This window comes from Hibiscus syriacus, unplaced genomic scaffold, assembly GCF_006381635.1.
Source record: "Hibiscus syriacus cultivar Baekdansim isolate YM2019G1 unplaced genomic scaffold, ASM638163v2 tig00010968_pilon, whole genome shotgun sequence".
NCBI lineage: Eukaryota > Viridiplantae > Streptophyta > Magnoliopsida > Malvales > Malvaceae > Hibiscus > Hibiscus syriacus.
The window spans coordinates 1,570,227-1,642,315 of NW_024062239.1; the positions used below are offsets into that span (position 1 = coordinate 1,570,227).

At 33.3% G+C, this 72,089-nt stretch overlaps 1 protein-coding gene and 3 pseudogenes across 1 annotated transcript; 1 reads left to right on the forward strand and 3 right to left on the reverse strand.

Moving 5' to 3' along the window:
* Nucleotides 1-10,253: 10,253 nt before the first annotated feature.
* LOC120204504 lies at nt 10,254-10,916 on the reverse strand (annotated as a pseudogene).
* Nucleotides 10,917-15,214: 4,298 nt separating this feature from the next.
* Nucleotides 15,215-15,942, reverse strand: LOC120204505 (auxin-responsive protein SAUR32-like). Its single transcript, XM_039204569.1, has one exon. The coding sequence runs from the start codon at nt 15,810-15,812 to the stop codon at nt 15,495-15,497; it is 318 nt and encodes a 105-aa protein (XP_039060500.1). The 5' UTR covers nt 15,813-15,942; the 3' UTR covers nt 15,215-15,494.
* Nucleotides 15,943-24,817: 8,875 nt separating this feature from the next.
* Nucleotides 24,818-25,405, reverse strand: LOC120204486 (annotated as a pseudogene).
* Nucleotides 25,406-50,643: 25,238 nt separating this feature from the next.
* On the forward strand, nt 50,644-50,710 carry LOC120204517 (annotated as a pseudogene).
* Nucleotides 50,711-72,089: the final 21,379 nt, after the last annotated feature.

Here is a 72,089-nt window from a genome sequence, read left to right on the forward strand (position 1 = left end):
TATGCAAATAATCTGCCACCTCGAGCAAATGAAGGATCAGAACCTCATCCAAATAAAGGGTCTGAGGCTTTATTTGTTCTTCTCCGTCACGAACTGTTTCGGTTCAAAATGTAAATCTTATGGTTACCAGGGCCAAAGACGGTATTCGGAAACCTCATGTCTTACACGTTGAATATCTTGATGAATAACCTCCGTCTATTAAGGAAGCTATAAAAAAAGCTGCTCAAGAAGAATATGATGCTTTGGTTGCCAATAAGACTTGGTCTCTTGTCTCTCTTCCTGATAATCGTGTACCTGTCAATTGCAAGTGGATTTTTAAGGTAAAACGCAATGTTGATAGGTCGGTGTCTCGGTACAAGGCGCATCTTGTTGAAAAGGGCTTTCTCTAACAGTCGGGGATTGATTTTCATGAAGTTTTTAGTCCAGTTATAAAGCCTGTAACTGTGCGAGTGATACTCACTCTTGCCTTGACAAAAGGATGGTTACTGCGACAAGTAGATATTAACAATGCCTTTTTAAATGGGATGTTGTTAGAAGAGGTTTACATGGCTCAGCCCCCTGGGTTTGTTCAAGGTGGCAGTCAGCTAGTTTGCAAAATGCATAAAGCAATTTATGGTTTAAAACAGGCTCCTCGGGTATAGTTTGAGAGCCTTCGAGAATATCTTGTTTCTGAGCAGTTTGTGTTGTCTAAATCTGACTCATCTCTGTTATTCGAAAATCTGCTAGAAGTGTTCTTTACATGCTAGTATATATTGATGACATCATTGTGACAGGAAGTGAGGCTGGTGAGGGGTAATGTGTTATTGAAAAGTTGCATGCTCGGTTTTCTTTAAAAGATCTTGGCTCTCTTACCTTTTTCTTGGCATTGAGGTGTGTTATGATGATAATGGTCTTGTTTTGACTCAACAAAAATATATTCGTGAGCTATTGCATAAGCATGATTTTGGTGATGTCAAGAGCCTTCCTATTCCCATGGTCTCCAATTGTAAGTTATCAGTTGATGCTGGTGATCTCATTGAAGATGCATCCCAATATAGAAGCATTGTAGGAGCTCTCCAGTACATAGTAGCCACTCGGCCAGATATTGCCTTTGCAGTAAACAAAGTTTTCCAATTCATGCAGTCACCTCGCAATAGCCATTTTCAAGCTGTTAAGAGGATTTTACGTTATCTTCAAGGAACGGCTGATTATGGTCTTCATTTTACAACATCTTCTCACATGTCTCTGACTGGTTTTGTTGATACAGACTGGGGATCTGATCCTGATGATAGGCGTTCCACGACTGGCTACTGCATTTTCTTTGGTGGAAATCTCATCTCATGGAGCTCACGCAAGCAGCAAGTTATTTCTCATTCCATGGCTGAAGTTGAATATAGGAGTGTTTCTTCTACAGATGCTGACATTGTTTGGATTGAGTCATTGCTTCAGGAATTGTGTGTGGTTCCACATGGTAAAGCTACATTTTGGTGTGATAATTCCAGAACTGTTGAGGTCTTTGCCAATCCTGTTCACCATTCTAAGTTCAAGAATGTTGAGCTTGACTTATTTTTTGTATGAGAAATGGTTGTTGATAGTCGTTTACAGGTTAATAAGGTTCCTGCTTATGAGCATGTGACATATGTTTTGACAAAGCCACTCTCTTCCTCTTCGTTTCTCAAGCACAAACAAAAACTCTTGGTAACACAACTAAGAGGTCTTCCTGCAGGTTTGTAAAGTGGAAATGGCAGGGGGAATATTGAAGTCAATAAGTTCGCTGCACAAGTTGAATCAAGTGCAGAAAAAGCTAATAAAGCAGGGTGAATGTTAGTGTTATGAACACGTGCTTATGCATGAATTCTAGAATAGTTTGTTAAGCTTGTTGTTACGAACAATTAAGTTGTTGAGAGTTGTTAATAGTTTGTTATACAGCAGATACTTCTCTCATTGCTTGTATAAATAGTTGCTCTCTAACTCAAGAGATATCAGTTTCTTGTTAATAAAGATTATAAAGTTTTCAGTTTCTTTCTTGCTTTCTTAGATAGCTCAAGTTCTATCTTATCAGGCACACCAGGGGCTGACTAGCCCCCACTAGGGCACCTAGGTTGCGTCCACAATGCTGCAGAAGATAGATAACGATGTTGGAGGTCCAAATCAGCCAATTGGCTAATCTTAAACAATTCCTCAATGAAGACAATGACTTAAACGACAAGCGGTAGTACTGCAAGAATAACGATAGTCCACACGTGTGAAACCAGTGCTGTCGAACAATGGTAGCAGCACACCAACAAGAGAGAACACACCTGTGTAACTCTTTCTCATGAAGCCACTGTCAAACTGCCACGAGCTTGGAGTGTGGTGGCAGCATAACTCACGATTTTATTACGGAGAAAAAGTGAATGATGATCGAACGACCAAGCAAGGGGAAGTTCACGCAGGGCGATGGATGGCTTCACCGGTGATGAACCACGGCATGAACGACAATGACCCTCTACAAAATATGGGAATGGTGCACAATGGGAGAAGGTAAACAAAGAAAAAAAAAAGAGAGCAGCGCCGATCGTGAATGTTGATAAGGGGATTGAGTTTGATTTATTAAGAAAAATGGAAAAATTACGGGAATAGTGCTCATAATTATCAAGGCTTTCCAAAATAACCTCAAAAATAGCCATCGAATCAGAATTAGTGATTTAAGGAAATTTTTCCAAATTCTAGGGTTTCGAATTTAGGGAAAATTCAGTGTGTTACAAATGAGCAATGCCTAACTTAGGTATTACTATTGCTACTATTCAAGCTTTATTCTCGTTGGTTCATGCATAACAAATTCGAACTCCAAAGGTTAAAACTTAATACATACAATTAGGGTTGTTCTTTCGGTTAAAACCGAACCGAATTAACCATAACCGAATTAACTGAACTTTGTTTTTCTTTAACCATTAACCGAACCGAACTTTTTTTCGAACATATTAACCGAACCGAATAAATTTCGGTTAATTTGGTTAATTTTTGAATTAACCGATTTTTTTTAAAATTTTCTAATTTATATAAAAATTAAATGTTTTTTAATTCAAAAAAAGTTTATAATTAATTTAAATAATATATAATTATAAAATAAAAATTTCAGATAAATTTTTTAATTAATTAATATTGATTTAAGTTTAAAAGTTATTGGATCTTAAATTATTAATTGGGTTTTAAATGGTTTGGGCTTAGCCCATATGTTATATATAATATATTTAATATTTTTTAATTAAAAAAATAGTTTACAATTAATTTAAATAATATATAATTATAAAATATAAAAATTTTATATAATTTTTTAAATTAATTAATATTGATTTACGTTTAAAATTTATTGGATCTTAAATTATTAATTGAGTTTTAAATGGTTTGAGTTGAGTCCATATGTTATATATAATATATTTAATATTTAAAATTTAATTTCGGTTAATTCAATCAATTAACCGAATTCGAACCGAATTAACCGTTAACCGAATTCTAAAAATTTTCTTAACCGTTAACCGACCGAACTAATTCGGTAACCGAACCGAATTAACCGAACTAATTCGATTCGGTCGGTTAACCGAATTAGTTCGGTTATTTGAACACCACTACATAAAATACTGATTCTAGCCGCATAGGAAGAAGAAAATGTATAGAAATGTACGTATTTCAGTTAAAATCTATCCATCAAGACTATTATTGTGTAATAAAAGAATGATACTTATTTTAACAAGGTTTTCATTGGAATCACTAGGGAAGTTTTATCTCATACCTATCACATGCTTCATGAAATTAAATTAAAGTTTTAAATATTATATTTATGTTAACATAGGGTAAATATAATAAATCAATTTTTAAATAAAACAATTTAAATTGATTTAAACTAGAATAATTTGTCATAAAAGAGTTGCTATAAATTGAATAAAAGAGTTACTAGAATAATCAGTATGCTTAAATTGAAGTATATCGTATATAGAAGGGTTAAAATTTTAAAACCTGGAGCCTTAGACTTCTTATGTCTAATAGCCATTGGATTCTCAAATAGTCAATGTGCTTGCTTGTATGCAATGAGCTCTTCCATAATCTTATCTTGCTTGTCAAGTGCAGGGTCCAACCTTAGGATTATCATAAAAGTATTCAAGATTAAGAAAGTGGCTAGCAGCATGTAAAGGACAATGTAGCTGACATTCCCATCTCTTATCTATCATTTTAAAGACTTCAGAGTTTTGGATTCATTTTTATTAAATGAAGTTATAATAGCTTCTTTAGCACAATCCATAACCTTATATATATATCCCATGACATTTTTTTCTTCGTAAACTTTTCTTAGTGCACGAACTAAAGCACCACTTAACTTCAATGCATATAAAATACCATTCCAAAAGGAAGGCATCACAAATAATATTAGTAGTTTTTTCCCTGAGTTCCTTGGACCATTTGCTATTACTAATTCCCTGAATCCTAGGTTAGGAGTTTTGGGCTAACCCGAGATGGACCTTAGATGAATTCCTTAACTTATAGGAAACCTTGACCAAAATTGAGATGGAATTGGACTTGGATTGAGCCTAATAGTTGATAAAAAGGGAATTTTTTAGAGTTGACTAAAATTTGAAGGACTAAGAGAGTAATTTATCCTTTTTCTTTTTGAAAGTTTGAATCTCCAATTAAGGAGGATGATATCACATGCGATATCTTTTTTTTTCTCACAAAAAGACTTTGTCTTCTTCTCATCTTCTTTATATCCTTCCTTCTCCCTCTAGTAAGAACAAATGTTATAGCTTGGTAATCTTGCAACTCTAGTTTGACATTCTAAAGATAAGAATCCTAACCCTCTCATCCTAAGCTTTGTTCTAGCCCTCATTCACAAGCTTTGGCTATGGTTTTCAAAAATGGGTTTTGTAGGGGTTTAAAGGAATTGGTAGATTTAATATGTTTTCAGAGATTTCTAGCTTAAGTAAATGTTCTTTGTAACACCCCAACCCGTATCCGACCCAAATACGAGTCTGAGATGTCACATCTACCCGTTAAATCATTTACTTATTTAAAATAGAGGAAAATTCAGATTTAATTTAAGCATATGGAATAATTTACAACTATCAACTCAAAAAGTTTACAAAAAACCGTTCAGAGCATATATCATTTCATCTTTTGAGTACATGCCAACATTATACATACGTTTTACAACAAAGAGACATGCTGATAAAAATTCTTCTGATCTGATCTTCAGTGATGCTATGATGTCTCTGCTACCTATCTTCTCTTGATACTTCTCAGATCCTACGTGTGAAACACTCACACTCTAAGTCATAGACTTAGTAAGACATATAAATAAATAATGAAAACTATAACTACGTAACAAATAATGCATGTAATGTACACTTCATACACATAAAGCTTATATGCACGTATTTCACTACTATTACTATTGACATGATTTTAATTTATTCATATAATTATATACTTTCATATCTAACAATATCTGCCACATCAAATAATTAATGTAATACAATTCACATCACAAGCATATACCTCATATACATTGTACTTGTTTAGATCACTCTTAATAGCCCATGTATACTTCTGAGAACTAAAGATATGTGAGTACATTGAGGTTGTGCACATATGCTGTCATCACAGCTCGTATAAGGATCCACTGAGTGGCATGTGAAATTTGTCCTGAATGACCTCATGTATATCCCGAAGGATCTATGTATATGTCCCGAAGGACCTATGTATATGTCCCGAATGACCTATGTAACCCTCGAATCTTGGCATGCCAACTATACCCTTAGCTCTCATATCACATAACATGGGCATTAACATTTGTGTTTATCACCTATATACATTCACGTCACAGTCATACAAGCTCATAACTTTATATCACATATCTTGTAAAGTCTCATACCCCACTATCACATATATCTCATGTTACATTTTCTTGTATTCATATAAACATGTAATCACATATATATCACTTTCACATATCTTTTGTCATATATCTTATCTCTTATGATCACATAACTTTTTAACCCACCTAGCTCATGGTCACATGATTTATCACACATACACGTATTTACATAGATCACATATAGAAATGCAATTAACCTCTAGACATATGCATGTACTCAAATACATTTAAGCATCATATCACTACATGCTTATATTCATGTACTCATGTAACCTAATATTGGAATTAGTCTTATCGCAAGTCTTAATTCCCTAACATAACTTACACTTAATATAATGTACTCACCTTAGTCTCACTGGACAATACCAATCTCTTGATTCTTATTCGAATCTTACTCTAACGGCTATTCGAACTTTGCTTTCGATCGATATCTACACCAATACACAATCCAATGAATATCGAAATTTGAACTATTTAAAAAATATTCTTACTAATATAAATTAAGCAAATCACTAATTTCTTATTTCCAATTAAAGTAGTATCGGTACTACAGTTACGGTACCGATACCTTAATGCTTGTAGTATCGATACCATCTCATGGTATCGATACCTAATCGACATTCTGTAATTTCATTCCAAGAATGGTATCGATACCTCCCTATTGGTATCGATACTCATGGTACCGATACTATCACTTCAGTATCAATACACCATGAAGCTTTAACACTCTTCTTCCTTATGGTATCGATATTGTTCATTCAGTATCGATACCCTACGCATAATTACCCCAAACTTTGCCTTCTAGTATCGTATCTACTCAACCAATACCGATACTACTAACCCATAATGGACTTCTTTAACTCGAAAATTCCCAAAACTTTACCCAAACTATACTTATTTAACTCTCTTCATGCCTTTACACCCAACTATACATATTTAAACAATCTTTTAACACTATAACACTTCATCATCTTCAATAACTCATTATAACTCTTTAATTTAAGAATTCTACAAAACTTTCCATGTGTTCTAAATTCGTTTCTAATACTTTATAATTCTTAATCCCTCTTATGACAAGTCAAATTTATTAATAAAACTTCAAAAACTTTTTCATACCAAAAATTCATTTCTTCACCCTTTTTACATTTTCCTTTCTAATTCTCTTCTCTTGATGTTTTAAGCTTATATAAGCTTTACTTAAGCTTATATAAGACCCAAAGAATAAAAACCCACTTAAAAATCCAAGAAATAAACAACTAATACTTAACTCACCTTTGAGCTGGGGCTGACGGGAATAAGGAGAAGAAAGCAACAAGAAATGTTTCTGTATATTTCTTAACTTTTCACGTGTTTATCTCCTAATAAAGGAGATAAAATATCCTTAAAACTAAAAAGACCAAAATAACCTTCATTATTTCCATCCTTTCTATTTAATCCACTACAAGAAATATTCCTATTTAAGTCCCTGAACTTTTAAATTTACTAAATTGATAACCAAATTTCAAAAATTTCCACTTTAGTCACTAGCCCGATTTTGGGATGTTACATTCTTAAACCCTTATTAACCTCTAAACTCAGTTAGTAACTCAAATGTTTGATGTCTTGCTTAATGAGAGAAGTTGGAGAGTGCTCCAAAGCAAGAGGGAAAGAAAAGTTGTCATGGGTTGAGCCGTGGACACTTCCAGCAGCTTAGAATCAAAGGTTATACACTTCTAACTCAACTCTACCACATGCAGGTTATTAGGTGTGTTTTGGTAGGTTGCATGAGTTATGAAGCACGTTCATGGTAGCTTGCATCTTTTGATGTTTCAGTATGTTAAAAAACCTCTTTATGATCCCTTTGATCACACATAAGACTCTAATAATAAATGGGAACCTCAGTAGGACGTCTGGAGATGAAAGTTAGTATTTTTCATGCACAAAATAGGGTATTTATGAGCACAATTATCAGTACTATAAGAATAATATTGATACTATTCTTCAACCATAGTAAAAATAGGAAGATTTTGGGAAAGGTTATCGATACTCATTCAAAGAGTATCGATATTGTAGGTCCGACTTTGATACCCACAGGGTTATATTGATAGCGGGTACAAATCAGATTCCAGTAGCCATTTTTTGTATTGGTACTCAAGGGAGTATCAATACTCTAGATACTGAGGTATTTTTCAAAACATCAAACCTATTTTGGTATCGATACTCACTCCAGTATTGATACTCAGCCAGTAGTATCATATTAGCTTATGATACAAAACTTCCTTTCATATTTTGATTTTCCTAAATTATTTTTTCTTTTAAAAATATAAAAAGAAGTGTGTTGTTTTGCTTTCCTCTATCGTCACTCTAAAAGCACGAATAGCAACAGTTTATGGCATTACTCTGAAAGCATGAATTTCATTTGAGTTGAATTCCACATGGAAGTATGCTATTCATTATTTTTAATGTTTCGCCTTCCTCTAATTATTTTTCACCTTTCTTCGTGGTTGGGGAATATGCATTTAAAGTTCAATCCCACGAATATCATTTCCTTTTTTTTTTTCTATTTTCATAACTTATTTCTTTATTTAATATATGCTTTGAAAACACGATTTTCAGATCAACAGTACACTTTCTATGGTTTGATGTAATAAAATGATAATAAAATAAGGTATATAAGAGTACCTGGAGATAAACCTGGCAAATTTGTCACGTAACTAATTACCCGAATCGATTTATTTAATTCGAGACTCGATATAGACTTGAACAGAATGACCCAAAATCATTATGAAACCTGAAATAAACCGAATCAGACCGAAACATACTTGAATTTTAGTTGGACTGAAAGCAAACTGAACTAAAATCAACCGAAACTGAAAGCAACTCGAATCAAAATTAACCCGAACTGAAAGCAACACAAACCGAAAGTAACCCGAACAAAAAATAATCCGAATTCGATTTACCCATATCTGAATCGAATCAAACTTCGACCCGATTTTAACCTGATAATTGGTTCTAAGTAAATGAATAATTTGTTGTTGTTGTTATTATTATTATTATTATTATTATTGTTATCTATTTTTAGCATTGATACATAGTAAAATGATATATATTTTATTCTCTTTTTATATTATACTACTAATAATCACTTCTAATAATAATTTAATGGTTTAATATAATATTCCTTTAGTAAAAAAATCATCTCTATATCAAATGCAATAACTTTTAAATTATTTCAAAACATTATTTGGTATGAAGGATTATAAAATAAAATTATTCAAACTAAAAATTCTAATTTAAGTGATAATTTTAATTTACATCATTTAGATGGTTGACTATAGTTAACTTTAAAAGAAAATAAATTTTGAATACAAATTTCAACTAAAGAGTTCTAATTCAAAACTGATATGAAAATACAAATCAAGTCAAATACTAATACTCAACTATTCATGTATGTCAAACTCAGTTATATTAAAAAAAAAAAGAATTTCTGAATGAAACTTAAACAAGTTTTCTCAAAAAGTTAAACTCAAGTATTCAACCATATTAAATCTTATAATATTAGTAAACACAAATAACATATGCATCAACTATTGACTTTGTTACAGTCCAATTCACATTGAAGCCAATAAACTCGTCATTTTCTGTAGTTGTACGAAAAATAAAAAAAATATTATTAACTTATTTAAATTATTAGTGAAAGAAAAAAAATTATGCAATGTAAATTTTAATTTAAAACATAGGTAAAAAACTAATAATTCAAGAAGATAATATAATAAACTAGTTTTAATATATGAAATAAAAAGGAAAAGACAATAAAAATTCATAACCGAACAAACAACTCTACAGCAAAAGTGGCTTGTTGTGGCGTTTTTTTACTTATAGCGGCGTTTTTAAGCGCCGCTAAAAACACCTGCGGCGTAAAGACAAACGCCGCTAAAAGCGCCGCTAAAAATAGCGCCGCTAAAGTTTGCGGCGTTTTTCAACAAAAAAACGCCGCAATAGGTGACAACATATAGCGGCGTTTGTTGAGGAAACGCCGCAAAAGGTATTGATATTTAGCGGCGTTTTTCAGAAAAAGACGCAATAGGTGTTGATATTTAACGGCATTTGGCAGACAAACGCCGCAATAGGCGTTGATGTTTAGCGGCGTTTTCTTCACAAACGCCGCAATAGATGTTTATTTTTAACGGCGTTTTTCCTACAAACGCCGTAGAAGATGTTGATATTTAGCGGCGTTTTCCTACAAACAAAATTTTAGCTTAATTTTAGTTTAATTTTTAAAATCCGTGGTTTCATTTCCGCCGAGATAAAATATATTAATCTTTTCCCCCACCTCAACAACTACAAGCAAAATCCTACGGTCAAAGAAATCATATAAATCTTGCAAATGAGATGAACCCTAATATTAGAAGTTAATTGATAAATTCAAGCTTTCTTGGGAGATTTAGTTGCCTTTGATGGAGATTTCGATTCTTTAGAAGAGGCATTTTCAGTCTTCTTTGGGAGAAGAACAGGGTTAATGTTCGGTAAAACGCCACCGTGAGTAATAGTAACGCCGGCGAGAAGCTTTCCCAGTTCTTCGTCGTTCCTCACGGTGAGTAGAAGGTGTCTTGGGATGATCCTGTTCTTCTTGTTGTCACGTGCTGCGTTTCCGGCCAATTCTAGAACCTGGATTCCCAATTCAAAACCGAATTACGAACTACAAATAACAACAATTAACTTATGCGATGACTTGCTCTAGCTTTCAGTTACCTCGGCTGCTAAGTACTCGAGAACAGCGGCGAGATAAACCGGAGCTCCGGTTCCGACACTCTGCGAATACCTTCATTTCTTTAAGTAGCGGCCGATCCTTCCGACGGGGAATTGGAGGCCAGCTTTGATGGACCTTGAAACTAGCTTCTTCTTTGGGCCGCCGCCTTTTCTTCCACCAGCACCTTTCTGTACTTTAACTCCGGCATCCATTGCTAGAGACAGACGTGAAAAAAATGATTTTAACGCTTCAAGAAGTATAAAATTCTCAGCTTTGACAAATCGCGGTGCAGAAAATAAAGCGAGATTGGCACGTTTTGTAGCGGTAGTTTAGGCGGGGTGCAATGAGAGGGGACTGGGACCCGTTAGATTGTGCACTTATCGACGGTTGAAGATCCTTTAGAGACGATCCGTGTTGTTTTCAATAACACCAATGAGAAGTGTGAACACTCCAACCAAACATATCAAAAATATTTAGATGCTTACATTAATTTGTATTTCAATGCTAATTCGACATGGAATATTAATATGTCAGAAACAAATTATATTATTCAAATTTTCATGTTATAAGTAAATTAAAGACTTAAATATATTATTGTCTCCTAAAGTATACTATTTGTATTAAATTGTCCTCTAAAATATTTTTTCAAATATTTTATTTTTTAAACTTTAAATCGTTATCTCATTTACTCTAAATCGTTAACTCCGTTAAAGTAAAAAATCAACACGCCGCTGAGAGGGCAAACGACTGGAGAGAAAGAAAGCCTAACCTGGGTATGGCGAAATGCGACGACGCCGGAGACGAAGAAGGCACGGCGCAGTGAAGGAGATGGCTACTGGTGTTTTCTGGGTAAATTGTAATCGGAAAATCGTAGACAAATCAATAAGGAAGAATGGCTAGGGCTTCAGGAGTTTTAAAACTGGCTTTGCGACGTTTAACATTACAAACGCCGCTGATGTGTAAATAATTGCGGCGTTTTTAATTAAAAACGCCACGTTTGTTAAAATCAATTGCGGCGTTTACAGAAAAACGCCACTAATGTATGACCCATTTGCGGCGTTTCTTGTAAAACGACACTATAAGCAACTCTATTGCGGCGTTTATATAAAAACGCCACTAATGTACGACCCATTTGCGGCGTTTCTTGTAAAACGCCACTATAAACAACTCTATTGCGGCGTTTATATAAAAACACCACTAAATTACTACTCTATTGCGGTGTTTTTTTAGAAAACGTCACTATAAACAACTCTATTGCGGCGTTTATATAAAAACGCCGCTAAATTACTACTCTATTGCGGTGTTTTTTTAGAAAACGTCACTATAAACAACTCTATTGCGATGTTTATATAAAAACGAAGCTAAATTACCACCCTATTGCGGAGTTTGTTGAAAAAACGCCGCTACATCCTTAAATTTTGTGGCGTTTTCCCTAAAAGCGCCGCTAAAAACGCCGCTGCATAACACTTTTGCTGTAGTGCAACTACGAGATGTTATCAAAGATTTTACATTTTCAGGGATATAAGAACTTCTCCACTTATTCAAAATTCGAACTTCTGTGCTTAAAGTTGAATCTGAAGCAACCAGTTGCAGGGGCGGATGCATATGGCCACATAGGGGTCAAATGCACACCCATTATTTTAGATTAGATATTCAATATAGTTCAATATATTAAAATAAGAAAAAAAAGAAATTTTGCATACCCATTATATTGAAAAGAAGACTATTAAAATTTTTAGACCCCATATCTAAATTTCTGGATCCGCCACGGAACAGTTGTGAGGGGCACAATCAATATATCTCGAGCAAGATGAAAAAGCTTTCCATATCGATGCTCATTTTCTTTCCAAAAATTAAGGATGCTTAGAAACACTTTCCTATCCATTTTAGGATCCTCTAAATAAACATCAAATTGTATGTTTGTGCAATAAGAAAACATAGCCTCTTTCTTGTCATAGTCTTAGAAAAATATAAAACAGAGAATAAAAAATAAAAGGAAAAATAAACAAATATATAAAAGAAAAATAAAATAAAATAAAATAAAATAAAAATTAGAAAAAAAAATTAAAGATTTGTAAATAAAATAAAAACAAATGCATAGTAAACCTAGAAAATAGTAAAATAAAAACAAACTATAGTGAACAAAGAAAAAGTGAACATAGTAAAATACCCCGACAGAAAATGAAAAAAATAAATAAAAGTAAGAATACAAAAAAATCAATATAGATATAATATATGAAAAATAGAATACAACAAATGCATAAAAAAACTAGAAAGTAAAAAAGAGAATACATGTTATAGAAAATAGATAATAAAAATAACATACATAAAATTAAAAACAAAAATAAGGAAATAGAATAAAGAAAATAAATACGAAAACAATAAAAAGTTAACAAAACAAGAAACTTACTGCAAAAAAATCAAATTTACGCTTGTGATTTTCAGATTATGTCATTGTTTTCAAAACTGGGTCATTGCTTCTTGTCAACGCTCTCAAAAGTATAATTTTTTCAAACATTACCAAAGTACAAATTTGCATTAGTATAATCACTTCCTGAAAATAACTCAGCAATATCAAAAAAATGTTTCTAAAATATCTCAAATTTTCTCAACCATTTCCCACTCTTTGGTGTCTGGACAATGGTGGAAAGAAGAATCAATAACAACCATATGCTTTCACGGTATAAAATAGCCAGAACACTTTAGTTTCTTCTATCATTGCTAATTTTACGCTGTGTTGAAAAGTATTTTTTTCTTGATTATGACCATTTAGTATACTTCACACAATCTCGTATCTTGATAACAATATGTTCAATGACCTTAAATTTATCCTTAAAAATGAGATTAAATACATGTGCAACACATAGAACATGAAAATAAGCCCCTCTATATAACATGGTCCCTCGAGCATTAAAAGTATCATTCAAATCATCTTGAATTTATAATTAATTGAAGCATGTGACAGAAAAAAATCTTATATTCTATACTCCAATCCTAAAGTAAGTCTAGCAAAATACTATAAATATTATTCCTAGTGTGCAGTGAATCAATGTGACAGAGATCATAAATCAACATTGCTTAAGGTGAGAACTAACTTGTAAATAGAATAATATTTCGTATTTTAGTGCCTAATAATTCAATAATCATGAAGACATGACAATTAAAGGGTGAAGATTGATAATGGCGAAGGTTGAAACTGAGAAAATACCTGACGTAATGACGTTGGCTGGTTTTAGGTCTCTGACTGCTTGTGACGAGTGATGGTGAGGGACGATGGAAGCACCGCAACAATGAGTGAGTGAAACTGCGAGAAAGGTAACCGACCATGAGTGAAGGAACTAGGGATTGTAAATTTGCAATTTGAAATTGGAGACCAAGATTATAATGAAATGGCAGTGAGGTAACGTGTTTTAATAAAATAATATGAAAATTAAATTAAATTAGTATATATATATTACTATGTATTTTTTAAATATGATACGGTTATAATAAAAGTAAAAACTATTGAGGGCTAATATTACAATCAATCCTAAAATTTATTAGGATTTATAAAGTTATTATTATACTTCCAAAAATTTCACTTTGATCTTCAATTTTAGATTTTAATGATTTATTGATTCGATTGATTTAAATTAAAACTTCTAGCCTCGAAATTAGGATTCAACAATATATTGTCACATAAAATTCCTGAACCACAAGTAATATAGAGTAGCATCGACGATTATGACGATTAAAAACGACGGAGGTTGAGGAATTAAACTAAAAATCTAAAAGTTTACTTGAACCGAAATAAACCTAAATTGACCCGAACCGAAACCAATTGATCGGATATTGACCTGAATTGAAACCAACTGATCAGATATTAACCCAGCCCGAAAGCCAACAGTTCCAATTTTGACCTGACCCGAAAATCAAGCGATTCGATTTTGGCCCGAACCGATACTTGACTTGAACTAAACCCGAACTAGATTCAATTCGATTCGATCTGAACCGAACCTAAATCAAATGCAACCTGACCCAAAGCAACCCAATCTGAAATGATTCAATCTGAATGATCCAATCCGAATGATATGATTGTCACCTTTACCTGGAGATGGAGAAGGAGATGTTTTAATTTATATAAAAAATAATGAATCCCCCCATATATATACCTTAGATGCAAACTTGATATCAACTAATGATTTCATATGAACATACCAACACAAAAAACATGACACAATCAAAATTATCTGACTTTGTTGACTCTGTCGATACCCGCATTCAAATGTGGTCCAAATAAGACAGTTACACATGTTGATGTTTGAGTCAGAAATTGCCAATAAGAAATCTCAGTTAAGTTTTACTCGTGTAGCATAGAATGCAGGGGATACAGTTGCTCACCCATTACGAAGAATTCTCATATCTAAAACAATGGTTCATACTCTCATGACTCCACCTTTCTTCTTGATAAATACCATGAACGTTTACTTTCCATCGTAACAACCAAAAAACAAAGAGGCCTATCATCTTAGATCATGTTCTAAAATTAATCAAAATATTAATTCCATAATTGGCTGAGAGTGCCAAATATTTCAAACTTAAAGCACTAGCAATGACCCTACCGAGAGGAGAGCCCTTGTCTATTTCTAATGATGCCAAAATCCTTTCATCTATTAAATAAAAAAAAAGGAGAACAAACATTTAACAAAAGAAAAAGGCATTTACTTTCTTGCTTTTTCCATTACGATTCCTAACAAAATAGCCAAAGTCACTACAATTGCAACCAACATTTGTCCACATTACCTTGCATCATCTTCATCAACCAAAGCAAACCCATCTGATCTAAGAAGAAAACTCCTCACAGATTTACACCCCCCAACACACACACACACACACAAATCAAACCCTAAAACATCCGACATGATGATGAAGGGGCTTTTCGCTATCAATCAAGCACCGTACATTCCTAAATTGTTCAACATGACAAGGGATGGTGATGGTCCCCTTCTGGTCGAACCCGTACTCATCCTCGGCTTCTTTCAACAGGTGAAGGAACAAGGGATGATTAAAGTACATAACAGGCACCACAAATCTCTGCTGCTCCTCCCCTTGTGACCCCACCCTTATCGCCAAACACCCCTTCGGCACATCCCTCGTTTGCTTCTTCCCTTGATGCGGTAAATGAAAGTTCCTCCAACTTTTCTCTCCACTACCCATTTCTCCTACACTAACAAAGAAGAAGAGTTTATAAAAACAAAACAAAACAAAACAAAGAAGAAGAGTAGGGGGTCCTTCGCAAAGGGTTGTTGGAAGATATATAGTATGTGACAAACTTTGGGACGTTATTGAGAACCCAACGTCAACATGGTAAACTTGAACCAACCAAAACTGAGGTCAGAAGATTAAAAATACAGAGAAAAAAGGTTTATCTGATTCGGAAAGCACTAGGGTTTTGTTGTTTGTGTATAAGTTGATTCCTAGACGTTTGATTTAAAGGGAATCAGATGGAGATGATAAAAAGGAGAAGATTGATTAGTCTGTTGTTGTAACGGACGAAATGGCTAGGAATGGCAAACCGTGGATAGCGAGATGGACACGTGGATGGTGAGTGAAGAGCTTCCACACACGACATGCAAGATGTCGTTTTGACTATAAGATAAGGATTATCTAAAAACCGATAACTTAATATCAGTCTTTTGCTCCTCTACTTATGATGAGTGAGAATGCTTTTATTTGACGGTTTCAATTCCACTCAACGGACTATCAAACGACAGTGGATTGAGTGATGATACAACTGAATGCGATATTAGATATTAGGGTTTCAATAGGAAAAAAAACAAAGATATTTATGTGATGATTTAACGAGTTCATTTTATTTCACTTCTGTTATAAATGGGATTTTTTTTATATTTTATAAAAATTTAATCTGTTATATATTTATTTGAATTTTCAAAACTAAATATAAAAACTTTTAATATATATATATATATTTGAGAAAATAACCTCAGTGACCGAAAATACCTTATAATATACGATTTTGACCAACTTTTTTTAGATTTGCCAAAATGACCATAAAATCACAACACGAACTCTAATTTTTCAACTCAGTTTCCAAATTCGCAACGCGAATATCCAGATTCGCAACGCGATTTTGAAAAATGTATTGCGATAGTTAAAATGTGTTGCGATAGTTACAATGTGTTGCGAGAGTTTAAAAAACGTGTTGTTGCGATAGTGAAAAAGTGTTGCGATAGTGAAAAATCCAAAATAAGTTTACATTTTAACTATTCCAAATTCACGTGGAGTTTGAAACAATAAAGAATGTGTTGCGATAGTGTAAAAGATTCCCAAGCCATTTGTAAGATCTTAGTTTGAAACAATAAAGAATGTATTGCGATAGTGTAAAAGATTCTCAAGTGTTTGCAATGCTAAATCCCACATAGTATTGGAAACACTATTGAGAATGAGTATTTAAGGCTTGGATTTCCCACTTCCATGTTGAGTGGAAGAGAACAAGGGGGACTCTCGCGCACCGCTGCCGCCGCCGTCCCGTCGTGGTCGTGGTCGTGGTCGTGATCGTGATATTTTAACTATAAAATATTTTCGGTCACTGAGATTATTTTCACTATATATTTTAAAGTTTTATACATATGTTAATCTGTGAATTTATGAAGTGATCGTTATCATCTACAATGACTGACAGTAAACCCAAAAGACAAAATAAAAGCTCAAATTGATGCCAAATTTACCAATCTCAAGTCCAAAGGTTACTAAAAGCTTTGTAACCGTTTGATTTGGATCCAATCCAGGTCTAGATTATCTATGCTGAGCAATAATGTAGAGGTTCCATTAAAGCTTCTTTTGTTTTTTTAAATATATTGACCTTATTAAATATCCCTCCTATCAATAAAAGCTTAAGATCCTATAAGAGAAAAAGAGCACCGACCAATCTATTAATTATGGAGAAAAAAAATCAGTCATTACATCTTTAGTAATAAACTCGGGATAACCAAGTCAAAGAAAAAAGAGACATGTGACTTGAGTGCTCTCTGAGCGAGAATGTGAGCCACCCTATTTGTCTTTCTACGAACAAAAACCACAGTACAATTACTACGAATAGATCACATATGAACCCTTAACATAGAATCATCAAGTTTCGTACTATTGAATTTATTAACCATCATAGTAGAGTCGAGCTTGAAGATAACATGTTGTCATCCTTCTTCTAACGCCAAGTTGATAACAGCGACAAGTTCATGACGTTTAGCAAGTTCGGATTTGAAACAACTAGCAGATGGAATAGCCAAACCACCAAGCACTGCACTCATTCCATCACGTGCAGTGACTACTACAATGACAATCTTAGAAATGTGATCGAAGGCGCCATCGGCATTAATTTTGATCACCCCACCATTTGGAGGACTCCATCGATCAAAAACACGATGTCGACGAACATTAGTGTTGATCATAGTATTAAATTGCGGCCGTAAAGCAGTGTAACGGCCGCATCGTAACAGTTTTGAAGGCCACCGTGACGCAATATTATAGCAACGCAACTGCCCGTGACAGCCGCAACATGTTAAAAAATCACGCCCGCTACAGCCGCAACATGCTACATAACGTTCGCAGCATCCGCAACCACGACAGATGCTGCAATTGCTATTTTATACTATGGTGTTGATATTTCTGTAAGCAACAAGAAACTTACGGTGCAACATACGGGCATTAGCAACCAGCACCCAGGTAGGTTGGGAACGCCCTTCATTAACTATCGAGTTCCACAACAGCATCAGGAACCTGCAAACTCCACAAGACCAAGTGTAGCAAGAACAATTTCTAACCATATAAAAGGGGAAGTACAAATAGTAGAGAAAACTAAACCTGGGAACCGACAAATCGCAATACCTCTAACGCCAAGGGCTAGTCCCGAACAACATGCATTGTCTTTTCAATATCAACCTTGCACAGGGGACACAGCCCGTCTCCATGAACAACTGCTCGTATCCTAGCTCCGATTGGAAGAGCCCCATGGGTAAAACGCCATACAAAATACTTGCTTTGGGAGTACTTTCAGTTTTGGCCATGGATTTCCAAAGTTTGGATATTGTCTCCGAGGTGTGGGTTACCTTTTGTAGCGACCAGTATGTTGACCGCATGGAGTAGCTGCTTGAATCATGATTTTCACATACAATACTATCATTATAACAAGGAGCAATTGGAACATGAAGCACTATTTCAGCATCCTGGGCAATGAAAATCTCTAAAACCTATGCCCTATCCCATTGAGGTTGGTTATGTTGCATGAAGTCTCCACACCGAGCCTCATGCATCGAGGCATTGCTATAGGTACCTGCTAGCGTTGTTAACATAGTGCCTACCCACTTATCCTTAAATATATGTGCAACACTATAACATCCAACACGCCAGAACAAAGATTTAGATAAAGCGTTTAATGCTTTATGAATCCATTTCCATGCATACGAGCTCTTGCTACCTATTTTAGCATTCAACACATTCGCATCAGGGTAATACTTTGCGCGAAGCACTCGAGCAAACAACAAATCCGATACCTTGATGAGCCTCTACACCCGTTTACCTAGCTTGGCTATATTAAATGAATGGAGATCTCGGAGTCCTAGACCACCCACACCCTTGGGTTTACATATGGTAGACAAAGCTAGAAGGGGCCAGCCACATTCTGAGATTTTCCTTGTCCACCAAAATTGACGCACAATCTCAGTAATTTCAATAAGTAAATGCTCAAGCAATAAATACGAAGTCATAGTGTGTTGGAGTAACGCTTGAGCAACAACTTTAAGGAACACGTCCCTTCCTTCGTAAGATAATAATTGCTTAGTCCATCCAATGACTCTAGTATTGACTTTGTCACGTTAGTAACCGAAATTTCTCGTTTTTTTATCGATGTGTAACGGGAGACCAAGATAGTGTCCAAGGGAGTCTACCACCTGAATACCAAAGATATTCGTCATTCTAGTGTGATGAGCATTAATTTTATTCAAACTAAAATAAATCATGAATTTATAGAGATTAATCCTTTGCAATGACTATTTAGCATAAATCCCCAAAATATTTTTAATATAATTAGCCTCAGAAATGGAGTTTTTAAGGAGTACCAAGCTATCATCCGTAAACAAGAGGTGGCAGACACGAAGCCCATTCTGAGAAGCTCGAATGTCTTTGATGCCTCTGATAACCAAGCTTTATGAAATAGTGATGATAAGCCTTGTGTCACAAAAAGAAAGGAGGCAGATAACGGATCTCCCTGACGGAGACCTCGACTAGGGATGAAATCTCTTGTTAATGAGCTGTTAACTCGAGTTGTAAAGAAAACAGTGGTAACAGACTTAATAACTAAATCAATAAACATAATTTTAAAGCCAAGCTTTATCATGGCACTTTGAAGGAAGACCAATTCAACTCCATCATAAACCTTTTCGACATCGAGTTTAAGTGTTGTGACGTTATTAATACCATTCTTGGATGAGTTCATATAATGCAACAACCCATGTGCCATCGGGAAATTGTCAAAATTTTTGACAAGTGACCAAAATGTAAATTTTGAAAAGTTTTGTTGTTAAAATAGAAATTTGGGAAATATTTAAGGACCAATGTGGTAATTTTCCCAAAAAAAAAATTCTTTCATAAATGAATTGTTCATCCTTAAGAATGGATTCTCTATGGAATTCATATTTTCATATGGAGACTGTGTAAAAAACTAGGAAGCAATAAATTTCAGTAAAATATTCAAATATTTAGATCGAATCAGAAGTTTACGAAAATTTGAAGGATAATAGTATGAGGTTAGTAATATTATTCTGATATTTTTAATCAGTAGAATTTAAAATGGATCAATGGAATTAAGTGACATGATATAGGACCATTTTGGATGTTCTTGAAATGTTGGGATAATTTTCAAAGAAATATTTATTGGTGGCTAAATGTGGAGTATTAAAAAGTTAAGTTAATTATTGTGATATATAACTATTTAAAGGACTTGATAGGGTATTTTGATAGAGTTAAAGTTAGTTTTCTGTTTAGTGAAAGAGATTAGTATCGAACATACATTCATGACATTTTTATACGAACCCAAGCTTATTATACTAGTTAAAGTACTAATATATGTTTGAAATTGTATATGTCGGGAAAATGATTTTCTTGTAGATTGTGATCGTAATCAAGAGCGAAGATAATAAAAAGCGAGGGATGTAGTAGAAGAGTAAAAGCAAATGTAGTAATAAAGCGTTAGTGAGACATCATCTGAGTGCATTTTACTTATTTTATATAAAATATGAGGACGACTTGTGATGAGCTAACCTCTAATGTTTTATAATGAAAACAATTTGAATTATTTTATGAAATATTTTTTATATTGATTTACTAAATGATTTTTAGATGATTTTAGGTATGAATTACCCAATACATTTTATATGAATTTTATTACATGATATTTGAATTTTTTTAGTATAAAATACCAATTCATAGTTTATGAGATTTTTACCATATTTGCATATATATGAATGTTTTGAATAAATGTGAAATAGTATATGACTTTGATAATTTTCATATGGAATTTTTATATACAAAATGATATATGATTTTAACAAAAACCCAGCGTATGTGACTTGAGAGTTAGTGGTACAATTGGCATGCCATGAGGTGAAGTATTATTGATCGATCATACAGAGGTACATTCGTGTACAATACAGTTACCATATACATTTATGTATTCGGAATTATAGGTACAGTGATACCGTGTTCTACATTACATGTACATTTATAGTGCACATATTGTGCAATTACAGTTACAAGGCACTAAATATGCCATTATAGTTTGACAAGCATCGTTTTACTGTCATATAATTATCTTTAATCTCAAATAAAAGAAAGAATTAAATAGTGCAGTAGAGAAAAGAAGGGTTGATTAGCAGGGACTTTAGAGTTTCTAATGTAGGAGGCTTTTGATTTTAATGTGGGCGAAAATGGAAAGTAAATGGGGGAAATTTGTTTGAAAGAAAATGAATGTAAATTAAATAAAATGAATAATTAAATCTAAGGAATTTAAAGAGAAAGTAAAATTAAGATGAAAATTTAATATGATAAAAACAACCTCAAGCCTCGCTTTGCCTCAATTCCAATTAATCATTGAATAAGTTTTTTATTTCGAATTAATGTCGATTATTTTTTTACAAGGACCAACCCTTATAACTTGTTTTTCTCTCTGGTAAACCAACAATCCAAAATCAATCTTTGGATCCTAGTCCTTATTTGGACTAACAACGACTATCATCGCCAACGCCAACTCAATTTAAGATTTAGAAAACCTTGACTTGGACTATATTGTCTCAATGAGAATTGAATCCGATCTCAATTTCCCTTAACGGACCACCGCTAAGTGTGCTCCCAGGAAGTCGAACTTACTTTCAGCCGATTCTTCCTCCCAAGTTAAATCAAAACAACAATCAAGCTAACGAGCTCTTTTTAAAATGAAAGCATTTTGTTTTTAAATGAAAGGCCGATTGTCAATCCAAGTTTGCAGAAAATTGAGAATATAACCTGAAGTTATTAGGTGTTTTTCAATTCTCACAATCGGAATTGAGCCATTGCTTCAGCCTTTGGCTTATGGGAAAGTTACCTAAGCATGATGGAAGTCATACTTAGAATGTATTAATGAAAAGAAAAATAAACTTAAAATTTAAAAAGTGAAATAGAAGGAGAAAAAGAAAACTCTTATAAAACTAGAAAGCTAAGAACAAAAGCTAAATCGAGACGTGTTTCAAGCTTTAGCATGTGAGGGTATTTATAGATTTTCTAAAAACTTGAAAATGAAGTAAAAATAACTAAAGATAAATTCTAAAAAATATTCAAATAAAATCCTAAAAACAAATGGTAATTCTTAATTTAAATTTAAACTAATTCTAGTCCATCTGTCTATCCTTCTAGAATGCTGACTGAACCTTCTAAAAACTATCATGTCACACATCATCATGTCCAAAGTCATGTCCACTAATCAAGCATTGACTTCTGAAAATAAAAACTGCAGAATTTTGCCTTTTTAGTGTTGTTTCTAGAATTCAACTTCCTATATAAATAATAATAAAAATGCCTAAATCAACAACATTACTTAATCAACAAGGAGTAATTAAAGATAAAATAGTAACTAAATAAATCAATTATCAAATTCCCCCTCACTTATTCAATGTTTGTCCTCAAGTATTCCTCAATCAACACATTAAAATCTCAAGTCATCATCCTTTATCTCACAATATATCCAAGACAACCAAACGAATCAAGATCATAACAATTATCGAAATCAAGAAACAATCAAGCAAAGGCATAACTAGGAACAAGTTTAAGCAAAACATGACATCCCAATAATTTGTTAATTTCAATGAAGCTAGACTCAATACCTCACAAGGATTCACTCATTATCGCTCAAAGTGTTTCGGGTAAAGAAAAGCGCTCAAGCTGGAACTAATCAAGACATTACCATAAGCTTGTAATTAAATAAAATCTCCACTACTAACAATGGACAAAATGCATTAATCAAGGGGTCTTTGAGAGGTTGTAATGAGGCTTAGGTTAAGGTAGTAAAAAAGTCTAAAATTTATTTCAAGTATCAAGATAAGAGATGCAAAACATATAAACTCAAACCACGAAACAAAAGAAACGACGTAAATGCAAAATATAAAAATCAAACAACCAATTATTTTCACATATTATTTTTTCTTTTTTTTCGAATTTTTTTCTATTTTTTTTTCATGTTCGATACTGTTTGAACCAACCCCTTTTTTTTCCCGAACATTTTCTTTTATTCTAATTTTTTGCTACTATTTTTTTCGTGGAACAAATTCATCTCTGTCCTGAAAAGGGTAATAAAAGAGGATAAAATAAAAAAAGACTCAGGTTAAAACAAGTAAAATGAAGAAAATGGAAAAAATCACAAAATTGGTTCAGTAATGGGAAAATAAAAGGGTAGGAAAATTTTTTGGGAAGAGAAGTGGCTAAATCCTTAATGCCCCTATCACACTAAAGCAATAAATTCAAATATGTAGTCTCGATATATATAAAATTACAAGTTCTAGAATTTCAAAAACTAGTCTGACACACTCAATCAAATAATAAGCAAGAATGAAAATATATGCTCATTAAGCTCAAACCTCACATGAAGGGTAATGTGTACTAAGTCAAGAACATATCAATAAAAAATGCATGGGACATCAAGTAAAAATTTAAAGAAAAAACTAGTCATGCCAATTAATTATCATGCATCCTAATTTCCAACAAAAGCAAGATCACAAAACATAAGGCAATCAAAGAGATAAAGCAAGATTTAGGATAGGCAACAAGAAATTTCAACGTATCAACCAAGATAGCTCAAATTCAAACAATCGAATAAGCAAGAGAAAAATCGATGCAAGTTTTACCTCCTCATTTAAATCATATTGTCCCAATATATGATTAAAAGCAATGGAGAGGAAATAGAAATACTCATCGTGTCTAATTGTGAGAAAGCAACCATACTTCAAGAATTCATGCACACTCTTTATTCAATCAAAGAAGATAAAGTGAAGTCTCACGTTTCCTATACATCATCTTATATAGCAACCTTTACAATGCTTAAAAAAACTGTTTAACAACATTTTGTTATACATCTAAGAATAACAAACCTATAACCAACTAGCTTCTAGACTATTTATAGAATCATCTCAATCATCCAATGCATGAGCATGCATGGATCTGCTGTGCAGTAACTCTCAACATTCTCCCTGCTTTCTCAACCTTCTTGTTGAAAAGATTAACACTTGAAACGAAAGTGCGATACATCCTTCCATTCGACTTGAGTCGGAAGTGCCGATGCTTCTTTCTGTTCGACTTGAATCGGAAGTGCCGATGCTTCATTGCGTTCGACTTGAATCGGAAGTGCCGATGCTTCCTTCCGTTCGACTTGAATCGGAAGTGCCGATGCTTTCTTTCGTTCTTCTTATTCACCTTCATTTCTTTCTTCTTCATCCTCTTATACAAGGTTCCTTGACACATTTGTTTTACACTTTGAGATAGAAGCAACAAATCATGATGATGCACAATCCAAAATAACCATCAATGCAACACCATGCAGCACATCCATACGAAACTAGTTCTAAAACAACAAAAACAATTAAAAAAAACCTTTTGAACTGCAAACAGAGCTCAGCTACAAATCCTTAGCACTTCTTCTTGTGTGCTTTTGCACCACTGGATTTTGATGGGGTAACCAATAGATAGACGAAAAGAGCCACAATCGATATCACAAAGGTTTGAGATCCATACTTAGCCAGCAATCTCTTGGCCCAGTCAAACTTCTTCTCGGGAGGTATTTCGGTGAGGATATCTAATGCCAAGAGCGAAGTTGAATATGCCTCCTATGGAACAACCTTTGTGGGAATACAGAAAGTGATAACTACAGGGGCACCATAGAACATTCCTTGTCTTTTGGCCTCTAATTCAAATGAAAGTGACAGAACACCACCAGCATCAAGTTTCTCCCATGACTGTGAAATATTACCACTGATGACATCAAATGCATCTTGAGGCCAGCTATGATCCACAAGACTCCCATCATATGCTGTCGAGAAGCCTTGATTGTAGATTTCGATGGAGAGGGACACGCGTTCAAAGTCAGATTTGAGTCTGGTGAGCGATGCCTTCTTGTGAGTGATGACAAAGGGGGAGTCGCCAGCGGCGGTGGCTGTTGATATCAAGAAAAGAGCAATGAATGCATTGAGCAGTACATTTTCCTTTAGCTTCGCCATGAATCTGCAAGAGCTGATGTTTATTTTTATTTTCCCCTTCATTTTCAGGTAAAACACCTTGGAATTGCCGATTCTAGCAGCCAGAACAAGCTTCTCGTCAAGGAGCTTCAATTCCGGCACAAATCTATGACAAATCGGTCTCGATCTTGGCCCTGTAGTCGCTGATGACGGAACTGAGAAGGAGGCGGCAGAGGAAAGTTTGAAGCGATTGAGGAACCCGATAAAAAAATAGAATGGAAACTGTGGAAGAAAGATGACGTCAGGATCTTTGGCGAATGATACCATGTGAGAAAGCAGCCATACTTCAAGAATTCATGCACACTCTTTATTCAATCAAAGAAGATGAAGTGAAGTCTCACGTTTCCTGTACATCATCTTATATAGCAACCTTTACAATGCTTAAAAAAACTGCTTAACAACATTTTGTTATACAGCTAAGAATAACAAACCTATAACCAACTAGCTTCTAGACTATTTCTAGAATCATCTCAACCATCCAATGCATGAACATGCATGGATCTGCTGTGCAGTAACTCTCAACACTAATGATGGATTGTTCGGAAGAGAAGCCGTCAGATGTACCAATATTTAAAATTTCATGATAACGAGTAATTGATGATTATGAGCAGAGAGACGATGACATTGATCAGAGAAAGAACGATTGCAAGAAATGGTGGTTTGGATCGATGGTTTTGTGTAAAAAAAAACTTGAACATGGACAAGGCGACTAATTGGGAAAAATAAAAAATGGGTAAAATATGTCGATAGTCCCCTATGTTTAATGTCTGACGGACTTTGGTCACCGAAAAAAATTAAGGAGAAATGGTCATTAACGCCATCGGTCTGTTTGATTTAAGTCCCTAACATTATCGATTCGTCTGATTTCAGTCCCTCACCCATGTTAGTGACTACAACAGAAAGGACTTAAAATAAAACGGGGTTAAACAAAATTAATAGCATAGAGACCCGGACGGACCGATAATGTATGGTACCATTTCTCCTTAATTTTTGGAGACCAAAGTCGGTCAAACCGAAAACAAAAGAGATTATCGATATAGTTTACCCTAAAAAATTTGGGGTATTGGCGTTAAAGGGTCACGTGGGGGAAAGTTAAAAAGAAAAGGTAGGGCCGGTTAAGAGTTTAAGATGAAATTTGATTTTTTGTTTAAAATTAAAAGTAAAGGGTGTAGAGATATTAGCGGTCTAGGATTAATGGTGAAGTCAAACAGTGGTTTAGAAATAAAAAAAATGGTGTTTGAATTTCAAAATTAGTGGGATAGTTTCAGGAGATGAAGTTTTGGTTTATATAAATGTGTGGGGTACACCTAAGTAGATTGAAGTTGGGTGAAAAAGATGGAATTGTGCTACTGCACACGTGATGATCTACCGTAACTACTGTTCGGCCAAAATACCACAATTAACTCCATTTAAGTTCGATAAAAAATATTTGAGATACCTAAAAAATCAAAGAAAAATAAAATAAATACATAACAAAAATAAATAAATAAAAAGTAAAAATAAAAAATTAAATTAAATTAAATTAAAGAAATGAAATAAAAAATGGATTGCCTCCTATTGAAGTGCTTTATTTAACGTCGTTTAGCTCGACGACCTGGATCAGACTTCAAGTTTCGTGAGATACATTTTCACTTTATAGGCTTTTTCCAACTAAGAAAGTCCTAATAAGAAATTCAAACATTCTCATAAACACTTCTTCAGATCTTTCCCAGTTTTAAAATATTGTCCAAAATAATTGTCATCAATACATCTTCTTTACCAAAAATTGATTTCTTCAAACGTTCCCACGATTGTTTCGACTTTATTTTTTGTTCCTGCAAAATAGAAGGTAACAACTTAGTTTTTAAAGGAGTTATGCGCAAATATAAATCAACAAAAGAAAATATTTCTCAGCTTCCTGATCCGTTATCTTTCACCTCCAATTCATTGCACACATCATTAGAAAAATTAGTTTCCAAAATTTATCGACAATAGGTTCAATAATATCAATAAAATTAATGCTAGCATCATTATCTGGATATCTCATTGCATTGTAAACATCAAAATTTACAACCTCACCGTCAAACTCCAGAGTAAGAATTCCACTTCTTACGTCGATTTTGGTATGTACCGTACTTAAGAAGGGACGACCAAGGAGGATTTCAGAAAAGGTGTTAGTTCGGTCATTTTCTGTGTACAAGGTATAGTAAACATAACTTGGTCTTTTGATTTTGGGGGGAGTTTATTGTAATACCTCAATTTCCGAGTTAGTAGTTTCGGGTAAAACCTGAATGGGTTTAATTGGACTAAGGAGACCATTTAGGAGTTTTGGGTCAATGTATAGTTGTTTTGGTTTGGGCTTGAGCACAATAAGTCCTAAAAAGGGTATTTTTAAAGTGTACATCAAATGAGGAGGACTAGGAGTGCAATTCACCCCTGAAATGTTTTAAAGGATGATCCCCCTTACGGTTGATGAAGTCAGGACATAGAGGGAAACACAAAAAGAGATGTAGCTCTTCCATTCTCTTTTTCTTCACCCTTTGTCCTCTTCGCTATCTAATTTCTCTTATTTTTTTTTCTCTTCCTCTCTTCAAAGGTGAGAAATTTGTTGGTGTGCAACCTAGGTCCGAAATTGAGAAGGTAAGTTTTAGAATTATCTCATCTAGAGCTTCAAAATGTCTCTCAAACTTAGAGTTTGGCCATGGTGGCCATGGAAGAGGTTTAGTGGGGGTTTTAGGTTCTAGGGCTCTTGGGTACTCCAAATCTATCCCAAATAGCTTATAATCATGTTTTCACTTCTTTAATTCAAGTAAGTTAGTAATCCTTTTCTTTGCTTTTGGTTTACTGAGAGAAGTGGGTGAAAACTCAAAAGTGAATAACAAGGAGAAGGTGAACCTTGGTTGAGCTTGAGGTCATTTTGCAACTCTTAGGTAAAAGGTAACACATTTATATGCTTTATCTACTGCTTGTAGATCAAAATGTTAAGCTTTGATGCATGTTATGTGTATGAGCCTTTGTGGCACTTGGGTGGGGGTTTAAAGCATGAAATTGGGATTTGTTTTTATTTATTCTCAAAATGATGACCTTTTATGCTCCTTGCATGTTAAATAAGTCTTAAACACCAAAGGGTACTTTAGGGATACTTAAGAGTGGTTTGGGAGAGTTTTCACGAGAGAAAACAGAGGTTCTAGGTCAAGGGTATCAATACTATAAGAATATTACTGATACTGTTCTTCGTGGGAGGCTAAAATTTGAATGAATGTGAGGGAGTATCGATACTCATCATGGGAGTATCGATACTGTTCGTGTGGTATCGATACTCGAGGTTACATTTTGGATTCCAGTATGCTATTTTGGTACCGATACCAAGGGGTAGTACCGATACTCCATATAAGGGTATCGATACTAGGATACTTTATGAAACATCGAACGCAAAATGTATATCGATAAGGGAGTATCGATACCGAGGGGTGGGTATCGATACTCCCAGGTAAGAATCGATACCCACGAGAAATCTTGGGCAATTTTGGTAGTTTATTTGAAGAGGTAAAATGGAGTTCTTTCAAGGGGTACACTCTTACATAAAACTAAAGTGAACAATAATGTCGTAATTGTCCTTAAGCTTTTTAGGGTTATGGCGGGGAGCTATCCAACTTAATCTTGGAAAATGTTGAGGTTTTAAAATAAAGAACAAATAAATATATTTAGAGTCTCCATCGACCTTTGGTTTAGGTAAGTCGAATACCTAAAAATAACTATTAAAATTATTTTAAGAAAAACAATTTTAAAAGATAAAAAATATGATCTGCACTTAATCAGAAATTCATTTTAAAAAGGGTTCAGGAGTCAATTACGTGCGAGGAAGGATTAGCACCCACAATACCCGAAATCGGTACCTAAGTGATTATACGTCATCTAAATATTGAAATTTTGCAAATTCGAATAGCATTTAAATTATGATCCCTTTTTAGAAAAAATATAAAGGTTGTTATTTTGCACGAACAATTCTCGAAATACCTTTCTTGCTAATAAATGGGTTATTTCCATGGATTCCCCATACAAAATAATATTGCCCAAATACATAAATTAATTATATTAGAAAAACAAATTCATTCGAATGTAAAATGTATTAATTTATAAAAACAATTCTTGGAAACACACTCATTGTCAGTTAAGGTGCGCTTCTATAAATTTCTTGAGTAAAATAACATTTGAAAATATTACAACTAGCGATAAATTAGCAAATAAATAAATGATGGATCAAAATAATAAAAATAGTGATTTTAGGGATTAAACTATACAATCAACAAAAAATAAAGGCAACCATTGCAAATATTTTACATGTTAGACACTACAATAGTAAATAATCCAATTTCATTCATCCAGGACAAAGAATAATAAAAAAATATTAAAATTTGAGGACTAAAATGTAAACCACTCAAAAGTAATCGACATAAACAAAAAAATAATGCAAGATAGGCACTGGAATCGTAATTTAGCCATCATAAATATCTAGGATTAAAATAAAAATCGTTAAAATAGGGTACTCAAATTAAAATAAACATAAAAATAGCATAACTAGTATAGAATGACTAAAACATAAACGGGGATAAACATGGAGTTCATACCATAACAATTAAAACTTACATATAGTGACTAAAATGAACAATTTACTAAGTATAACGCTCGTGGAGATGATATTCCCACCACCCAAAACCATGGAAACCCTTTAAAACGACGTCGTATGGGGGAGGGTATAAATACCCAATAGCCTGCCTAAAATGGCCTCAAACCCCCATTTTCTTATTTACTCTCTCTCTAAAAGAGAGAAATTTCTCGTTTCTCTCTTATCTTCCTCTCATGCCGGTTATGGCGAACTCGGCCGACTGCCGTACATTGGCGCCGACGATGGTGGTTGGAAAATAAAAATATAACCAGAAAGCTCTACTCAATCTCCCAAACCCATATCTAGTCTTGTTTTCACCCAAAAATGACTCAAAATTCCTAGATCTAGAAAAACTTTTGGGGGTTACCTTATAAAGTTTAAGGCTTTAGATCGGATGAGGCTGTGACTGCTATTCGACGGAAGAAAAGGGAGTCTTCTTTCCCTTTTTTTTTTCTTGGTTCAAATCTGTTTTTTTTCTTTTTCGTTTTTACTATTTTTGGTTCGAAAATCCCTAGTTATAATATTGACTTATCTTCACAAGAAATTCAATAAGGACAACACTAAAAGATTGACTCATCTTCACGAGAAAGTCAAGGAAGACAACATTGAAATAATGACTCCTCTGCACTAGAAAGTCAATAATAACAATACTGAGAGATTGACTTCTCTTCATGAGGAAGTCAAGAATAACAAAGATTGACTTCTCTTCATAAGGAAGTAAAGAATAACAAAGATTGACTTCTCTTCACGAGGAAGTCAAGAATAACAAAGATTGACTTCTCTTCACGAGGAAGTCAAGAATAACAAAACATGACTTCTCTTCATGAGGAAGTCAAGAATAAAAAAGAATGACTTCTCTTCACGAGGAAGTCAAGAATAAAAAAGATTGACTTCTCTTCACGAGGAATTAAAAAATAACAAAGACTGACTTCTCTTCACGAGAAAGTCAAGAATAACAAAGACCGATTTCTCTTCACGAGGAAGTCAAGAATAACAAAGATGGTATTCTCTTCACGAGAAAGTCAAGAATAACAAAGATTGACTTCTCTTCACGAGGAAGTCAATAATAACAAATATTGATTTCTCTTCATGAGGAAGTCAAGAATAACAAAGATTGACTTCTCTTCTCGAGGAAGTTAAGAATAACAAAGATTGACTTCTCTCGAGGAAGTTAAGAATAACAAAGATTGACTTCTCTTCATGAGAAAGTCAAGAATAACAAAGCTTGAATTCTCTTCACGAGGAAGTCAAGAATAACAAAGATTAACTTCTCTTCATGAGGAAGTCAAGAATAACAAAGATGACTTCTCTGAACGAGGAAGTAAAGAATAACAAAGATTGTATTCTCTTCCCAAGGAAGTCAAGAATAATAACAATTGACTTCTCTTCACGAGGAAGTCAAGAATAATAAAGGCTGACTTCTCTTCTCGAGGAAGTTAAGAATAACAAAGATTGACTCATCTTCACAAGGAAGTTAAGAATAACAAAGATTGACTTTTCTTCTCAAGGAAGTCAATAATAAGTCAAGAATAACAAAGATTGACTCCTCTTCACGAGGAAGTCAGGAATAAAAAAGATTGACTTCACTTCACGAGAAAGTCAAGAATAACAAAGATTGACTTCTCTTCACGAATAAGTCAAGAATAAAAAGATTGACTTCTCTTCACGAAGAAGTCAAGAATAACAAAGATTAACTTATCTTCATGAGGAAGTCAAGAATAACAAAGATTGACTTCTTTTCCTGAGGAAGTCAAGAATAAAAAAGATTGACTTCTCTTCCTAAGGAAGTCAAGAATAACAAAGGTTAACTCCTATTTATGAGGAAGTCAAGAATAACAAAGATTAACGCCTTTTCGCGAGGGAGTCAGGAATAACAAAGATTGACTTCTCTTCACGAGGAAGTTAAGAATAACGAAGATTGAAAATTGACTCCTCTTCGTGATGGAATCAAGTTGAACCCTCAAGGGAAAATGATTTTAGTAAGACAAGATTGAGTTTCTTAGGAGACATGTTCTAATAAGGCCAGGATTGAAGTTTTTAGGGAAACCAACTTAAGATAGAAAAAAAATTCTTAAAACAAATTTTAACCGACATCCTCATGAGGGATATCAAAATTTATCATGTATGTATGAAATGATGTATGGTGCAATGACACAAATTCATGTATCATGTATAAATGCATGTTTTCTTGATTCGTGATAGGAATGGCTGGAAGACCGATATTTATTATCTTCCTTATTAAGTTATCTTCACTTTTGTTTGCGCCAGCATGCACTCTTGCAATTATTGAGTTATGTCAATTTCTTCTTACCGCCAGTAAATGTTCCCCTGATAAGATATGCTTTCTCCGCCTGATCTTGTGTAGAAATCCAATAGAGCTTTCATCTTTGAAAGAAAGATCTACCATATTTGGATATTGTGTATATGATTATGCCAAACTCGACAAAGATCAATGGGAGAGCAACGTCTGTTCTAATTTGACTTTTGAAACACATCAAATGGAGGGTATATCCTTATTCATTTCATGTGTCCACATCTATTCGGATTCAAACAAGGCTATTTGTACCATATCATGCCGATACATTTAATAATAAACCATCGTTCAATATTAGTTGGCTCCACTAGTTTCTTGCTGTTAAAATTTCATCGATAATTTTAAAGAATTTTTCACTATTCCTCACTTTTAAACTTGGGGTTTTAGAAGACAACCTTTATCTTGGGTAAAAAATTGAAACACCATATTATTGCAACATTGGTTCAACGCCATAGTTACTGGTTCATAAAACATTCAACAACACATTTTTCATTTCCTGTTGCTTCTGCCTAGATTTTTTAACCATAGGAGTTCTTTGCATAGTGTTTAGATCTTTTGTATAACATTACAAGGACACCAAAACTCAGTGGGAATATAAGTGAGATGCTTCAGTTCGCCAATAATAAATTGTGTGAAATCAGCAGAATAATGCAACAGTATGATGGACAAAACGATCATACATGGTAAGCTCTATTGTCTCTGTTTGATCATTTTCATTCTTCACACCCTTATGTCTCAATAAATGTATGCCCAAATCAATGACCTTGTATTCCCAGATGATATGGACCTTTAAAAAATGTCCCAACATTTATTATTTCTTGCTGATATGGGCCTTCAAAAATGCCCTAACATTAATACTTCTGGATGATACAGACCTTCAAAAGTGCCCCAACATTCATCATTTCTTGCTCCAGCACTAAATCTAAGCATAAGCTCTGTGTCTGAGATGTGTGTGAACTACCAAGATCTACTATAAGAGATTGTCTTATTCAAAAATGTTTTTATTCTTCATTTTATTTTCAAAATTTTGAAAAAATTCAAAAATTCAAAATATTTCCCTTTTCTAGGTTTCACAATTGAAGTAAATCATTAACATGAGTTCATAGAATATCAAAAGAATCAATATCTCTTTTAATATTTTTAAAGGTATAGCTCTATGACAAGTGTCAAAATTGATAGGTTGCTTTCCTATTTTCTAAGGTTTTAGTCATCAAAGATGTCTTTTGTTCCTTGGTCCTTGTGAACATTAAAATATGCCCCTCGTTCTTGGCTTGGTATTTTAACTGGATGCAGACAAAATGATGCAAGTAGCATATTCAATTACTAGAGTTTCTAGATCATTTCTATTCCGGTTCTCTGAAATCTTCCATTTGTTCAAGCTTCGCAGACTTCATTAGAAGAGGTAGTGCAGAGACATCAATCTAAATATAAAATTCCTGAGTGCTTGTGTGAGGTTGACTGTAACATGTGTTCCTAAACTCCCTTATTCCATTTTACTGAAACTCCTTATTAGATAAATTTGATTTAATTTGCCATTGTTTGGCTAGTAGTATTCAAATTTATTGTAATTGCCTTTACCAGGCTAGCTGAAGGGTTAATCTCATCACAAAGTCTTTGACTTGACAATTGTAGTGGAGCAAACACCAAACTGTCGAGTACCCGAGAAATGTCATGGTTTGAATACAATTTATTCAGAAAGTCGGATCTTTTGAGTTTTTCTATAACCAATTACTTTAGTGGAATAACTCGGCTTTATTGTATAATCTATAATAATAATAATTTTGTTAACAATTTTAGTATTCAGATTAGACTTTCTTAAGCTCATCAAGAAGAACCTGTTATAGTCTCTGTGTGTTTTATGGCCAGAAAATCCCATTTTTAGAATTCAGTTCCTAAACAACTACTTATACTAAATTCATGCACTCCACCATTCCATTTGTGAAGATTAGGATCATCAATGAACTTCCTCAATAGAAGTGTAGTCTAGTCAATTTTGCAATGCCATACACAAGAGATGCCCCATATTGTCCGCTCATATGCGTATCTGAATACCAAGCCTCTTGTTTTTTTCCTCATGATAGGAGAAAGCTATATTGGTCCCTGCGAGATAAAAGTATGGTGTTCGAGTGTATCTTTTGGGGTAAGGTCAAGGGTCCTTGTTTTATCAAGGCTCAGTCTTGTCACTTTGTCAAAGATTTATAACTCTAATTATTTAAAAAGTTTTTACTTCAGTTGATATTCTAATAATTGAAATATTGCAAATTTGATTCAATGCTCACCATTTTTAAAGTAGCATAAGTTAATTTAAATATCATTACAAGAAAATCGAGAAAGGACAAAAATAAATTCAAACAAGATGCCTTTAACATACAGTGCAACTGCGGTGAATAGCGACCTCCACTTTTTCATCTAGAATGCCCAATTACTCATAGAATGTTGGGTGTTTAACTGGATTAGGGTCTTTACCCTCATTTGCTCCCTATATCTCGATTATTTCTCATGTTAGGACTCCCTTGTCAATGAGCTTTTCTATCTCTTTTAACAATATCCTAAATTCCCCGTAGAATGTCTATATGCCCCCAAGTGGAAATCACAGACACTATCTTGATCATAGCCATGAGCAGAAGGGTTCAATGATAGGTTTTAAAAAAATATTTTTAGATGAATTAAGAGAAAACTGGTGCCATCATATTTTTCAAAATTAGGCACCCTAAATTTATATGGCATGACTAAATCAGAGACCATAATGAGTTCTTTTGCTTCTATTTCTTTGTGAGAGACATCAAAATTTTTCATAGTTCCACTTGCTTCCTTCAATTGCTCAAATTTATCTTTAAATTGCCTTGGATTAATGAAGTTTTTCTTTAGATTTAGAGATACCCTGGGTTAGGTTATCATTCTTGACACTTTAATCTAATAACACTAATATCCTTTAGCAACTATTTCCTCTTTATTGGTAACCTCGGTTGCCATCATCTGGATCATTTGATTTAAAAAATCTTATAGAGAACTCGATGCTTGATTCTTCATATCTTGTTGTAGCCTAATCAACTACTCTTGTAACTGATCTTGAGATTCTTTATGAGATTGCTAAATTGTTTTTATTTCTTTATTCATGATGACGATTAAGTGGTATGAATGAATGCTCTTTGTATTATTTTCATATAGCACTTCATAGATTATTTTCTTGCTCTTATAGTTAATGTATGTAAAATGCTTAATTAATAAATGCGATGTAAATGCATGTGTACAAAAGGTGTCATTCCAGAGTGACCATCTTAAAATAACTTTCATTGAATGCAAAAGTTTTAGTATATCAAACAAACTTTACAGATAAGGAATAACTTTAACTCCTAAATTCTCTATCCCTCTTAAAAGCCAAGTTAATTTCCACTCAAAATCGGGTGTTGAGTTTTCAATATGCTTTAATTCTCTCGTAAAGCAGCTAAATCAACCAATTTATGAGCCACATTGTTTGCTTGGGAAACAACTTTCTTCATGACATTGTATTTTTCCTGTATCTTTTGTGTCAATTCTCAGAGTTGTAGACAATGTTGTTAATTTTTCCTTGTAAGAAAATCTTTGTGGCTACGAAGTTCCCATACATGATCTCCATAATCATCTACAAACTTCATTAATGTCTTATTTTCCCCCTAGTGGCTTATAGGTCAGCATCATTCTCACGCTTGTGGCACTAATATGAAATTTCTATATTAGCTATGGACATATTCAACAGCTAGTTTTCGGCTTGACATCTTCCCAAATCGATGACGGTTGTATTGCACTTTTCTTCTTTAATCCGTAAATCGTAAGAGAACTTCTTGGCTCTACCTTCATGTGTCTTTTAATTATTTTTCTAATGTTTAGCATCATTTTTCAGTTTAATGACCTCTGTTGTCAACTCTTCCGGGGTATTTCCTATACCAATATTTTTAAAGGCTATATTGATCCTTTGAAAACCATCATGCATGGCTTCCATCTCTCTACTCAGTTTATCGTTTTCATTCCTCAAATGATGAATTTGAACTTCATACTTTAGCTAATCTTATTCCTCCTGAATGCCCCCATTGATATCCTTATCTTTGAACACTTTAAACTCCAATATAACAGGACAATCAGTTATCAATCTAGGTTGATCTTTTATCTTAAACTCTAAGATTCCATGATCCAAAAGATGTTGGAATCGATGCTTGAAGGTGGTGCAATTCTCAATGGAATGTCCTTGAGCACCGACATGATATTCACAACGAATATTAACGTCATACCAATTTCGATACAGAGGTTGCCAAGGTTTCACATAATGCGGAGCCACCTCTCGGGCTTCCAGTAGCTTTTTGTACAACTCCTTATATGATATAGGGATAAAATCAAAATGAGAGCCACATCTTAGCTTAGATTAAACTTAAGTCTTCAACTTTGGGAGCAAATTCTTAAATACCAATGAGTTCTGATTGCATGACTTCTTTTCATCTCTGGGAACTTCTACAGTTTTCACCATTTCTTTGGTATTTCCAGATAATTTGTTGATACTAATGGTGATCGTGTGTGATCTCTCAGATTGACTAGGATATTCTTGTTCTAAAATAATCCCTTATGCATCTGACATTGCAGGATTGTGTTTATCGAGCTCTTTCTCTTCTTTTGCAGAAGTCTCTTTTCCTTTGGCCAAAGTATATATTTTATCCATCATCTTGGACATTTTCCCTCTCATCTCTCGTATCTCCTTTTGCTCTTCATCAGACATACGATCTTTGGGTGCATACCTCTCCACTATTTTCAGAGCTTCCTCAAGATGCCATTTCCTAGATGTGTTATAGTTTACTTGATCATAAAACCCTTTGTCCATTATGAAAACCTTTACTTTAATGACCACTAACAGATCCACCTTTTGATTGTGTCATGATCATGCAATGCAAGCAAAAAGAAAGCAACATAAAAATAAGTAACTACAAATAACAAAATAAATAAATTAATAAGCTAATGCAAAACAAAAATGCAAATACAAATAAGAGACAGAGAAAACTAAGTCAAGAGGAATGGTTAATAGCAATCAATTATAATAGTAGGAAAATATATTTATGGAAAGAAAAGATTCTACCTAACATGTTATCTACCCTGTCATGCTTTTATCGAATAACAATCCTATCCATACATGTTTTCTACCCCCATGCTTTGTTATTTACAAATAAATAATCCTAACCACATGATATCTAATTCACAGACTTCGTATGAAAATATAAAACTTAACTGCATACTTTTCTAGTTCTCATGCTTTTTGCAAAATAAATAAGCAAATTCAAGAAAAAATTTAGAGTGAGTTACCCCTTTTGTGAACTTTGAAGAATCGCGGACATAAATTACATATAAAATATGTAGAAATTTGGTATTAATAACAGGGTCCTCGAATTGTCCTTTGCTGGTGCCCCCTTGATCCTGCCAGACCCTCGATCCTTACCCATTATAGGCTTAAAAGGATCAAGTTCAATTCGAGAGGATGCATTTACTTATGTCCATGCGAGGAAACTCAATGTTTCACTTGTAAACAAGAGGCATATACACCCCGGAGGTTACTTGTTAAAGCCCATATGGAGAAAAATATTTTTCTCACGTAAGCGTAGCGTTCATCCCTACCTAACGGGATAGAGCATAGTTAGAAGGCTTTAAATGTCAAACGGTTATGGCGTGTATGAGGGGAAACTCGCAATCCTTTGCCTCGATCCTAGAACAATAAAGCAAAAAAGGTTAGAAATCTGAAACTCGTAAACCAATCACATTTGTACGACTAATAAAAAATGCGATGTGATGCAAACAAAACTTAAGGATCAAAATTCATATTTTTCCATTTTCAACTAAAAAGATGACATATAATCAATTACGACCTGACTCTAGCATCCCTAGCGGAGTCGTCAAGCTGTTGGAACCGTCCTTAAGCTTTTTAGGGCTATGGTGAGGAGCGATCCAACTTAATCTTATAAAAGGTTAGGGTTTTAAAATAAAGAAAAAATAAATAGATTTAGAGTCACCATCGACATTTGGGTTAGATAAGTCGAATACCTAAAAATACATTTTAAAATAATTTTAAGAAAAACAATTTTAAAAGATAAAAATTATGATCTGACTTAATTAGAAATTCATTTTAAAAAGGGTTCGGGAGTCAATTACGTGCGAGAAAGGATTAGCACCCCACAATGCCCAAAATCGATACCTAAACGATTATACGTCATTTAAATATCGAAATTGGCAAATTCGAATAACATTTAAATTATGATCCCTTTTTAGAAAAAAACAAAAAGGTTGTTATTTTACACGACCAATTCTTGAAATAACTTCCTTGTTAGTAAATGGGGTATTTCCATGGTCCCCCGTAAAAAAAATATTGCCCAAATACATATTTTAATTATATTAAAAAACAATTTCAGTCGAATGTAAAATGTATTATTTTATTCAATCAATTCTTGGAAAACACTCCTTTTCAGTTAATGCGCGCTTCTATAAATTTCTATAGTAAAATAACATTTAAAAATATTACAACTAGCGATAAATTAGCAAATAAATAAATGATGGATCAAAATAGTAAAAATAATGATTTTAGGGATTAAACTATACAATCAACAAGAAATAAAGGCAACCATTGCAAATATTTTACATGTTAGACACTATAATTGTAAATAATCCAATTTCATTCATCCAAGATAAAAAATAATAAAACAATATTAAAATTTGAGGACTAAACTGAAAACTAAACAAAAGTAATGGCCGTAAATAGAAAAATCATGCAAGCTAGGTACTGGAATCGTAATTTAGCCATCATCAATATCTAGGATTAAAATGAAAATCGTTAAAATAGGGTATTCAAATTAAAATAAACATAAAAATAACATAACTAATATAGAATGACTAAAACATAAACGGGGATAAACTTGGGGTTTATACCATAACAATTAAAACTTACATACAATGACTAAAATGAACAAATTACAAAGTATAAGGTTCGTGGAGATGGTATTCCCACCACCCAAAAACATGGAAACCCCTTTAAAACGGCATCGTATGGGGGAGGGTATAAATACCAAATAGCCAGCCTAAAATGGCCTTAAACTCCCATTTTCTCATTTGCTATGTCTAAAAGAGGGAACTCTCTCAGTTTTCTCTTCTCTTCCTCTCCCACCACTTATGGCAAACTCGACCGACTGTCGTACATCGGTGCCGACAATGGTGGTCACAAAATAAAAATATAACCAGAAAGCTCCTCTCACTCTCCCAAACCCAAATCTAGCCTTGTTTTCATCCAAAAATTACTAAAAAAATCCTAGATCTAGAAAAAAAAATTTGGAGTTACCTTCTAAAGTTTAAGGCTTTGTATTAGAGGAGGCTGTGACTGCTATTCGGTGGAAGAAAAAAGAGTCTCCTTTCCCTTTTTCTCTCTTTGTTTTCTTGGTTCAAATCTATTTTTTATTTTTCATTTTTTTCTATTTTTGGTTTGAAAATCCCTAGTTCGAATATTGTCCTCTCTGCTTGTTGTGGTGTTTTCTGGTTACTATTGTTCACTATTATTGGTATGTTGTTCCCTATATTGGTATGTTGTTCCCTGGTATTGGTCTGTTGTTTTCTTTCTCCTTGCTGAAGGAAAAGGGTTCCTTTTATAGAACCAACGGTGCAACTCTCAGACCGATCGAAGGAAAGAACCCTCTGAGTCTCTGGGGCTATGGCGGTGATTCACTAGGGGCGGCTGAGTGCATTTAATGTCCCTAGATTTTTTTATTTGACCAGTTTGATCCAAAAACGACAGAGGTGGCATGTGGGTCTTTGATAGTGGTTCACGTCGCTGGTGTTGGCTTGATTTGATAGTGGTGAAGCTCACGGGCTGGTCGGTGGTCATCAATGGTATTGGTGTTGGCTTGATTTCATCTCTCCTGGGCCGTCGGATTGATTCAGATCTGACGATTCAGATTTGCGAGTGCTTGGATAAGGGTTACAAAACCCTAACATGATCTCTACTAGATTGTTCGATTGGTTCAGATCTTGTACGACACTTGATATTATTAGCAGAAACCATAACCGGTTTCCCCACTTTGGGATGCAACATTGGGCCTGAACCAGGTCTTGATTAATTGGACCTGTTGGATTTGACTTGTTGACCGGGCCTTGGACGTTTGACTCCTACTTTGGACTTCTGAATTTAGACTTGGACCACCTAACCTAGACCTGAACACTACAATAAAATACAAATAAATAATAATAATAATAATAAGGACTTGAAAAATGTATATATATTTCATAATATAAACCATACTATAATATATTTATTTAAATTAAAAAAATAGATTATTAAATACTTATATTTATATTTGTTTTCAAACCATATATTATATTTATCTTCCAAAACTATATTTATTTTCAAAACTATACTATATATATATTTTTCAAACACTCTATACTTTATATTTCAAAACTATATATAGTATACATATATATAACCAAAATAAAATAAAACAAAAATAAACTAAACAAAAGAAAACTCTAGGATGAAAACACATGTCTACTATTGCCCTTCTTTGTCCATTATCATACAACGAAAATAGGACAAAGATAAATAAACAAGTTTTTATCCAGAGGACTTTAATGAGAAATCTAATCCACTGTAATTTCAGGGTAGATAGGACTTGATTTGTTCCTCTTTTTTTGGGTAGTCAAATATGAAGAAATACGAGTCTTCTCCACTATTCTTTAGGGGATATCATATTCGAGAAACATTGACTCATTCCACTGTTCTCAAGGGAAAATTGAATCGAGGTTGATTTTCTTCGCTGCTATTCAAGAAGACCAAATATTAAAGAAGAAGAATCTGCTCCACTACTCTTTAGAGGATATCAGACTGGAGAAATCTTTGATCCACTTCGCTGCTCTTCAGGGAAGATTAAATCAAACTTGATTTACTTCGCTGCTATTTAGTAAGACCAAATCCGAAAGATTGACTCCTCTTTACGAGAAAGTCAATAAGGAAAACACTAAAATATTGACTCCTCTTCACGAGAAAGTCAAGGAAGATAACACTGAAATGTTGACTGACTCCTATTGTAACACCCATTTCTTGTATATGTTCCCATACACAAGTCATAAGTGTCACATGACTTTTAAAAACATTTTCTTGTTTATAAACATGTAATTTGTTTTTTCAAAATTTAAAACAAAACATTTTTAATATAAGGTAAAACATTTGTTGTAAACTTTTACAAAGTTATAACTTAAATACATTACAGAGCATCTTTCTTAGATTCATATACATGCCATCTAATTATAAAAAAAGACTTGATTGTCCTATAGGTACTGATTAGTCAGCCTTTGATTGACGTTCTTTGCTGCACTCCTTACTCTGCCAAGCCTTTGCTTTTACCTACGTGTGAAATCAACACACGTTAAGTATTTACTTAGTGAGGTATAATAATGTAAATGAACTGAAAATTCATACACAATCAAATTATAGCTATTGAAATATGAACTAAATCGTATACTTCATAAAAATCAGTTAATCATCTCAATTAAACCCAAGTTTCTTTCATATAGTCATCAAAACCATTCTTAGTATGCCCAACATATTTTTCTATATTTTTGTTCCCAATTATACTTTATTCTGCCCAATATATGTTAAATAAGAATTTAAGGTACGTATATTTCACCGAAGTGCTGAAATGGTCATTCACCTTTTATGAATACCATGAGTGGCACCTTTCTGCCAATAATGTACCATTATATATTTTCATTTATGGCACATTTCTGCCAATAATGCATCGTTATGTATTTTTCATTTATGGCACCTTTATGCCAATAATGCACCGTTATGCATTTTCATTTCTGACATCTTTCTGCCAATAATGCACCGTTATGCATTTTCATTTATTTTAGAGCAGTTCATACTCTAAAAACTTATTCATAATATCATTTCCATACACATTTATGAAAGTATATTAAATACTATAAAACACATTAAATCAAAACATTATAAGTTGACTCATTGTGAGTCTTCCTCATATAATATAAATATAATAAATGCACTAACCTGATATGCCTCGCTAATAAGTTGTAATGATGTCCGGCTATTCGAAAACTTTCTCTTTGCCCTTTTTCTTGCTTGACTCAGGAGCTTGGTTATGATCTACACAAGCATCCATTAAAGACACATGCCCTACCAATGTTAGTATATTTCCTAACATTTATACTTCAATAATACTCAAAAGTACACTTATTTTCAATTTCTATTACAATTTCAGCCTATCTTAGAATTTCAGGCTCAATATTATCAGTACCCCTACCATGGTATCGATACTTCTATAATATGGTATTGATACTCCCTTTCAGTATCGATACCATTTCTGTATTCAGGAATAAATGGTATCGATACCTTTCTCTTAGCATCGATACCCGCATCATTACCGATACTAATCATCATAATTCTTCAAATTTAAACATATAGTATCGATACTATTCTTCTAGTATCGATACCATTACCCAAAATTTCCATTTTTCAGCCCAATTTTTACCCAATTTTCGTCTAAATTTCTTACTTTTGCCTCCAACAATACCCTTAAACTTAATATCACTTAACCCAACTAAGTTTCCTTCATTTAGCTTCTTATAACACCCAAATTCTCTAAAGAACACTCTAACCCAAGAATCATACCACTTTTTCTAACATGTTTTTAATCACCTCCAATACTTCTAATCTCTTATTTACTTATTTGATAAGTCAAATATACTTGTAAACCTCAATAAAAACTCATATTTCAACATATCATTCAAAAACCATTTTCTTAAATCTCAAATAAATCATTCATCTCTTAGTTTTAATCCTCTCTTAGTTTTAATCCTCTCTAACCCTTCCTTAATATTCCACATCACTTAAGGTTTCAAGACCAGACCAAAAGTTAAAGGAAAAACTAGCTAAATGAAGTCTTACATTTGGCTATGGGGAGAGCACGATCGCGGGGAAGAAGGATAAGAGAATTACTTAGCTTATTTCTCAAATTTCCCCTTTTAATCTTCTTAAATACCCTAATTAAATTAATTTTAAATTCATTTCCCTTTAAATGACCAAAATACCCCTTTCATTATTTTAATATTACAAATTGGTCTTACACACAATTTCTAAATAATTTCTTATACTTTACCATTTATTCAATTTATTTCCCAAAATTTTCAAATTCTTTCAATATAGTTACTGACCTGATATTTGGGGTATTACAATTCTCCCCCTCTTAAGAAAATTTGTCCTCAAATTTTAAGAAATACCTGATACGAAGAGGTGTGGAATCTGTTTCCTCATGTCCTCCTCTCTTTCCCATGTAGGTTCTTCTACCTTATGGTTTAGCCAAAATACTTTAACTAGAGGAATCTTCTTGTTACATAGTTCTTTGCTTTCTCGAGCCAAGATCTACACTGGTTCTTCCTCGTAAGTCAGATCTAGTTGGAACTCTATCTCTTTTGGTGTGATAATATGGGATGGATCTGATCGGTACATTTTGAGCATCGACACATGGAAGACATTATGGATCTTATCCATATCCAGAGGCAAAGCTAATTGATAAGCTACTGGTCCGACCCTTTTCAAAATCTCATAAGGTCCAATTAATCTCGGACTCATCTTTCCTTTGCGCCCAAACCGCAATACTTTCTTCCAGGTTGACACTTTTAGAAATACCTTATCTCCCACTTGAAATTCAATTTATTTTCTTTTCAAATCTATATAAGACTTTTTTCGATCAGAGGCTATCTTTAGATTATCCTAGATAACTTTCACTTCTGCTCCATTTTTTTTCATCAAATCTGGGCCAACTAGGTCTCGATCTTTTAGTTCAAACCAATTTAATGGTGTTCAACACTTCCTTCCATACAAAGCTTTATATGGGGCCATTTTAATACTCGATTGGTAAATGTTATTATAAGAAAAACTACAGGCAAATACCTTTCCCATGATCCTTTAAACTCAATCACACATGCCCTTAGAATATTCTCTAATATCTGAATAGTTCGTTCTGACTGACTATTTGTCTGCGAATGAAAAGCTGTGCTGAAATTCAATCGAGTACCCAATGCCTCATTCAAGGACTTCCAAAATCTTAAAGTAAACCTTGGGTCTCGATCTAACATTATCGATATAGGCACTCCATGCAACCAAACTATCTCCTTGACATACGATTCTCAATATTTATCATTGGGAAAAAGTGAGTTGTCTTGGTCAATTTGTCTATAATTATCCATATCGAGTCCTGTAGACACCCATTTTCGTCTGGGGCTTATTTAGTATATATATTAATATTATATTTTATCTTTGTATTCTAGTTTAAATAGATGTTAGTATTTCAATTAGGATTTAGGATATTATTTTAAATATTATTTTTTATCTTTATTTTAGTTTAAATAGTTTTAAGTTTTTTAATTAGGATAATAGATATTATTTTATGAATTATCTTTAGCTTATTTTTAGGAATTTGAAGGCTATAAATACCGTTTAAGGGCAAGCCTAGAAGGACACACATATGAGATCTCTCATATCTGAGAATAAAATCTCCTTTTTCTCTCTAGCTTTATCTCTATTTTTCACACACTTCTTTATTTTCTTTTAAAGATCGTTTTCAACAATTATGCTAAGTATGACTTTGGTCATGCTTAGCTAATTTTCTTTTAAGCAGAATGCTAAAGCGAAAGCTCAATTCCAAACGTGAGAATTGTAAGGCACCTAAATCGCTTCGGAATTTTCTCTATGTTTTCTGAGCTTACTTTTCAAATCAAAACGATTCCGACATTGGTCTGGATGTTGTTATGATTAACGTTTGAAGAAGGATTTGCTCATTGAAGCATATTCAACTTTTCGAAAACACACTTAGCAAAATTGTTTGCTAAGAGGAAACTGAGATCAGAACCAGTTATTGTTGAAACAACATAATCCGAGTCGGCAGTGAAGAATTGTCCTTGAAAGCTGACGTGAATTTTAAAGTAAAGATCTATTTCGATAATCCGAGGAATTTGAGGCAAAGCTGAAGTCAGAGGCTGCTTTCACTATAAGTTTCTCTTTATCTCAATCTCTTTAGATCATTTATTTAATTATTTTCTTTTATTTAATTCTTATTTTTTATTTTTAAAACAACTTTTAAAACTCCTTTTTTATCTTTACTACTATTATTTATTATTTTCTTATATTTCCATTTTAGTTATTATTATTTTATTATTTTATTTTCTCTTTTAATATTTTTTATATTGTATTATTTTTCTTTTCTGAAATTTAATATTTTCTTCATTTATTTTATTTTTTCTTTTAACGTTTTTTATATAACATTTTTTTTGAAATTTAATATTTCCTTCTTTGATTTATTTATTTAAAATTTAATTTTTATTTGATATTTCTTTTATTTTATAATCTAACATTTTCAACTTTTTTGAGGTAATTTCAATCGATCAATGGTAAGTAATTCAAATCGAGTCTGTAAATTTTAATTTTAATTTTAATTTTCGTAATTAAGACAACCGACAAATTAAAATGGTACTGAAAAGGCAGTTCAAGGGTGATAATCCTTCATTGACTGTAACCGAGTCCCGAATCTGACATATTTATGGTAAAACATATATCAGGTAAGATGGTGTCCGATCAACCTAAATATTTTTTAAATGATCGGTGGTGACTCTAACGTGTTTTATTTAATTTGAAGCCCAATTCCGGGCCAACCCGAAAGACGGCTGCGACAGCTTGGCGACTCTGTTGGGGATAGGTAAGTGATTCAGGCCAGAATTAATTTTCGGTTGTCTTTTTAAGCGAAAACAACAAGTTTAAATTTTAATTTATTTATTCGATTCTTATTATTTATCTTTGATTATTTTTTCAAATAAATAGTTGTACTGACGTTTTTTTTCTTCAAAGATTTCAGATTTTTAAATATCTCAGGCTCTATACCCGAGCTCCAAACTTTTTCTTAAGTGGACTGAAAGCGATGCCTTCGTGAGAATTTATTCTCCGTATAGGCCTAGCAAGTAACCTTCGGGATTCATATACCTTATGCCTTCGTGTGCATTTATTCTCCGTATGGAAATAAGGGAATGCATCCTCTCGAGTTTAACTTGGTCCACGTAAGCTTGTAATGGGCTTAGGACTAAGGGTATAGCTAGCCCAAGGGGACACCAACAAGGAGAACTCGGGTTTTTTTTTAGAACCTAAAAAGGGAGACCACAAGGAATTAGAGCATACCCTAAAACTCCATTTCAAAACATAAGATGTTTCACTTCCTTATCATTATTTTACTTTTATTATTATATTATTTCTATCTTACTGACTGATTTTTCCTTAATGTTTGTTTTTTATCATTTGCATAATAAAAAAGAGGTAATTGATCCATAAAAAGTGTTTGTTACACACAAATAATCTGCATTAATGGACAAAGGGGTTGTAATACAAGAGTTGAAAAACGCCGAGGTATGACTATAGTCCGAAAAGACTCAGAAAAAAGGGAGACAATATGCAAGAAAACTATGTGTCAAATCTAGTTGGTTATACTTCTATCAACCTAAAGCAGAATGATGTTCAAGAACTACAGAGCATTTGGGATAGTTGGAAAAATGACCAGAAAAGGAAGTTCTGCCAGCGGTATGGTGATATTGCACTTCTACTCTATGTCAAAACAGATGAGCCCTAATCAGAGCCCTAATATAATTTTGGAATTCGGGGTACAGTTGCTTCATATTTAACCAAGAAGACATGATACCCACAACTGAAGAATACAATGCTTTGTTGTATTGCGAAGGAATTTCTTGGACCCATATCAAGTCACTAATGAAGAATCACCCCGATGAATGGAAGGCTATAGACCTTTTTGCATTGGGCATTTATGGTTTGGTTATTTTCCCAAAGACATTGGGGTACATTGAGGCAGCTGTGGTGGAACTATTCGAACAACTACTAAAGTGATTAAATCCAGCACCAACAATTTTAGTTGAAACTTTTCGTTCCCTCAACCATTGCAGAAAGACTTGTGGAGGAAGATTTATAGGGTGTGCACAACTTATTCAAGTTTGGATCCATAGCCACTTCTAGAAGACTAATGGGATTTCTTACCGTCGATTCAGGACCATTTATTCTCCTTTAGGGGAATTCATCACCTTAAAATGGCAAGAAGGTGTCTTAAAAGAAAAATGGATAAAGGTATTCATTCACCTTCAGGATAGGGATATTGTCTGGAGAGTCCCATGTTTAACTCATAGTGACATTCTTTTCTGATATGGAGACTCAGAAACTATGACATTACTCGAATTATTGGGAGGATTCGGATACTCTCTAATTTTTTAGTATGGGACACGTCAGTTTGTCCCAACAACACATGGAATATTTGGATCGAAATTTGTATATCATAGGGACAACTACAAGAAAAAGTCAAAGAATTAACTGAGTCCTGTAAGAAAATGTTCTGTATAGATGTTGTGGCCACTAAGGACATGCTCACTCCAGACTATTTGGAATGGTGAAGTTTAAGGAAAAATGACACCATCCCAGTGCCAGACCATGAATACTTTCTAACTATGGAAAAACATTTTAATCATGTTCCCTCTGAGCTAGAGATAGAAAGGAAATAATTTGAAGCCAAAAAGCAAGAGCTGAAACAAAGTCTAAGGGAACTCGAGGTTGAAAGATTCCAATGGAAGTTGGATGCTGATACTCAGAGGTATCGGGCAGACAAGTTAGAGAGGGAACAAAAGAAAATTTGCTTTGAGCTTGAGGATTTGAGGAAAGGATATCAAAAACAAGTTTAGAGCAATTCTAATCTAAAAAGACATTCTGAGTACTGGAAAAGTGAAACTAGCAGTCTCAAACGGAAGTTTGAAGGGAAGGATGAAAAGAGACCTTGAAAGAACAACTAAAGACTTCTTAGAGATGTTTGTTAGACAGCTAGAACCAGAATAGGCGTTTGAGGATTCAAGTAACTGATTTAGAGAAATCTCTTCAGAAGCAGCAGGAGTGGGATGGCAAAACCATAGCTAAGTTGGAGGCCATTGTGGATGGGTTCAAGAAACAAGTAAGTGAGCTTCAGATAGTCCCCTTTGATGGAGGATTTCAGTGGCATTTTCCTTGGGAACATGCCCAACAAAAGGTAAAAGTTAGAGATGCAATTATCCGAGATTTCTTGGAACAAGTACAAAAAGTAGCTCGTCACTTGTACGGTTTAGCAAGGGAAGTCGGAGTGGTCGGACAAGTTATTCAACCAGTGACAGATGAAGGAAGAAAACTTGTTAACCTATTAGAAGCTGTTCAGGGTTTAAAGGATTTAGTAAGAATGTACCTTTAAGATAGTTTTGTCTCTTAAAAAAGTAAAACACTTTTTTCTCAATAAAGATTATTTATAATAACAGACACGTTTCCGGATCAATGCCTCTAATTCTCATGCATCATGCATTATTTTCATACCTTGTATTTCATTTTTTTCCATGATTTTACATTCACATTAACTAACAGAAAAGCTAACAACAGAAGAGGAAGGAAATTCAGAAAAACTGAGAAAGAAGATTGTCCAGATTAAATGATAGTGAATTTCAATGGAAACCCATGATTTTTCCACCTCTTTATGAAGCATTTAAATCTTGTGGTTAAGAGTTTTGGACGACTTCAGTAGATTTAGAGGCTGCTTTGAATGATAGGAGTATTAACGATATAATTACAGAGAATGCCGAAAATATGGAGGGTCAGGAATCCGTCCTTTGCATTTGGATCGGTGCTTAGCAACTAGACGGTTGAATAATTATCTGTGGTTTTCAAATTTCTTTCAGAGTCCCAAGATAATGATAATGCAGGTACTGATGATACTGACTCGAAAGTGGATTTTGAACAGTTCTTTTATCTTGGGGAAGTTGATGAATGTGACAATGAAGACGAATGGAATTTACCTTCGGAATTATTAAGCATTATAAAAAGAGAAGACAAGCAAATATTGTCACACAAAGAGAAAATCGAAATCCTGAATCTAGGTATAGAAGAAGAGAGAAAGGAATTCAAAATTGGCACAACTCTCAATTAAAGCAAGACAAAAGTAAATATTCTTACTTCGAGAGTACAAAGATGTGTTTTCATGGTCATATCAAGACATGTCGGGACTAGATACGGATTTGGTATTCCAAAAAATGCCCATCAAACCAAAATACAAACCTGTGCGAAAAAAGCTAAGGAGAATGAGACCTAAAATACTCCTTAAGATCAAGGTAGAGGTCAAGAAATAATTCAATGTCGGCTTCCTTCAAGTGGCCAAGTATCCGGAATGGGTGGCTAACATAGTGTCGGTTCAGAAGAAAGACGAAAAAGTATGTATGTGTGTTGATTATTGAGACCTTAACAATTCGAGTCACAAAGATAACTTTCCTCTACCGCACATAGACACTTTGGAGGATAATATGCTAGGAACGCTTTCTTCTCATTCATGGACAGATTATCAGGATATAACCATATTAAGATGCATCTTGAGGATATGGAAAATACCACATTTTTCACAATGTGGGAACGTTTTGCTACAAGGTGATGCCCTTCAGACTAAAGAATGATGGGTCAACATATCAAAGAGCCATGATGACCTTGTTTCAAGACATGATACACAAAGAAATCAAGGTTTATGTCAATGAAATGATTGTCAAAGCATAAACGGAAGATGAACATGTCGAGAATCTGAGAAAGCTCCTTCAAAGATTAAGAAAGTTCCAGCTGAAACTGAACCCAACAAATGTACCTTTGGGGTAACATCCGGAAAGTCGTTAGGCTTCTTGGTTAGCAGGAGATGTATCGAAGTCGATCCAGATAAAGTCAAAGCCATCCAGAATTTACCTCCCCCACAAATATAGAAAGAGGTTCAAGGTTTTCTAGGCAGGTTAAATTATATAGCGTGGTTCATATCTCAATTGACCGACAAGTGCAAACCAATTTTCCACCTTCTTTGAAAAAATAACTCTGGAACATGGGATAAACCTCTATTATTATATTTATCCATATTCAAGAAATCAATGGGTTGTGTTATGTGTCAACATGATGAATCCAGGAGAAAATAAAGGGCTATTTACTACCTGAGCAAGAAGTTCACTGATTGCGAAATCAGATATCCTCCCATTGAAAAGCCCGATAGCAGATGTTGTTATCCGAATTTGACATCGAATACGTCAGCCAAAACGATATAAAGGGAAATTTTATATCGGATTTCTTGGAAAACAGAACTGCTAAAAATTACGACCCAATAGACTTTGACTTCCCAGACGAAGATTAGCATGGCCATTGCGCAAAGAAGAAACAAACAAACGAGAAATGGTCCAAATTTTTTCGCCACTAGATTGGGGAGTATTCCTTTTCCCTCTGATTGTTTTTAAATTCGACATACATTTTGGGACAAAACAGATTAAGTGAGGGGGAGAAGATAAGCATGTCGTCAAATTTTCCTTGACTTGTTTGATTGTTTGAAATTAAGTTATTATGATATTGATGTGTTGGGATCTTTGGTTGCTAGTCTAGAACTTCACTTTATACTCTTGCTTTATTTTGGATTGTGATCATGCTTTGATCGAATTTAATTTGCATGATTGGTGATTGGTATAACTAGTGAATTTTTTGTTGAGTATTGATATTTCATGCTTTTGTCGATAGAGATGAACATGACTCAATGCATATAAACTTTTCTTGTGAGATTTGAGCCTCACGAGCATACATTTTCTTTCTTGCTCATTGTTTGAATTGAGTGTGCCGGACTAATTAAGATATTCTAGAATTTGTAATCACAATGTATATAAAGATAACATGTTGAACATAATGTTTTAATGTGATAGGGGCACCTAGGATAAATCCACTTTTCCCAAAAAGCCTACTCGTTTACATATCCACTAGTGAACCACATTTGAGCCTATTTCATTTTCTTTGTTTTATACCTCATAATTAAACTGAATCCTTTCTTTTTATTTTCCTCTCTTTTCACACCCTTACCGAGACTTGAGATCTTGTATCAGTATTGTTCCACGAAATAAAAAAGCGCAGTTTTAGAAAAAATCGAAAAAAAGGAACAAACTGTTCACTGTTTCGAACAGAAAAAAGAAAGGAAAAATTGATCATTTCAATTATCTCTCATCTATTCTTTTTACTTATTTCATTGTGCTTCATGTCAATTCGTGGATTGTTATTAATTATTTTGATCTCTTGTTTTGGTATTTTAAACCATTCTTTTTGTCATTTTCCTAACCCTAACCTTAGCCCCGTTATACATTATTTAAAGACCCCTTGATTATTGCATTATGTTCATTTTTCATAGTGGAGACTTGCTTAGATTCCAAGCCTATGGTAATGTTTTGGTTAGTTTCAGTTTGAGCGATTTCATTCACCCCAAACACTTTGAGCGGATATAGTGAATCATTATGAGGTATTGAGTCATGTTTCATTGAAATTGGTAATTAATTGGGGATGTATTGCTTACTTTAAATTTTCTTAGTTATGTCTTTACTTGATTGTAACTTGAATTTGGCAAATGTCATAAACTTAGTTTGATTGGAAGTTTAAGGAATAAATTGAAATTGAAGATGACAACTTATGATTTTGATATGTTAATTGAGGAATGCTTGAGGACAAGCATTGAATAAGTGAGGGGAATTTGATAAGTCCTTAATTTAGTTAATATTTTGCTTTTAAATTACTCCTTAATCATTAGTTTTTTTGGCTTATTTGTTCATTTTAATTCATTTTCTGTGTAAGACGTTAGATTCTAGAAATTGAATTAAAAGGAAGGCATTCTGCAATTTTTTTATTATTTGGTCACGGCTGGAGACATGGGAACGACTTTGGGCATGACACGGTTTGACGTGGTAATTTCTAGAAGATATTCAGAAGTTGATCAAGGCTTATGCACCATACCTAAGATAACTGAAAGGCATTGCCCAAACCAATACTAGAAATAAAATTTTATACACCGGATTTAAACATAGTGAAGAATCCAAGATTAAGATCAGAAATTCAAGGCCAAAAGAGTGCATTAGAATCTCAGGATCAATGTTAGTCCATCCAACCAAGAATACAAGTTCATTGGATTGAGCGAACATTTATGCAAAGATCATATGTTTTCAATGAAGACCAAAGGTGTAAAGAATGAAACTGGTAAAGCAGAGACAACCAGAGGTTGAAGCTTTAGAGTCAAGTTCCAACTTTATGAGGAAAGATATTCGATTCAAAAGAACCTTAAAAAAAGATCGATGATGGTTTCTAAACTCAGCGGCAAGGTGCTACGCCTCAACCAACTTGACTTATAAAAAGATCGATGGATCTTAGAATCAACCTCAAATTAGGTTCGAGAGCCAGTTCAGACAGGTTCGAGAGTTGATTCAAAACAAATTCAGTTTAGCTTAACTCAACAGTGAGTGGATAGCTTCCAGTAAAAGTTTTCAATCCATACTTCAACTCCACGACCGATGATATCCGGCTGAAAGACTACCTCACTTGGCTTTCTTGTAAAAAAGAAGAAGTCACTCAAAGAACATCTCACATAACTTTCCCGTGAAGGGGAGTCATCAAAATATAATCTCACCTGGTTCAGATCGTGAATATGAACCACCTTAAGAATATACCGTATAACTTTCCCATGAAGGGGAGTTATCCAAAGATAATCTCACATGGTTCAGACCCGCGAATGGGAACCACCTGAAGAATGTACCACATGATTTTCCCGTGAAGGGGAGTCATCCAAAGATCATCTCACCTGGTTCAGACCCGCGAAGGGGAGCCACCTGAGGAATATACCACATTACTTTCCTGTGAAGGGGAGTCATCAAAAGATAATCTTACCTGGTTTAGACCCGCGAAGGGGAACCACATGAAGAATATACCACATGACTTTCCCATGAAGGGGAGTCATCCAAATATCATCTCAACTGGTCCATACCCGTGAAGGGGAACTACCTGAAGAATATACCAATTGGCTTTCCCGTGAAAGGAAGTCATCTAAAGAATTATGACCGGCTTAGACCCATTAAAGGGAGCCATCCTTCACTTAGAGGATTCGTTCACAGCATAGCTCAAGACGTTATGGGCTATCTGTTAACGAAAACTTTGTATTTCGATTCAATTCAGCTCAAAGACGTATCAGACGCATGGTAGCAGCGAGGAACTACTTTTCTGTTGAAGTTTAAACTAGTGTCTTTAAGTCAAGAAGAAGACTTAGGTTGGCTGCGATTTAGCAATAAGGAACTATCTTCCAGCCGAATTTATATCATAGCTCAAGGCGAGAACAACTATTTGTCAAAAAAACCCTTCGAGTTCGATTTCACTTAGCTCGAGGGAATATCAACCATTTGGTAGCATCAAGGAACTACTTTTCATATTGAATTTTCAAATCGAGGTCTTTAAACTGAGAAGAAGACCAAGGTTGGCTAGGATTTGGAAACAAGAAGCCAACTTTCGATTCAAATTCTGATTTTATGAAGAAGGATATTATTTCAAAACTGACCCAACTTCGCGATAAAGAAGTCATCCGCAACTACCAAACGAAAATTTTTATCCTTTTATCTTTGTCATATTCTTCGTTACACGAAAAAGGAAAAAGAGGCAGATGTAGACACTCATTTTTTTCCTGGGCTTATTTAGTATATATATATGAATATTATATTTTATCTTTGTATTCTAGTTTAAATAGATGTTAGTATTTCAATTAGGATTTAGGATATTATTTTAAATATTATTTTATTTTATCTTTGTTTTAGTTTAAATAGTTTTAAGTGTTTTAATTAGGATAAAAGATATTATTTTAAGAATTACCTTTAGCTTGTTTTTAGGAATTTGAAGGCTATAAATACCATCTCAGGGTAAGCTTAGAAGGACACTCATCTGAGATCTCTCATATTTGAGAATAAAATTTTCTTTTTTCACTCTAGCTTTCTCTTTATTTTTCGCACACTTTTTTATTTTATTTTAAATTTCGTTTTCAACAATTATACTAAGTATGACTTTGGTCATGATTAGCTAATTTTCTTTTAAGCTGAAGGCTAAAAAGAAAGCTCAATTCCAAACGTGAGAATTGTAAGGCACCTAAATCGCTTCGAAATTTTCTTTCTGTTTTCTGAGCTTACTTTTCAAATCAAAATGAGTTCGACATTGGTCTGGATGTTGTTATGGTTAACGTTTGGAGGATTTTCTTATTGAAACATATTCGACCTTCTAAGAACACACTTAGCAAAATTGTTTGCAAAGAGGAAATTGAGATCGGTACCAATTAGTGTTGAAACAACATAATCCGAGTCGGCAACGAAGAATTGTCCTTGTAAGCTAACCTGAATTTTGAAGTAAACATCTATTTCGATGATCCGAGGAATTTAAGGCAAAACTGAATTCTGAGGCTGCTTTCACTATAAGTTTTCTTTATCTCAATCTCTTTAGATCATTTATTTAATTATTTTCTTTTATTTAATTCTTATTTTTTTATTTTAAAAACAACTTTTAAAAAACATTTTTATCTTTATTACTATTATTTATTATATTTCTCTTTTATTTATTATTATTTTTTGTTTTATTTTTATTTTCTTTTTTAACATTTTTTCATATTTTATTATTTTTCTTTTATTAAATTTAATAATTTCTTCATTTATTTTATTTTTTCTTTTAATATTTTTTAAAATTTAATATTTCATTCTTTCATTTATTTTTTAAACTTAATTTTTATTTGATATTTCTTTCATTTTAGAATCTAAAGTTTTCAACTTTTTAGAGGTAATTTCAATCGATCAAAGGTAAGTAATTCGAATCGAGTCTTTAAATTTTAATTTTCGCAATTAAGACAACTGATAAATTAAAATGGTACCGAAAGGGCAGTTCAAGGGTGTTAATCCTTCCTTGACTATAACCGACTCCCGAATCTGACATTTCTGGTAAAACGCAGATCAGGTAAGATGGTGTCCGATCAATATAAATATTTTTTAAATGATCGGTGAGGACTCTAACGTGTTTTATTTAATTCGCCAATTCCCGGCCCACCCGAAAGATGGTTGTGACAAGTCCTTTTTAACTGGTGATAAAAGTAACCCCAAAACAAAATCCATTATAACTCATTCCCACTTCCAATCAGGAATGGATATCGGTTGTAACAATCCATATGGCGCTTAATGTTTAGATTTCACTTGCTGACATGTCAAGCATCTCGCAACAAACTTTGATACAACGCTTTGCACACCAGGCCACTACTGACGACTCTTTAAATCCTGATACATTTTATTTTAACCTAGATGCATCGTCAAAGGACTATAGTGTGCCTCGGAAAGAATATCTTTATTCAGAACTCATTATCGAGAATGCAAAGTCTTCTATGATAATATAAACATCCATCAGCACTCATTTCAAAGCCTTTGATCTCTTCTTTTTCTACTTGCGCCATTCTCGCCAAGCATTTATCATCTTGACCTTGCAGCTCTTTTACCCGATCCAAAAGCATCGACTTTAACTTAAGTTCAACAATCAAGGCACTATCTTTATTTAAAGATATACTGTGACACCCATCTCCCATATACCTTTTTGTACACGAGATATAGATGTCACATCACTTTTAAAACAATTTTTTTATTTGGAAACCCTTGAAAATTTTGTCTTGAAATTTAAACTAAAAACATTTTTATACAACAAGAAAACAATCATTGAAACCTATTTTCCAAAGTTATCACTTTAAATACATTCTAGAGCATTTTTTTAATTTCATTACATGTTAGTAATTTTTTCCAAATAACATGATTGTCCTACTATTACTGATGATAGTCAACCTTAGATTGATGATAGCTGCTCCTACTTCAGTACCCGACTAGTCTTTGTTGTTACCTACACGTGAAATCAATACACATTAAGTATATAATTAGTGAAGCATAATATTGTAAAGAATATGCAATTTATACATAAGTATCTCGTGACTATTTAATGACAAACTAAATCACATACTCAATAATGATCAGATAAAATCCTTCTCAGTTAAACCAGATTTTTTCTTTCATACAAGCATCAAAATCATTCTTAGTAGTCCTAGTATGCCTATCATTCTGTATATTTTCCCAATTATTCTTTATATTCCCTATGTACGTTAAATGAGAAGTACTATACATGTATTGCACCAAAGTGCCAGATGGTCCTTTATCTTTTATAATTATCATGAGTGACACTTAATATACCATTAATATATCTCTACGTATTTTCATTTGTGACATCCTTTCATTCCAATATGCATTGTTATGCATTTTCATTTATGGCATCATTTCATGTGAATTATGCAATGTTCTTCATCTAACTTGTATTAGTGGCTCCTTTATGCCAAATTCCACCATAAGGCATTAGTCTTTTATCCCTAAAGGCATTTAACCTTTCTCCTAACTTGCATTATTGGCATCTTTCTTCCAAATGCACAGTTAGGCATTAGTCTTTTATTTTAAAATAGTTTCTACTTTCATAATATCAATTAACTCATTCAATTCATTATAAACTCTATAGTTTGCACACGTAGTGCCAATACGATAATTCACAAACCTATTATAATTTACGTGGGTTGCACCCCCACTACCAATACGAAAATTCATAAACTTATTATGAATTTCTTAGCTTTTGCACACAAAGTTCCCATACGAAATTTCATAAACTTATTATGAATTTTTTAGCTTTGAACAGGAAGTGCCCATACGGAAATTCATAAACTCATTATAAATTTCTTAGCTTTTACACACCAAGTGCCCATACGAAAATTCATAAACTTATTATGAATTTCTTAGCTTTTGCACACAATGCGCCCATACAGAAATTCATAAACTTATTATGAATTTCTTAGCTTTTGCACACAAATTGCCCATATGGAAATTCATAAACTTATTATGAATTTCTTAGCTTTTGCACACAAAGTTCCCATACGGAAATTCATAAACTCATTATGAATTTCTTAGTTTTGCACATAAAGTGCCCATACAGAAATTCATAAACTTATTATGAATTTCTTAGTTTTGCACGCATAGTGCCATTTGGTAATCACCATACATAAATTAAGCAACATGCATCTGTAACTATCATAACATATAAGTACATAATAAATGCACTCACCCGACTTGCCTCGCTATTATATCCAAAATGCAAATATGACTACTCATCTATTTTATCTTTGCCTTTCATTTTGATGGACTCGAGAGTTTGATTACGATCTACATAAATATCCATTAAAGACATATACCATACTAAATTTTAGTATATTCCCTAACATTTATACTTTAATAATATTCACAAGTACTATTATTTAAATTTCTATAACAATTTCAGCTTATCTTATAATTTCTGTCTCAATAGTATCGGTTCCCCTATCATGGAATCAATACTTTTATAATGTTTTATCGATACTCCCCTACAGTATTGATACCATTTCTGCATTCTGAAATCAATGGTATTGATACCTTCTCCATAATATGGATACCCTCTCTCAGTATCAATACCAATTGCATCAGTATCAATATTGTTTAGCTGATTCTTCTAATTTTAAGCCTATAGTATCGGTAGTGTTCTATCAGTACCGATACCCTTACCCAAAATTTTCATTTTTAGCCCGATTCTTACGCAAATTTAGTCAATTTTCCATATGTTTACTCCCAACTGTACTATTAAATTCTTCTTTATTTATCCATACTAACTTTCCTTCATTTAGCTTATTAAAACATCTAAAATCTTCCAAGAACATTTCCATGTAAGAATCATACCACTTTTTCTAACATGTTCTTAATCCCATCCAATGTTTATAATCTCTTATTTACTTTTTTGACAAGTCAAATATTCTAGTAAACATCAATAAAAACTTATATTCTAACATATCATTCAAAAACTCATTTTCTTAAATCTCAATTATTTCATCCATCTCTTAGTTTAATCTTATTTCATCATTCCTTAAACCTCAATGATGCTCAATATTTCAAAAACAAACAAAAAACGAAAGGAAAAACTTGTCATATGGAACTTTACCTTTTGCTATGGAGGAGAGCTCTTCCACGGGAAAGAATAAGAGAAAATAACTTAGGTTTACCCTTTTTCCATGCTTTAATACCTTATTAAAATTAATATAAAATTCATTTCCCTTTAAAGGACCAAAATGGCCTATTTATTCATCTATTGTTACAACTTAGTATCAAACACTATTTCAAATCATTTTCTCATATTTTATCATTTATTCAAATAAATCCTTAAATTTTAAATATTTTAAATAAGGTCACTGACCTGATATTTGGGGTATTACAATTATCCCCCTATGAAAATTCATCCTTGAATTTAAAGACTTTATACTTTTACCTTAACACTTCAACTAGAGAAATCGTTTTTGTTACGCAGTTTCTTGATTTCTCGAGTCCAAATCCATATTGGTTCTTTATCATAAATCAAATCTGATTGAATCTCTATTTTCCTTAATGTAAGAACATATGATGGATCTAATTGGTAAATAAACAATGACACATGAAAAACATTATAGGTCTTGTCCATTTCGGTAGAAAAAAGCTAATTCATAAAATCTCATAAGGTTCAATAATTCTCGGACTTAATCGAAGCCGCAATACTTCCTTTCAAAGAGATACTTTTAGAAAAAACTTTATCACCTTCTTCCTATTTAATCACTTTTCTCTTTAGATTAGCATAAGACTTTTGTCAATCGGAAGTGATCTTAAAAAAGTTATCTTGGTTAACTTTCATTTTATAATCCATTTGTTACATTCATGAATCGAGATTGATTGAAACAATTTAGAAGATACTTAATGTTCAACTTTTTCTATATAGTACGTCAGACTTTTTGCTAAAATTTTTGTGATGGCTCTTTTCAAACCAGGCCACACAACCGACTCTTTGAATCTTGGTACCTCTTGTTTCCACCTACATGCATAGTCAACAGACTTAATGCCTCAACAATAATATCTTTCTAAATTCTTATTCGTCGAGAATACAAAGTCTCCCACGAAAATACGAACATCCGTCAAACTTGTCCTCAAAAGTACTTGATCTTTTAATTTTCTACTTATAAAATTCTTATTAATTTTTTTCCATCTTTCCTTTGTTATTATATTATTAGCTCTAATAAAACATCGGTGTCATCTTTAATTAATTCCACAATGCCATTTTCATTCAATGCTAATTGCACATCCATAGCTCGCAAAACTGAAAAAGGTTCTGAGCAAGTATTGGCCTTTCCTGGAAGATAATTAATGATCATTTCATACACCTTTAAAGGTTTTTCCATCTTTTCTGTCTCAGGTTCACTCTCTTCAATTCCACTAGTATTTTAGGCTTTTGTAATTAGCGCCACTATAGCACCGCTCACTATACCGATAATAAAGTCAAATATTTTAAGGCAACTTGACTACTGCCGACTCTCTCAAGCATGCGTAGATAATTCCTCTTATGAGTCCTTAACTTTATCGAGGCATATTTCACATCCTTACCTTTGTGCATAAACACACATCCTAAACTGTTGATAGATGCATCCATAAAACCACATAATCCTTACCCAACTCAAGATGTATAAACACTGATGTCCCTATTACCATCCTCTTTAGCATTTCAAAACTCTCTTGACCCTTTTTGTTTATACAAAAGACATATATTTCTTTAAAAAACTTGGTTAGCAGCAAGGCTAACGTCAAAAAGTTTTTCACTAATCTTCGATAGTAACCAGGGAGCCCTCAAAGAAACCTAAACTTCTGGATCATTCTTCGGGAGTTTTCAATTACTACGTCCTGAGTTTTCTTAGGATCTTTTCTTATATTGTATGCTAAAACAACCTGGCCAAAGAAAGTCATCCCTGCTAACCAAAATTTCATATTGGTATAGTTTAACATACAAGTTCTTCTCTCGAAGAGTCTTATTTAACTGTAAAAAATCTATGCATAACCACATAAATTTATCTTTCTTTCTTTTTGCTAAAAACACAATTACTTCCCAAGATGAAATACTCGAGATTATAAAACTTTGATCAATCATTTGATACTAAATCATAGAAACATGTTCAATACCTTAATAACCATCAACCTTGAATTACATCTCTCAATCAGAAGGTAAGTCAATAAATTTATCTGAAAAGACATCTATATATTCCCAATTTTGTGAAATTATCTAATAATTCTACTTTAATTAATTGAGTATCTATCACTTTAACCACAAAAACTATATATATATATATATATATATCTTTATGACATCATTTTCTTCACCTATATTATTGATATCACCTTGAGTGATGATTTTACTTTCTCTTCAAAACTATAATTTCCATACCCTCTGCATCTCTCTGAACTAATCATCTCTGGAGAAAAACAACTTATACTCAATATGATTTTAACTCATAAAATGACAATTCCATCATATCCACCAGAAACATGGCCCCATGAATCTTTATTAAATGTTTACTAACATTCCAACTCACACTTGTACTATGACCCGCTAGGGTTTACCGTTATCATCTCACTTGAGATTATGTTAAATAAAATTATTTTATTTTAAAAATCTTTCATTTCCTTCTTGAGGTAATCCTTGTAACTTTTCTGGATCCATATAAAATATTCTCGTGCAGTTGAAACATTTTCTATCGCAACTATTAAAGTCAATTATCCACCTCATTTAATAAGAAGACTTGACAACTTTGTAGCAATAACTTCATAGCAGTTAATGCTAAAAATTACACTAGTGAAGAAATTTACTCTTTTTCCTATCATTACAAACTTGACAATTTTTCAAGTTCTCGAGAATTAATATTGATTTTAAATAATAATTTATTGAAGTAAGAAATGGGTAGAAAATCATTTTCACAAATTACTTTCTACAAATAACTCTATTAGGTCCATAAAACTTAATATTTACCCTTAACAAACTTATAATCAGTTAATCCACTAATAACTCCTCTTTCTATAAACTTTTAGCAGTTAATGTATTTATCGCTTACTCATTTCCTCAATTATTTAAGCTTACATGAAGAAACCTCGGAATCATCTCTAGATTCAGAAATCTCCTCTAGATTCTCATCTGATTCAACTTCTTTTGGGTTGATTTTTATCTTGACATTCTTTTCAATATCATCTACTTTATTACATTTGTCTTAGTTTCTGACATCTATTAGGACATACATAATAATAACACTTAAGTTAATAAGGAGTGCTATCAATCACACTCATATCAATAACTTTGACAATCTTAATGGCATGTAATCCATTTTCTCAATTCAATTAAAGTTGATTTTGGCTGAGAATCGGCTAAACCCGTAGCTCTGATACCAATAAATGTAACACCCATCTCCCATATACCTTTCCATACATGAGATATAGATGTCACATCACTTTTAAAACAATTTTTAATTTGGAAACCCTTAAAAATTTTGTCTTGAAATTTAAAACTAAAAACATTTTTATACAACAAGAAAACAGTCGTTGAAACCTATTTTCCAAAGTTATGGATTTAAATACATTCCAGAGTAGTTTTTCTTAATTTTGATTACATGCCAGTATTTGTTTCAAAATAACATGATTGTCATACTGTTAGTGATGAGAGACAACCTTAGATTGATGATAGTTGCTCCTGCTCCCAGTACCCGGCTAGTCTTTGTTGTTACCTACGCGTGAAATCAACACACGTTAAGTATATACTTACTGGGGAATAATAATGTAAGAATTTGTAACTTATACATAAGTATCTCATGACTATTTAATGACAAACTAAATCGCATACTCCATAATGATAAGATAAAATCTTTCTCAGTTAAACCATATTTTTTTCTTTTATACAATCATCGAAATCATTCTTAGTAGTCCCATCATACCTATCCTTCTGTATATTTTTCCTAATTATTCTTTATTTTCCCTATGTACTTTAAATAAGAAAGCACTGTACATGTATTGCACCAAAGTGCCAGATGATCCTTTATCTTTTATAATTATCTTGAGTGACACTTTATATACCATTAATATACCTCTACGTATTTTCATTTGTGGCATCCTTTCATGTCAATTATGCATTCTTATACATTTTCATTTATGGCATCATTTCATGCCAATTATGCATTGTTCTTCATCTAACTTGTATTAGTGGTGCATTTATGCCAAATTGCACCATTAGGCATTAGTCTTTTATCCTAAAGGCATTTAACCTTTCTTCTAACTTGCATTATTGGTACCTTTCTGCCAAATGCACAGTTAGACATTAGTCTTCTATTTTAGAACAATTTTTACTCTAATAATTATTCATAATACCAATTAACTCATTTAATTCATTATAAACTCTATAGTTTCACGTAGTGCCAATAAGATAATTCAAAAACTTATTATAATTTACGTGGGTTGCACCCCCACTACCATTACAAAAATTCATAAACTTATTATGAATTTCTTAGTTTTGCACACAAATTGCACATATGGAAATTCATAAACTTATTATGAATTTCTTAGCTTTTGCACACAAAGTTCCCATACGGAAATTCATAAACTTATTATGAATTTCTTAGCTTTTGCACACAAAGTGACCATACGGAAATTCATAAACTTATTATGAATTTCTTAGCTTTGCACAAGAATTTCCATACAAAAATTCATAAACTTATTATGAATATCTTAGGTTTTGCACACAAAGTGCCCATACAAAAATTCATAAACTTGTTACGAATTTCTTAGCTTTTGTACACAAAGTCCCCATACGGAAATTCATAAACTTATTATGAATTTCTTAGCTTTTGCACACAAAGTGCCCATACGGAAATTCATAAACTTATTATGAATTTCTTAGCTTTTACACACAAAGTACCCATACGGAAATTCATAAACTCATTATGAATTCCTTAGTTTTGCACGTAAAGTGCCCATACGGAAATTCAAAAACTAATTATGAATTTCTTAATTTTGCATGTAAAGTGCCCAAACAGAAATTCATAATAAGTTTATGAATTTCTTAGTTTTGTACGCATAGTACCATTTGGAAATCACCATACATATATTAAGCAACATGCATCTATAACTATCATAACTTATAAGTACGTAATAAATGCAATCATCCGGCTTGCCTCGCTATTATATCCAAAATGCAAATCTGACTACTCAAATACTTTATCTTTTCCTTTTGTTTTGATGGACTCGAGAGTTTGAATACAATCTACATAAGTATCCATTAAAGATATATACATACTAAATGTTAGTATATTCCCTTACATTTATACTTTAATAATATTCACAAGTACTATTATTTAAATTTCTATAACAATTTCAGCTTATCTTATAATTTCTATATCAATAGTATTGGTACCCCTACCATGGATACTTTTATACTATTGTATCGATACTCCCAAACAGTATCGATACTGTTCAGCTAATTCTTCTAATTTTAAGCCTATAGTATCGGTAGTGTTCTATCAGTATCGATACCCTTACCCATATTTCTCATTTTTCAGCCCGATTCTTACCCAAATTTGGTCAATTTACCTTATCTTTACTCCCAACAATACTATAAAATTATTCTTTACCTATCTATACTAACTTTCCTTCATTTAGCTTATTAAAACATCTAAAATCTTCCAAGAACATTTCCATTTAAGAATCATATCACTTTTTCTAACATGTTCTTAATCCCAACTAATGCTTCTAATCTCTTATTTACTTCTTTGACAAGTCAAATATACTAGTAAACATCAATAAAAACTAATATTCTATCATATCATTAAAAAACCCATTTTCTTAAATCTCAATTAATTCATCCATCTCTTAGTTTTAATCTTATTTCGTCATTCCTTAAACCTCTATGATTCTCAATATTTCGAAAACAAACCAAAAACGAAAGGAAAAACTTGTCATATGGAACTTTACCTTTGGCTATGGAGGAAAGCTCTTCCACGTGAAAGAATGAGAGAAAATAACTTACGTTTTTCCCCTTTTTCCCCCTTTTCTATACTTTAATACCTTATTAAAATGAATATTAAATTCATTTCCCTTTAAAGGACCAAAATTCCCTATTTATTCATCTATTGTTACAACTTAGTCTCAAACACTATTTCAAATAATTTTCTCATCTTTTGTTTATTCAAATAAATTGTCAAATTTTAAATCTTTTCAATAAGGTCACTGACTTGATATTTGGGGTATTACACATACGCGCATCTAAGGTCTGTAGAGAAGCAAAAGTCTTTCATCTAAGTGCATCCGCTACTACATTAGCCTTTTCGGGATGATAATCAATGATCAAATAATAATCTTTTAAAAGCTCCATCCATCTCCTCTGTCTTAAGTTCAGTTCTTTTTGAGTCAGCAAGTACTTTAGGCTCTTGTGATCCGTAATATATGGCAACGCTCACCGTACAAATACAGAAGCCAAATTTTCAAAGCAAATACAACTGCTGCCAATTCCAAGTCATATGTTGGGTAGTTTCTCTCATAATTCTTCAGCTGTCTTGAGGCATAAGCCATAACTTTTCCATCTTGTATAAGCACACATCCTAACCCATTGTGAGATGCATCACTAAAGACTACATAGTCTTTACCTGACTCAAGTTGTACAAGTATTGGGGCCTCTGTTATGATTCTCTTTAACGTTTCAAAACTTTCTTGGCATTTCTTCGACCAAAAAAAGGCACATTTTTCCATTTGAACTTACTTAGCGGTGAAGCTAACATTGAAAAGTTCTTCACAAACCGTCTATAATAACTAGCAAGCCCTAAGAAACTTTGAACTTCTGGGACATTTTAGGGGTTTCCAATCCACTATAGCTTGAATTTTTTTGGGATCTACTCTTATTCCTTCTGTGGAGACTATATGACCCAGGAAAGAAATCTTAGCTAACCAAAATTCACACTTGGTTAATTTGGCATACAACTTATTTTCTCGAAGTGTATGAAGAATCACTCGAAGATGAGCATCATGTTCCTCTATTGACTTGGAATACACAAAAATATCAACTATAAATACCACCACGAATTGATCCAAGTAAGGTTAGAATACTCGGTTCATCAAGTCCATAAATGCTGCAGGAGCATTAGTCAATCCAAATGGCATCACCACAACTCGTAGTGCCCATACTGAGTCCAAAAAGTTATCTTTGAAATATCATCCTCTTTCATATTTAATTGGTGATATCCCGGCCTCAGGTCTATCTTAGAGAACACTATTGCGCCTTTCAGTTGATCGAACATATCATCAATCCTCGAAAGATAATATTTATTCTTTATCATTACTTTATTTAACTGACAGTAGTCGATACATAATCACATAGATCTGTCCTTCTTTTTTCACAAATAGCATAGGTACTCCCCAAGGAGAAACATTGGGTCTCACAAATCCCTTATCGAGTAACTCTTGCAATTGGGCTTTTAATTTTCTTAACTCCATTGGAGCATTCAATATGGAGCCATAGAAACATATTCAGTACCCGGGTAAACCTCAATCTTGAATTCCACCTCATATTCTGGAGGTAATCCCGGTAACTCCTCAAGAAAAACATCCGAAAACTCTCTAACCGTGGGAATAAAATCTAATCTCACTTCCGATACTCGAATCCTTTAAAAATAATTGCTTATTGCGACAATCGACCCATCTATGATGTGAGACAATCAATCCATTCCCAAAATGATTTCAAAATCATCGAAAGGTAACTTCATTAGGTTTGCCGAAAACACAATCCCTTGAATCTTTATCGGGCATTTTCTACATACCCGAGTTACTCTCGAACTGTGACCCATATGGTTTACCCCTATCATCTCACTAATAGTTGGTTCTAAGGAATTCCTCTAGTTCTAACCAATTTTGTACTAATGTATGAGTGTGTAGAACCAGGGTCAACATAAACAAATACAAGCTTATTAAAAAGATAGAATGTATCTGTTATGATCTCTGGGTCATCTTGATCATCATTGGTATTAATGTTGTAAATTCTAGAGACTCCCGAGTCTCTTGTCGTTGCATTGATTCAAATTGTCCCCTGGATCTACCCCTTCTTCTGCTTCTATTAGAGGCTGCCACAGATTTTTCAAATTGCGTCGAATTGTCCCCAGATTTCTTAGGACAATTTCAAGAAAAGTGACCAGTCTTGGCACATTGGAAACAAGCTCCATTGAGAAGTCTGCATACTCCACGGTACAATTTACCACATGTTGACATGGAGTTCTTTCTCCAAATGCTCTACCCGAGCTAGCAGTAAACGATTGGGATTGTTTAGTTTTTTGAAAAGTTGCAACAGAACCATCTCTATTAGTATATCTGAAACTCAAGCCTTTTCCTCTCTTAGCATGATGGGAAGTTGAAGGCATTCCAACTCTTTCCTCATCTACATACTCTGTTCAAAAACTAGAGTCTCCTCTTGAGCTCTTTCAATAGCCTTGGCTCAGTTTATGACTTCTTGTAAGCTAGGCAAGTTCAAAGACAACATCATCTCTTTCAACTTTTGCCTCAAACCTTCTATGAACCAATCATGTCGAGCCTTGTCATTGGGAACTACTTCAGTAGCAAAATGGCTCAGCTTATTGTTCTCAACTTTGAACTCATGTACCACTCAATCACCTTGTTTCAAATTAAGGAACTCTAGTAGCATCGCCCATCTAAACTGCTCACCCACATACTTGTTCTTGAATTCCTCCAGGAAGAACTGCTATTTCACTTGTTCCGGTGGTGCATACATTGTAGTATTTGACCACCATCCTCGACCTGATCCCCTAAGTAAAGATAAAACTCCACCCATCTTTTCCGAATCGAGTAGTGAAGACTTTCAAGAATTACCATTACATCAATTAGCCATAAGCCCACCAAAGGACCCTTGTCATATTCTCCCCGAAATTCTAGAGCTCCCAAACTCTTCAGCTCTTTTGGGATCAACATCCTTGGTTATGGAGGAGCAGGGGGAGGTGAAGGAGGTTTAAATTGGATCAATATGTTGTCAAGAGCTTTCATAAAAGCTCCAAACTTTGGCACCGACATCCCTTGATATGCAGGCACACGTATTTTTAGATGGAATCGGCTGCTCACTATTAGCCTCGTAACTTTCGCTACCAGTTCGTTTTCTAATTTCTTATTCCCTGCTCTTCGCGAGTTTGAAGATTATAACATCTAATAGAACATACATAATAATAACACTAAAGTTAGTAAGGAGTGTCATCAATCACACTCTAATGACACCATATCCGTAACCTTGACAATCTTAATGACATGTACTCCTTTTTTCAAATTTCAAATAAAACTGATTTCTTCGACCGAGAATTGGCTAAACCTGATACCAATAAATGTAACACCCATTTCCCATATATGTTCTCGTACACAATTCAAAGTGTCACATAACTTTTAAAAACATTTTCTTATTTATAAACCAGTAAAATTTTTGTTTCAAAATTTAAAACAAATTTTTTTTAATATAAGGTAAAACATTCGTTGTAAACTATTACAAAGTTATAACTTAAATACATTATAGAGAATCTTTATTAGATTCATATACATGTCATCTAATTATCAAAAAAATATATGATTGTCCTTTAGTTACTGATTAGTCAACCTTGGATTGATATTCTTTGTTGCACTCTTTATTCTACTAAATATTTGCTTTTACCTACGTGTGAAATCAATACGCGTAAAATATTTACTTAGTGAGTCATAATAATGTAAATAAACTGAAAATTCATAAACAATCAAATTATAGTTATTGAAATACGAACTAAATCGCGTACTTCATAAAAATTAGTTAACCATCTCAATTAAACCTAGGTTTCTTTCATATAGTTATCAAAACCATTCTTAGTATGCCCAACATACTTATTGTTATGTTTTTTGTTCCCAATTATACTTTATTATGCCCAATAAATGTTAAATAAGAATTTAAGGTAGAAATATTACATCGAAGTGCCGAAATGGTCATTCACCTTTTATGAATACCATGAGTGGCACCTTTTGCCAATAATGCACCGTTATGCATTTTTATTTATTTTAGAGCATTTCATACTCTAAAACTTATTCATAATATCATTTACATACACATTTATGAAAGTATATTAAATACTGTAAAACATACATTAAATCAAAGCATTCTAAGTTTACTCATTGCGAGTTTTCCTCTTCTCATATAAATATAATAAATGCACTCACCTGATAAGCCTTGCTATTAAGTTTTAATGATGTTCGGCTATTCGACAACTTTATCTTTTCCCTTTTTCTTGCTTGACTCAGGAACTTGGTTATGATCTACACAAGGATCCATTAAAGACACATACCATACCAATGTTAGTATATTTCCTAACATTTATACTTTTGAGTATCATTTATACTTTAATAATACAAAAAAGTAATATTATTTAAAATTTCTATTACAATTTCAGCATATATTATAATTTTAGGTTCAATAGTATCGGTACCCCTACCATGGTATCGATACTTTTATATTATGGTACTGATACTCCCTTTTAGTATCGATACCATTTCTGCATTCTGGAATCCATGGTATCGATACCTTTCTCTTAGTATCGATAACCACATCAATATCGATACTAATTGCATCAGTATCAATACTAATCATCATAATTCTTCAAATTTAAACCTAAAGTTTCGGTATTGTTCTTCCAGTACTGATATCATTACCCAGATTTTCCATTTTTTAGCCCGATTTTTACCCAATTTTCATCTAAATTTCTTACTTTTACTTCCAACAATACCCATAAACTTAATATCACTTAACCCAACTAACTTTCCTTCATTTAACTTCTTATAACACCCATATTCTCTAAAGAACACTCCAACCCAAGAATCATACCACTTTTTTCTAACATGTTTTTAATCACCTCCAATGCTTCTAATCTCTTATTTACTTATTTGACAAGTCAAATATAGTTGTAAACCTCAATAAAAACTCATATTTCAACATATCATTAAAAAACCCTTTTTCTTCAATCTAAACAAAACCATCCATCTCTTAGTTTTAATCCTCTCTAACCCTTCCTTAAGCTTCCACATCACTTAAGGTTTCAAAACCAAACCAAAAACTAAAGGAAAAACTAGCTAAATGAAGTCTTACATTTAGCTATGGGGAGAGAACGGTATCGGGGAAGAAGGAGAAGAGAATGACTTAGCTTATTTCTCATCTTTCCCCTTTTCCTCATCTTAAATACCCTAATTAAAATAAATTTTAAATCCATTTCCCTTTAAATAACCAAAATGCCCCTTTCATTCTTCCAATCTTACTAATTGGTCTTACACACAATTTCTAAATCATTTCTTATACTTTACCATTTATTCAATTTATTTCCCTAAATTTTCAAATTCTTTCAATATAGCCACTGACCTGATATTTGGGGTATTACACATCTGCACGAGAAAGTCAAGAATAACAATACTGAGAGATTGACTTCTCTTCACGAGAAAGTCAAGAATAACAAAGATTGAATTCTCTTCACAAGGAAGTCAAGAATAACAAAGATTGACTTCTCTTCATGAGGAAGTCAAGAATAACAAAGATTGACTTCTCTTCACGAGAAGTCAAGAATAACAAAGATTGACTTCTCTTCACGAGGAAGTCAAGAATAACAAAGATTGACTTCTCTTCACGAGGAAGTCAATAATAAAAAAGATTGACTTATCTTCATGAGGAAGTCAAGAATAACAAAGATTGACTTATCTTCATAAGGAAGTCAAGAATAACAAAGATTGACTTTTCTTCACGAGATAGTCAAAAATAACGAAGATTGAATTATCTTCATGAGGAAGTCAAGAATAACAAAGATTGTATTCTCTTCATGAGGAAGTCAATAATAAAAAAGATTGACTTATCTTCATGAGGAAGTCAAGAATAACAAAGATTGACTTCTCTTCACGAGGAAGTCAAGAATAACAAAGGTTGACTTCTCTTCACGAGGAAGTCAATAATAAAAAAGATTGACTTATCTTCATGAGGAAGTCAAGAATAACAAAGATTGACTTATCTTCATAAGGAAGTCAAGAATAAAAAAGATTGAATTTTCTTCAAGAGATAGTCAAAAAATAACGAAGATTGAATTCTCTTCACGAGGAAGTCAAGAATAACAAAGATTTACTTCTCTTCATGAGGAAGTCAAGAATAACAAAGATTGAGTTCTCTTTCACGAGGGATTTAGGAATAACAAAGATTGACTTTTCTTCACGAGGAGGTCAGGAATAACAAAGATTGAAAATTGGCACCTCTTCGTGATGGAATCAAGCTGAAGCCTAAAGGGAAAATGATTTTAGTAAGACAAGATTGAGTTTCTTAGGAGACATGTTCTAATAAGACCACGATTGAAGTTTCTAGGGAAACTAACTTAAGATAGAAAAAAATTCTCAAAACAAATTTTAACAGACATCGTCATGAGGGAGATCAAAATTTATCAAGTATGTATGAAATGGTGTAGGATGCAATGACACAAATTCATGTATCATGTATAAATGCATGTTTTCTTGATTCGTTATGGGGACGACTGTAGGAGAAATCTTTATTCTCTTCCTGATTAAGTTATCTTCACTTTTATTTTCACCAGCGTGCACTCTTTCAATTCTTTAGTTGTGTCAATTTCTTCTTTCCCCGACAAATTTTTACCCCTGGTAATATTGGTTTTCTCTGCCTGATCTTGTGTAGAAATCCAATAAAACTCTCATCTTTGAAAGGAGGATCTACTCTTTGGAAATTATGTATATGACTATGCCAAACTCACCAAAGATCAATAGGAGAGAAGCATATATTCTAATTTGACATTTGAAACACATCAAAGAAAGGGTCTATCCTAATTCCTTTCATGTATCCACATCTAATCGGATATCGAACAAGGCTATTTGTATCACATCATGTTGATAGGTTTAATAACAGCCCATCGTTCAATCTTAGTTGGCTCTACTAGTTTCTTGGTGTTAAAATATCATCTCCCTTTTTAAAGAGATCTTCACTATTCCTCACTTTTAACCTTGGGGTTGTATAAGACAACCTTCATCTTGGGTAAAAAATAGAAACTCTATATGATTCGTAACATTGGCTCAATGCCATAATTACTTGTTCGTAAAACATTCGACAACACATTCATTCTTTCCTGTGGCTTTTGCCTAGATTTTTCGACCAGGGGAGTTCTTTGCATAGGGTTTAGAGCTTTTTTATAGCATTACAAGGACACCAAAACTTAGTGGGAATATGAGTGGGATGCTTTGGCTCACCAACATTAATGCTTGTGAAATCACCAGAATAATGCAACCGTATGATGGACAAAACAATCATATATGGTAAGCTCCGCTGTCTCTGTTTCACCATTTTCATTCTTCACACCCTTTTGTTGGGAGCTCCCCAGTAACATATATACTTATATTTGTATGCTTATGGTATTTGAATATTTTTGTTACGCATTCAATTAATGTTTTAAAAATTAATTGCTCATTGGGTGGTCCGGTGTGACATTATAATCCATTGGCTATCGGGTCAGATCGGATTAGAGTATTTCATTTACATCAAAAAACTATAGAAACATACTCATCTAAGTTAACTTTCAAATTTCCAGTAAGACTCCTTTTGGTTGTACGAAGGTCCTTAAAAAACTGGCCTACTTTGACACTTTTCGAATTACTTTGAACAGTGGTATATTTATCTCTACTTTTTGAAAAATGTCAAGAATTTCTTTCTCATTGTCTTGTTTATCTTGTTTTACCAACCACAAGGCGAAGGAGGTGGTGTCATATAGAGAGATGGAGTGGAAGGGTCTACG

What these genes read in the sequence shown, in the direction of transcription:
- LOC120204505 (XM_039204569.1), bottom strand. Translation starts at nt 15,812, where the DNA reads ATGGGTAGTGGAGAGAAAAGTTGGAGGAACTTTCATTTACCGCATCAA.